General features: G+C 40.3%; 3 protein-coding genes across 9 annotated transcripts in view; 2 read left to right on the top strand and 1 right to left on the bottom strand.

The window, feature by feature from the left end:
* Window positions 1-5,890: 5,890 nt before the first annotated feature.
* On the top strand, window positions 5,891-16,760 carry slc40a1 (solute carrier family 40 member 1). The gene is made up of 8 exons (XM_083536285.1): window positions 5,891-6,254; window positions 6,366-6,433; window positions 7,111-7,270; window positions 7,367-7,482; window positions 12,013-12,139; window positions 13,047-13,295; window positions 13,410-14,051; window positions 14,298-16,760. Exons 1-8 carry the CDS (start codon window positions 6,221-6,223, stop codon window positions 14,609-14,611), a joined length of 1,710 nt encoding a protein of 569 aa, XP_083392411.1. The 5' UTR covers window positions 5,891-6,220; the 3' UTR covers window positions 14,612-16,760.
* An 8,622-nt stretch (window positions 16,761-25,382) lies between these two features.
* Window positions 25,383-49,426, bottom strand: wdr75 (WD repeat domain 75). Its single transcript, XM_083536834.1, has 21 exons — window positions 49,271-49,426; window positions 48,645-48,774; window positions 48,388-48,453; window positions 48,135-48,234; window positions 46,295-46,419; window positions 45,473-45,543; window positions 45,193-45,309; window positions 44,104-44,192; window positions 41,915-42,073; window positions 41,542-41,601; window positions 41,296-41,411; window positions 38,034-38,209; window positions 37,756-37,907; window positions 35,926-36,106; window positions 34,277-34,371; window positions 33,974-34,069; window positions 33,061-33,230; window positions 28,292-28,351; window positions 27,926-28,072; window positions 27,724-27,812; window positions 25,383-26,562 (listed from the first exon to the last, which is right to left on the bottom strand). The coding sequence occupies exons 1-21, from the start codon at window positions 49,354-49,356 to the stop codon at window positions 26,349-26,351; spliced, it is 2,499 nt and encodes an 832-aa protein (XP_083392960.1). The 5' UTR covers window positions 49,357-49,426; the 3' UTR covers window positions 25,383-26,348.
* Window positions 49,427-60,473: 11,047 nt separating this feature from the next.
* stat4 (signal transducer and activator of transcription 4) overlaps window positions 60,474-61,566 on the top strand; it is a 36,677-nt gene continuing 35,584 nt past the window's right edge. Inside the window, exons 1-2 of one of the 7 annotated variants that reach the window (XM_083536269.1) lie at window positions 60,474-60,664; window positions 60,781-60,915. In XM_083536269.1, coding sequence (XP_083392395.1) covers window positions 60,788-60,915 — 128 coding nt within the window. In that variant the 5' untranslated portion in view covers window positions 60,474-60,664; window positions 60,781-60,787. Of the gene's footprint in view, window positions 60,916-61,566 lie in introns of all 7 variants that reach the window. The other 6 variants (XM_083536271.1, XM_083536266.1, XM_083536268.1 and 3 more) reach the window with 6 other exon arrangements.

Below are 61,566 nucleotides of genomic sequence, written 5' to 3'. Positions count from 1 at the left end.
AAACAAAATCTCAACCACCAGAACTTCTAAGTGGATCCTAATGGTCTATAAAGTGTATTCATAAAGATTCCTGACGACTTTGCTCATTTTATTCTGATGATCTTCTACCTGAGACAGAAGGCACTATTGTGTTTTACCTTAACCACAAAATCCCTGCAGGAATCTGATGGAAGCCATTAAGACAGTAAACAGAGAGTGATGGTTAACTGGGTTTTTAATGGAGTTTAATATATTTCACATGGGCTGGAATGGTGGCTTAAGGTTCTTCTGACGGTGAACATCTAGCGATTAAACAGAAGGTGCCTTTGAAGGTGCTTCGAGTGGAGTTAAAAAGTTCTTAAGAGAAATCTGCAGAAATCTGATGGAAAGGATCGAGGCATGTCTCATCTTGAGAGGAGACTGATCAGTTAACATGAAGACATTATAACATTCTGAGTGGTGACGTGAAGAACACTGATGATCTCTTCATCATGGCACCTGTTAGTGGGTGGATTTATTTATTAGGCAGCAGGTGAACATTTTGTCCTTAAAGTTGATGTTAAAAGCAGAAAAAATGGGCGTAAGGATTTAAGCGAGTTTGACAAATTGTGGCGTCTAGACGTCTGTGTCAGAGCATCTCCAAAACTGCAGCTCTTGTGAGATGTTCCTGGTCTGCAGTGTTCAGAATTAAATCAAAAGTGCTCCAAGGAAGGAACAGTGGTGAACCTGTGACAGGGTCGTGGGGGACGAGGATCAATGATGCACGACAATCAAATCTAATTTAATCTAAAAGTAGAAAGTTAGGATATATACACGTCTCCGGATGTGTATCGTGAGCGTATCGTGCATCAGCATGAACGTAGAAGATCTACACAATTCTAGCTTCTTAAAAACTACCAACTTTTGCTTTGTGTTACTTTTGCTTTGTTTGTCTTATGTATTATTGAATCTTTCCATTTGATGTACTACACTATACGGGCAAAAGTATTAGATTTTTCCTGCCATACGTGGTTCTTCCCCAAACTGTTACCACAAACTTGGAGGCACACAATTGTATAGAAGGTCTATAGAAGGAGCATGACATTTTTCCCTTCATTTGAACTTGGAGAGCCAAACATTTTCCAGCATGACAATGCACCTGTGCACAAAGACAGCTTCATGAAGATCTGCTTTTCATGGGTTGAAGTGGAAGATCTCCTTTTATAGAGCTCCATCCCTATGAACATGGATGAATGTGATACATTAGTACCTGATCACAAATCTCTGCTAAATCTAGTGGAGCACCTTCCCAGAAGAGTGGAGGTTCTTATAGCAGGAAATAGAAATTGTATGTGGAATGGAATGTTCAAAAATCATATAATGTAGCTTTGAGTACAGCCACAAGTGATGTTTCTTCTGCAAGAATTACATTTATGGCATTTGGCAGACGCCCTTATCCTGAGCAACATTTATCTCATTCATACAACTGAGCAGTTGAGGCTCAAAGCCAAGCAGTGGCACCGGGATTTTTGAACTCAGGACCTTCTAAGCAGAAGTCCAAAATCTTAACGACTGAGCTTCCCCTTCCTCCGTAATTCACTGTATATTACCATTTTTTCAAAATAAAGGCTTAAATCTAAGTAACTACCTTATATTTCCTACACACTTTGACAAATACGTGCTTTAAACGAATTCTGCGAATCAGTCGTACTTATCCAAATCGCCGGAAATAGACGGAACGCACTCCGAGAGCCACTCGGAATCTTGTGCGCTGGATGAGGAAAGACAAGGAGTATTATTCATTTTCAAAAGCATCTTCTTAAAATGACTTTAAAGCAGTGAATTACATCACTGGATCGTAATGTGCATTCCTGCGGTCGGCCAGGTCTGAGGTTAAGAAACAATGATCTCACTGAACACGGCCACGGTGACCAACGACACATTTCTGAGTAATCACATCTACGCTGTTTGCAAACAGAAACACGAGGCTTTTATTTTAATCACTATATTTTTGCTTACAATCTCAGTAACCCTGTCTCACTACAATACGATGATCCCTAAACCTGTTTCTGGAGATCTGCCTTCGTAAAGAATATGAGCAGGTCTCCAGAAACAGGACCAGTCATCAGGGATAGAATGTACCTGCTGAACTTCTCTTATGATTATAAAAGTATGGTACAGCTCATAATTAATGGCACCCCCCTCAAAAGAGTGAGATACCAGGACACTACGGTACATTTCTATCACTAGGGGTGCATGAATGTTCTTTTAGAGAAACAAGCAAGAAGGTACAAACATTTACCAATGTTCAAAGGTATGTTGCTGTAGACTGCTTTGGTAATGCACTTTCTACTATTTTAGGTACATTATTGTAGCTTGACCACCCTGTCCTCTATATCTGCCTCTTTTACACCAACTACCTGCATGTCTTCCCTCACCACATCCAGGAAGGCCAAGGAGGAGGTTCATAAATGTGGTGAGGCAAGACATGCAGGTAGTTGGTGTAAAAGAGGCAGATATAGAGGACAGGGTGGTATGGAGACGGATGATCTGCTGTGGCGACCCCTAATGGGAGCAGCCGAAAGAAGAAGAAGATTGTAGCTTGACTTTTTAGTGTGAATTGTGTAAAATGACACATTACACTCAAAAGGGTTCGTTAATCAATTAACTAAAAGTCAAGTCAAGTCAAGTCAAGTTTATTACTATAGCGCCTTTTACAACAGACATTGTCTCAAAGCAGCTTGAACAATATGTATTTATTCCTGATGAGCAGCCATGGTGACTGTGGCAAGGAAAAAAAGACTTATTATAGGTAAATTACTTGCATGAATCTTTATGGGTACAGTGAAAGTTCAGTATAGTTACTACAGTGACAGAAATAATTATTTGATCCCCCGCTGATTTTGTAAATTTACCCCCCTTACAAAGAAATAAACAGCCTAGAATTCGGATGGTAGTATTATTATAACAGAGAGAGAAAAAGAATATCAAAAAAGTGTTAATTAATATTATATATAAATGATGGGTTAATGGATTTGCATTAGATTGAGTGAAATAAGTATTTGATTCCGTACCTACCAGCCAGAATTCTGACTCCCACACACCCAAATTAGTCCTGTCCCTTTAGGAAAGTTCTCCTGAAATCAACTTGTGATGTGTATAAAAGACACCAGTCACAGAATCAACTTCTTCCATTCAAACTTCTCCACCACCATGGAAAAGACCAAAGTGCTGTCAAAGGATGTCAGGGACGAGATTGTAGACATGCACAAGACCACTGTTGGCACGATAATTCAGAAATAGAACAAATACAAGATCAATCAATCGCCCACTCACTCTGGAGCTCCATGCTAAATCTCACCTAACTGGGTAAGGATGATTCTGAGAAAGGTGAAAGATCAGCCCAGAATTACACATGAGAAGTTTGTTAATGATCTCAAGGGAGCTGGGACCACAGTCACCAAGAAAACTATTGGTAAAACACTGAGGTCCTTTTGCTCAAGAATGCACATCAACAGGTCCGTCTGAAGTTTTCCAATGAACACCTGAATGAGAAGGTTTGAGAATGTAAAGGGGGTCATATGAGACCAAAATTGAGCTCTTCGGCATCAACTCGACTTGCCGTGTTTAGAGGGAGAAAAATACTGAATATGACCACTAGAACATCATCCCCACATAATGCTTTAGGGCTGTTTCAGGAAGACTTCACCACATGAACAGGGCCATGCACTGTAGAATCCTGGATGAGAACCTCCTGGCCTCAGCCAGAACACTGAAGATGGGTCGTGGATTGAGTCTTCCAGAATGACAATGATCCAAAACATACGGTCAAGGCAACAATCTGACGGTCTTGTAGCCCATTCCAGCCTTGTGAAGGTCTACAATCTCGTCCCTGACAGCTCTGTGGTCGTGCCCATGGTGGTGGAGAAGTTTGAATGGCAGAGGTTGATTTTATATACATAACAAGTTGATATTAGAAGAATGTTTTTAAAAGGACAGGACTAATTTTGGGTGTGTGGGGGTCAGATTTCTTGCTAATTTGGTACAGGATCAAATACTTATTTCACTCGAGCAAATACAAATTAATTTATAACCTTTCTTTAATGTTTTTAATGTTTTTTTTTCTTTATATTCTTTCTCTTTCTGTTCAAATAAACCCACCATAAAAATTCTAGACTGTTAATTTATTTGAAAGGGGGTAAACTTACCACATCAATCAAATCATTAATTCCTGAAATATTAAAATACTAAAATATTCCTAAATTACAAATCAGACTGGCTTCCTCAACACTGCATTAACCAAACGATAAACAGCCTCTTCAAACATGCCAGAATGAAACAAATATCAAGACAAAATATTAATGCAATCTTTCAAAAAGGGATCATCAATTAACAAATAAAATTACAGCATCGTGTCACAAAATACAAGAAGCCTTAGTATTCCATGGACGAATAAAACGGTGACGACGATATCGCCTCTTCTGCAGAAAAACAATAAGCCACGGCAGATAAAACTGCTGTGATGCTCATTGTCAATTAAAATATAGAGTGAAGTAAAGTACATCGATTCAATCATAAATGTAGTTGAGTAGAGTGGAAAAGTTGCTGAAAAATCAGTAGCCAAAGTAACAAAAAAATACTTAAGTACAGTAATGAAGTACATTTCCTTAAATACTTTACACCAGTGGCAGCTGTGGTTAAGGTGCTGGGGTACTGATCGGAAGGTCAGAGCACCAGTATTGCCAAGGTGCCACTCTTGGGCCCTTAAACAAGGCCCTTAACACTCTGTGCTCCAGGGGTGCTGTATCATGGCTGAAAAAATTGTATTGTGCTGACAAATAAAGACTATTCTAAGGAGACTCAATTAGAGTTAGTGTGATTTTTATATATTCGAATTGCACCAGCACATGATTTCAAAGCAGATTCATACGCCACACTACAACTAGCCGTTCCATTACGACAAAAGTAATGGCACCTGATAAAACCAGGAAGCATCAGAAAGCTAAAAAAATAGGGTATGCAGTATATACTATTGCATGTAGTGCATTTATTCTTGTATTTACCTCCTTTTTTTGGGGAGGGGGAGGATTCAAGATACCCCTCAGAAAATCTGCATTGTCCATGGGAAGCATCAGCTGCAGTGGCTGAGCTGCATTACTAAGTGATAGAGTGCTCACATTATTGTTTTTGATCAGTTTCATGCAGTTTTAATTGTAACCCGTTTGTAAAAATTTACACTTTTGGGTCGCTTGAATCATTTTGAGATGCCGGAGAGATATTTTGAGAAAAAGTCTCCGTTTATATTTATGCACGAAACGACGATTGCACCATGAATTGATTCAAGGCAGGGTCGAGGTCACAGCAAGGTCAGATAGATCTCCGACATATCTTTTTCGTATAATCGACGGGTATTTCAGGCGTACAAATCTGATTTATTGCGATAAATTCATGGAGATTTTGTCCTCTGTCAACACAAATGATTGCAGATTTACACGTCAGGCAACGGGCATAGGGTCAGGAAAATACACGGGCAGGACAAAGAAGTGCGATATAACACTATAAAAAGCTGTCTATACTCTATAAAAGGCGTTTAAACCAAACTATTATTGGTGTTTAGGCTGGAAAAAAAAGTCTTTTTTTTTTTTTTTTTTTTTTTGGATGGGTGCCAATACTTCTGGAGTTCAAGAAAACCCTTGATGGCCCCCAGACTTGTTATATGGACGCCAGCATGTGCTCTTAAAGCAATTTATTGTGCATTATAAATAAAGCATTGTGAAAAGGAAGCAAGACAATGACAGGGCATGTTTTTTCCCCCCTTCCTTCTTTCCCCCTGTTACAAAGACTGACTGGTAAACAAAGCGGAGTGCAGAGCTCGCTCTCTGATTGGCTGCCTCCGGGTCACGTGTGAATCCCTGAGCGCCGAGCGCGTTCATAAAGCTGCGCGGCGGCGCGCACAGGAGACTGTCGAGGGCGCTTCATACAGCAGGGAAGAAAGAAAAGAAAATAAACAAATTCAGCCTGCGGTTTTCCGCGTTAAAAACTCGAGCAAGGGGTTTATTTCTTTCCGACTTCAGCTACAGTGATAGCTAAGTTTGGAAAGGAGAGGAAAGGGGAGAAATATCGGTGCTGTCTTTCTAGGAAATTAAGGCTACAGTGTGTATACAGAGAACAGATCGATCCTGAAAACCTTTTTCTAAGGAATATATATCTAAATTTTTTGTAATTTTTTTTATTGCAAAAAAATCTATAAATTGAAGTCGAAATGGAAAACTCCACATCTAAAAAGTCGTGTTGTGGTAAGATTTATTTGCAACCATGCAAAACAACACAACATAAATAATAACATATTGATCTTTTTTATTTATTTTTTAAAATTATGGTTATCATTTTTTTTTCTTTTCATGCAGATACTTTGCGTGACTTTTTCACGTCTTCGAAGTTCCTTATCTATGTCGGACATGCTTTATCAACCTGGGTGAGTTCAGTATAATCAGAGCTTTTAATAAACAAATATATGCATATCATATTTAAATTCTGCATTTGCTAAATTTTTTATTTATTTACATGTACAAAGAAAACGCAGAGAAACTGTAATATTTATTCAGATTTATTTTTACACATTTATTTACTTATTTATTGTTTGTTTTACATTTCATTTTCTTTTTTTATTATTTTTAGGATGTGTACCAAATTTTATGTAAATGTATTGCATAATTTAATTCATTTATTTGTTTTCATATTATATTTCTTTATATTTAAAATGTGCATTTTTGTGTTTATTATTTTGTTGAAAAATAGATATATTTACATGCAGTTTTTTATTATTGTTATTGTTTTTATTTCATTATTAAATGCTTAACTACTGTTTAATTTCATTGTATTTTATAATTTCATTACATTTTATACGAATAATATCTTTCTTTTTGTTATTATTTATAGTTAAATATAAAATAATTTAAATTTCAGTTATTTCCTGAGATAAAGGTGAAAAAAATAAGAAACCATTAGTACAACTGGATGTTCATCACAGCAACACATAATGAAGATTTTAAAGTATTGGCACCCCAGGCCAATATGTATATAGGTATCGGTCACATTTCAAGCTTCTTGGATGGTTTTCTACTCTGACATTGGTGTTGTTCTTTCCTGCAGGGGGACCGAATGTGGAACTTTGCCGTGGCTGTGTTTCTGGTTGAGTTGTACGGAAACAGTTTGCTCCTGACGGCTGTGTATGGCCTGGTGGTGGCGGGGTCGGTCCTGCTGCTCGGAGCCATCATCGGGGACTGGGTGGACAAAAACGCCCGTCTCAAAGGTAACGTACATGTGCATACCCTCCCACATCTGCTCTGAAAAAATGGATAGCATTTAATATCCAATGTTCAATCCTACATGTTGTGTTGGCTTTCAGTGGCCCAGACGTCTCTGATCGTCCAGAACTCTTCAGTTATCCTTTGTGGAATCCTGTTGATGCTGGTGTTCCAATTTAAAGAGCAGCTCACACACATGTATAACGGATGGCTTCTGGTGAGTGGATGGTTAATTAAGGTTTAATGTAGTAGTCATAGATCTAAAACTGTATTTCTGAATGATTTTATCTACAGGTTTATGACATTATCATCAGACTTTCTACTTTAAAGTCAGGTGTTCTGGGTTTTACTGGTTTTCAACTACAGCTTTTAGGTTATAGGTTTTGTGGGAAGGTTATTAGCTAGCTAAAAACTAGCTTCAGTGTTTTAAGTTTAGTACGTGTAAGCTGCAATTTTTAGGTGTTTAGTTGGGGTTTTTTACCAACAGTTTTTAGTGTTTAGAATGTTTTTGCTACAAGTTTAAGGGTTTAAGTAGTTTTTTAGCTGCAGATTATACATTTTTATTTTTTTTAGTTTGGGGAGTTTAATATGTAGCTTAAAAACTAGCTCAAAGTTTTAAATAGGATTTTTAACTACAGTTTTCATTGTTTTCATTTTTTAGCTATGATGTATACAGTTTTCAAGGTTTTGGCACTTGTCAGGTGATATTTTAGTCAAGTCAAAGGCTTTTACAGCTGCATTTTCAAAGGTTTAGTAGTTATTTAAGCTACAATTTTGAGCGGTTAGCAGTTTTATGCAACAGTTTTCATGGTTGTAGTAGTTTTTTTAGCTACAGGATTCGGGGTTTAGTTTTTTAGCTACAAACTGTTTTTATTGTTTTAGCAGTTCTTAGGTAATATTTTATCTACAGTTCACAGGTAATATTTTATGAAACGTTATGATGGTTAGTAGGTATAGCAACTGATTTTAGGTTTATAGTTTATTCGTTTTTTTTTTTTTAAGGTTTAGCATAATTTATTTTTAGCTATTATTAAAAGTTTTATTTTTAAAGGTTTTAAGCTATTTTAGACACAGTCCTCAAAGTTTCCACAGGTTTTGGCTACAGTTTCATACGTTTCTTAGAGTTGTATTCATTTTCGCATTTAGAGAAATCTCTAGCTGTGCAGTTAACGAACAGTAAGTGCATTTGATATCAGATAACATTTAAGCAAACATCCATGAACACTTGTTGGATCCCGATGGCTTATTAAACCTAAAGCTTAGTTTAGTGTTTTTTCGAATGTTATGCTGATAGTCATTCAGATGTAAGAATTATATTTACTGTTTTTCAGTATACAATTAATGTAAATAAAATATTACAAACTAAACATACAAAGTTTAGAAACATAAGAAGTAAAGCGCCTTCCTTTTAAACGCCACTGGAGATAAAGCAACTGCTTAAAAAAGTCAAGTTCTTGCAGATGAGCTTATAGGTTAAAGGGCAAATAGCAGCTCTCTTTCGCCTGGAAACGGATAAGGAGCACTCCGAAGCAGTTCTGAGTCACTACTACTTTATCTTTAATCTTTACATAACGCAGCCGCATTAGTCAGCATTTAGTTCCAGCCCATTTGTAACCCATTGGGTTTGTTAATTATTTATATTAAAGAGCACATTGCTTAGTAGCTCTGGTGAAATGTATGTGAGGAATGTTCTGGATGTTGAAGAGAGTTAAAGCTGAAGTCGAGGGGAAATTCTTTACCATGCTGTCAGCACAACACCGCGACTTTGACGTGTGCAAACGAAGCGTGTTGTATAGCCAGTATTAGCACACGTCCCTAAACAGCTGTAACCTGACAACACAGCCTAAAAAAAAAGCACAACGTTTTTGACTTTAAACAGGGTCATGAGGGACTGACCTAACACAGAGAGTGTGTGTGTGTGTGTGTGTGTCCTTTTAGATCATTGAGGTTGTTGTTCTGGTCTGTACCTGAATGTAGGCATTTATACACATTGTACTGTATTTATTCTAGTATAATTTATATATATATATATATATATATATATATATATATATATATATATATATATATATATATATATATATATATATATATATTATTTATTTATTTTTTTTTTCTTCTATAAAGCACACAGCGATAAAATGCAACCTAAAATGTATTTTACTGCCTGTGCAAGAGCACTGTATCTGGTCATGTGACCCCCCCACCCCCAGAAAATTGTATTTTATATATAGGCAGGGCCTGTCAATAGTTTGTAAACACATAGTATGGTTTTTGAGGGACACACACAGGTTCCATCTACAAATCCTAAACTTTATTCTCATTGAAAAATATCCTCTGTTAGAACGAATAACAGCTTTATACCCTCTTGCCATCTGGACAGTTGTACGGTGAATTGCATGGTGTTGAAGTACGGAATGGTTGCCATGTTGACTCAAGATTCCCTTCACTTTCTGGAATAAGTCTCCAACCTTCCCTGCTCCTAAACAACCCCAAAATATTAGGCTTCCACCTCTGTGTGTGGGGGTGAGGGGAGTCTGATCACATCTTCTCTCCTGTTATATGTCTTACACAAGTTCTTCTGTTAGAGACAAAAAAATGTCCCGTTTGGACTCCACAGAACTTTCTTCCACTTACATCGCTTTACATTAATAGTCAAGATAGATGGACAGATGGACTACTGTCAGTAACTATATATATACCTATGTCACCTATGGGACAATTATGGATGATTTATATATATACAATATATGAATTGCTTGTTAGTATAGTGGTAGCATTAGCACCAGTCCCAGTAAGAGGATTAGTACTAATAAAACTAATAGTGTTTTCTCTTGATTTATGATTTTTTCACTAGTATTAGTCATATCATTATAGTAGCAATAGGTATTAAAGTAGATGCTACAATAAATAGTAATGGTGTAATATTAGTAATAATAGTGGCAGTATTGATATTAGTAGAAATAGTGGTAGTAGTAATAATATTAACTGCACTAGTTATTTCACGGTATTTGTATTATTCGGAGTACTGGTAGTACTCTAATTAGCAGTGTTAGCTGTAGAAGTTGTAGTAGTCGTAATAGCACCAACTGTGGGGGTTGCAATATTCATAAAAGCTGTGTTAATAGTGTTGTTATTTGTTTAAAAAATAAAGTATTGTAGCAGTAGTAGTTCTGGTATGGACAGTATTAGTTGTAGAAGTGGTAGTAAAAGTATAATTAGTAGAAATATTGGTAGATACAGCAGTAATTATTAGTATTAGTAGTAATAAATGAGTAATTTTAGAAGTGGTAGTATTGGTATTAGCAGTAATAGTAGCAGTTGTAATATTAGTAATAATAGAAGTAGTATTTTAGTATTGTTTTTAGTAGAAGTAGTGTTAGATAAAGTAGTAATAATAGTATTTAATTGCAGTATTGGTAGCACTGGTATAGGCAGTGACAGTAAAAATAGTATTTGTCCGTATTATTAGTAAAGTCAGTATTAGTAGTGATTGATATTGTGTTAGAATTTAGTACTAGTGACTGTAGTAGTATTAGTATTGTATTGATATTGGCATAGTAACCATGGTAGCAGTAGTAGTGACAGTAGTATTAGTGTTATTAGTACTAGCAGAAGCAGGCTGTCCTTCCAGCAAGTCTTTCAATACTCGCCTAAACTCTATCAATATCACTGACAGGTTTTTAAATATTTTTATTTTTATATCCATGTATTAAATGTATAAAAAATTCCCAAGTCTATTCTCTTCATTCCATAGCATTTCTCTCAGGAGCAGCGCACTTGAGTCTTAAGTGTTGGAGTTTCTATCCAATCAGATTTCAGCCATCACATCACGTGTTGCCAGGGTCAAAGGTATCCGCTGTAACCAATTCGATTTTAGCAGCCGTCCAATAACGTCTGCGTTTTCACGTCCTTCGAGCGGACGTTCAGAGATCGCGCTAGTCAGAGCTCGCAAACCCCCATCTGTAGCAAACTGCACAACTCAAATATATTCATGTGGCTTTAATAGCTGTTTATTTATTTCACAACAGCTGACAGAGGAGAAAAAATTTTATTTGCTCACAGATACATTTACAAGACGGACTTTTCAAGAAAAGATGGACGAAACAGTTGTTCAGCTTTTTCATGAACCGTTTACACTTTTGCGTTTTCTTTCCTGTAGAATTTCCTTTTAAATCCTTAGGAAAACCGTAACGACTGGAAAAATTTGAAAAAAAACCCATAACGCACAAATCTGAAAAATTTTATGAGGTGAATATGGATTCTTCTGTTGGAGATGATGTATGCGGGCGGTGCAGTTGTGGCTACAGTGAAAGGAGACGTGTTGAATTGTGTACATTGGGTTTCTTGCTTCAGTAATAACATTCATACACAGTGTGAGATTCCTGTCTGTGATGCAGCACTGTGTTATACTGTGCTCCTCTATCATATTGATGGATTCTAGAGCTGTGGTGTCATAATGATGGTGTTATGAGGAGGATTGATTCATGTAGGACACCACTGAAGGTCTAAGTGTGAAATGCACTGCCTGGTACTGAGTACTAGTAATAATAATTGTACTGGCAGTTAGTAGGCAATAGTATGAGTAGTTGTAGTGATAGTTTGGGAACTAGTACTAATAATGGTGGGTGTAGTAATGTAGTAGAATTAGCAGTGGTACTTAGTAGTGTTATTTAATGTATTAAAGTATTAAAAATTATAGAAGCCATAAATTGCATGGTCTTCTTACCTGTTGGTTGTTTTACAGACGTTTTGCTACATTATGGTCATCACCATCGCCAACATCGCCAACCTGGCCAGCACTGCCATGTCCATCACCATTCAGAGGGACTGGGTGGTGGTGGTGGCTGGAGACGACCGCAGCAACCTGGCAGGTCAGAGCTCAACACGTGCTCTTTAAACTCTCTCACTAGTGCAACTCAAAACCGTTTTTAGCGTTTGTGGCGTCAAACCTGCTACCAAGATTTGAATTACTGAAGAATAGCAGCATTCCCTCACCAGACCTTGTTTTATTCTCTCTCAGTTAACAAGATAAACATCTTTGCCAGGAAACCATATATTTTTTTATTTTTATGACCAACAAAATAAACCCAAAATATTCATCATCATGACAGCTTATGACACTGTAATTACCTCAGTTTGGGTTAATCGCAGTGTTGGAGCGCCATAAACCCGTTAAGATGAGCTAAATTGCATTCAGCAGAGGAAATACGGGTTATAAAAAGTTATGATATGATATAATAATTCACTGCTGAAGTGTATTGTACCTAACGCTTAAACGTGGTTAATAATTTCCAACAGCATGACAACGAGGATTTTATTTCTTATACAACTCAGCCTGTGTCTTATTTGTCTCAGCTGATTGGCACGAAACCGGTCACATACTTTTTTGTAGATTTGTTAGAACAGCCAGCTGTAGGTGAGGTGAGGTGAGAAGGCCTGGTGTGCGGTCAGCATTCATTCATCCCAAACGTGTTCAGTAGCGTTGAAGTTCTATAGCAGGAGATCTTCCACTTAAACCCATGGAAAGCACAACATTTGTGCACAACGGCATTGTCATGCTGGATCAGGTTTGGGTCTCCTAGTTCAAGAGAAGAAACTTTCAAGCTCCCACACCCAGAGCTGTTCTATACAATTGTGTGCTTCCAACCGTTTGGGGAAGAACCACAAATGGCTGGAAAGTACTTATGTACTGTATATATACACACCCTGATACACACTGATTTTTCTCTGCTTGCTTCTTCAAACTACAAATGAAAACCAATTTTTCTGCTTATCTAGACATGAATGCCACGGTGAGAATCATCGACCAGCTGACTAACATCTTGGCCCCAATGCTGGTGGGACAGATCATGGCGTTCGGTTCCCATTTCATGGGCTGTGGTTTCATCTCGGGTTGGAATCTCTGCTCCATGTGTCTGGAGTACTTCCTCCTGTGGAAGGTGTACCAGAAAACACCAGCGCTGGCCATCAAAGCAGGACAAAAAGACTTCGGCAACCAAGAGATGAAGCCGCTCAACGTTCAAAAAGGTGGAGTTACAAGTGACATTTTATAAAAGACCACTCTAACCCTTTTCGAGAAGTACTGTATATATTATATATTGGATATGTACTGATAGGTTTGCTTTTTTGATATCGTCTCAGAACTGGAGAACGGCGAAGGTCAGGTTGAAGCGTCGCAGCTGATGAACGAGGGCTCAGCGGTGAAATCCGTTACGGAGGAGGAGCAGGGATGCTGCTATCAGATGACTGAACCCCTGCGCACTTTCCGTAACGGCTGGGTCGCCTACTACAACCAGTCGATCTTCTTTGCCGGGATGTCACTCGCCTTCCTCTACATGACCGTCCTGGGCTTTGACTGCATCACCACGGGATACGCCTACACACAGGGCCTGAACGGTTCCATCCTCAGCATGCTCATGGGCGCCTCAGCCGTGTCGGGAATCTGCGGCACCGTGGCCTTCACGTGGGTGCGCAAGAAGTGCGGCCTCATCCGCACTGGCTTCCTCGCCGGAATGGCTCAGCTGTCCTGTCTATTGCTCTGCGTCGCGTCAGTCTTTGTCCCAGGAAGCCCCTTGGACCTAAGCGTCTCTCCGTTCAAGAGCATGATTAGCCATCTCCTAGGGGACAATGCGCAACTGCCCGAGGCTCCCACCATGTCCAGCGGGATCACCACTGAAGCCCAGGACATGCTCAACTTCACCATGCAGGCTGAAGAAGTCCCATACGTTGAATCCTATCTGTCCGTCAGCCTGCTTTTTGCCGGAGTTATTGCTGCTAGAATGGGTATGTAGACACGCGGTGTATATTTATTACTGTAGAAACGATCTTCATGGAACGTTCTCCACAGAATGATCTTAATTACTAGATTATTGGAATAAAGAGCAACAGTAAGTCACGAGAGCTGTAAAGTCAACCTTTGACGCCAATCCTCATTCCCATTAATATTTATGTGTGGCAGTAAAAAAAATAAATAAATAAATCCATGTGACATCAGCTGACTCCTGATTTCCTCTACTGTCTTTCCTCCAGGTCTTTGGTCTTTCGACTTGACCGTGACCCAGCTCATCCAGGAGAACGTCGCCGAGGCCGAGCGAGGGATCATCAACGGCGTCCAGAACTCCATGAACTACCTCCTAGACCTTCTGCACTTCATCATGGTCATTCTGGCACCCAACCCCGAAGCTTTCGGTCTGCTCGTCATAATCTCTGTGTCCTTCGTCGCCATGGGCCACATCATGTACTTCAGGTTTGCCTTCAAGAGCCTCGGGACCAGGCTGTTCCTATGCTGTTCGCCCGAGCAGAAACAAACGGACTCAGAATCTCCCTCGCTTCCATCCGTGTAAGCTGTTTCGGACGGACGCTGAACACCCCCTAACCCCACCCCCGCTATCGTACTAACCCGGCGTATTCGCATTTACCGTCCTCGCCTCTGAGGCGCTGCGGAAAGGACGCGAAGAAAACCAGAAAAACGAAACAGCGTCATCACCCGTTAGTTCGCTTTATCGTCCTGCATGTGACCCGTATTTATTCAGCTTTAGCTAGTGCATGCTTTAGTCAGTAAAATTGTTTAGCAACGAATTGTTACTTAATGCTTTTTTCCCCCCCTCCCTCTCACGCATCAGGGGTTTAGCGTCACGTTCAGAAACACGTCCGATCTACAACCGGACATTATGTCCGATCTACAGTCAGCATGTCGGCTACGGTGGTGCTAATGTGTTACTGCGAAAGCTATGCAGTCTTTCACTCGTGTTTTTTTTTTTCTTCTTTTTCAATCCAGAGTGCAGGTGAGGGAAAAACATCTGTCTGTCTTTATTCTACATTCCAGGTGTTATTTGTGAATAGAATATAATACTCTCTATATAAATATAAAACCGTGTAATATATCACAAAATATAATCAATAGCTATTTCTACTTTTTAAACAATCCCATGGCAACCTTTTGGCACAGTGCATTAACCTGCTGTATATTTTATTATTGAGTAATTATATATATATATATATATATATATATATGACCTCAAGCACATACACTATATTGCCAAAAGTTTGTGGACACCCGAAGATAAGATTGGTGTGCGCTTTGTGAACATCCCATTCAACATTTGGTCTTTATTTGCTCTTATAGTAATCTCCACTCTTCCAGGAAGATGTTCTACTAGATTTTGTGGAGTTTTGTGTGAGATTTATTCAGACACAAGTGTCAGAAGTCAGATACTAATATAGGTGAGGTTAGGAGGCCTGGGTTGCAATATGGTTGGAGCTCTATAGCAGCAGATCTTCCGCTCCAACCCATGAAAAGCAGATCTTCATAGAGCTGGCTTTGTGCATTATCATGCTGGAAGGGGTTTGGGTCTCCTAGTGCAACTGGATGGAGAATCATATGCTTGTTTTCATTATAAAATGACGTCCTATACAATTCGGTGGTAATATTTTGGAGACGAAGCACAGACAGGTTGGGAAAAGCAGGTGTCCCAATACTTTTGACTAAATATTGGAGCAACATCAAAGTTTTTTTTTTTTTTTTTTACCCCTCCCTTCTTAATTCTTTTTTCCAAACACGAGCACTTTAAGTGATTTAAGCGCATCAGTGCACATTTAGGTCTGTTCAACATTTTGCACAAGTTTTCCTGCCGGAGCAGAGCACCAGCTTCCCAAATCCAGCTTTAATAATCCTCCAAAAAAAAAGGCATCAGGTATAGCAGGGGGAAAAAAAGTCTTTTCAGCCTTCATCGGCCTTGCCCGAGTACAAAGTAAACACAGCATATTTATATTTCGGCGCGGGTTTCAGAGTCTCATGTCGAACTACCTGCCAAACCGGAAAAGTATGGATGGACGAAATGGTCTGGCTTTTTTCTTTTCTCGTTTTTTTCCCTTTCTTTGAGGTGTTTCTGTGTAATAACGCAGGTTGAGGAACAGAACGAGTCAGCCGTAGAGGACGTCTGGAGACAGAGAGGGTGTTCTTTGGGCTCAGTGCTGAGTCAGCACAAAAGTAAAACGAAGGGCAGCTGGTCTTTGTGTGCGGACGCAGGCCTTTAACAAAGATTTTTTATTATTTTTTCTCACCCTGCCCTAAAGACATGAGCACATACCCAGGAGACTGTTTTATAGGTTAAAGTTTTTGTTTCAGGAAAAAAAACCAAAAAAATACATGTGGCTATTATTTACTACTTGGCTGAATGTTGGAAAAATGATGTCTCTTTGTTTTCTCTTTTATGATGTCTCTTTTTTTTTTTTTTTTAATGTGAAAGATTTTGTTTTTATATATGCACATAAATATATGAATATCTATATCCTAGTGATATCCTAGTGTTGTAGTGAAAGTTCTTTCTGGTTCTTCCTCCCAAAGTTATTCCTTGTAATGTTATGTAATAGTGTTATGATGAAACATCTCTGTGTATCTCTTTGATGGAGGAACAGCAACCAGCTCAGGAGTCGTATGTTTCACGTGCTTGCTTTAAAAAAGAAATTGCAATAAAGACGTTTTTATCCATACGCCGCGAAACTGTGTTTTCTGCAAGCCTGCAAAAAGAGCTGATCTTGGGGAAGTTCCCTCCTGGCTCACACTCAGCACTTGTTTGTACAGGGTCACATTCCTGCTCTCATTCATTCAAAGTGGCCTCTCTTGCTGTAAAAGAAGCCAAAGCATTCTATTAAAGCGACAGATCACTAATTTCTCTGTTCACCCTGAAGCGCTCGAGATGATCTCGCAGAATGTTTCGCATTGTCTTCCTGTCACAAGTCATGTTTCGTTTCAACATTTTGAAATTATAATATCTTGGAATATATATATATATACACATATAAAAATCAGTCATCTGCCAACAAATCCGTCACTGATCCCATTGGTCTAACGACTAGTCACTGATCACCAGTGTTCCCAACACACCTATTAGTTTCAATCCCAACAAACAAAATTACTGATCAACATTGTGTTAACATGACCAATTACTGATCCCCTATTGTTTCCAACAAACCAATTACTGATCACCATTGTTTTATCCAGACCAATTACTGATCACCATTGTGTTTAACTGACTAAATACTGATCCTCATTGTTCCCAACTGATCAACATTGTACCCAACACAACAATTAGTATCAATCTTAACACACCAATCACTGATCCCTATTGTTCTAAATGAAAAAACTTTACTAATCCCCATTGTTCTAAACAAACCAATAACTGATCCCCGTTGTTCTAAACAAAACAATTACTAGTCCCCATTCTTTTAAACTAACCAATTACTGATCCCCACTGTTTTAAACAAACTGATAACTGAGCCCCATTGTTCTAAACAAACCAATTACTGATCCCCATTGTTCTGAACAAACCAATTACTGATCCCCATTGTTCTGAACAAACCAATTACTGATCCCCATTGTTCTAAACAAACCAATTACTGATCCCCATTGTTCTGAACAAACCAATTACTGATCCCCATTGTTCTAAACAAACCAATTACTGATCCCCATTGTTCCCAACAAACTAATTTGTATAGTTTCCAAGACAAACACAGATCCTCATCCTTCCTAACAGAAAAGTCACTGATCCCCACAGTTTCAATGAAACCAATCACTGGTCACTATAGTTCCCACAAGGCAAATTCCAATCCCCTTTGTTCCCAACAAACCAAGCGACTAAACTGTCCTCGGAGGAACACCCACAAAACTAATATTTTTATATAATCAAAAACACCTTATACACGATAATACTGAGCTTCACCTGGCTCTAATAAAGGACAGCATTTAAATGCTGCCCTGTCATTAACAAACCAATCACATCTCAGAGGGTGTGAATTTTAAGCCTTGCTTCTTCTACAGCCAGGTGCCACTGAGGAACTGCTGGAACGAGATGAACGTGCTGAATCCTGCCATTTCAAGGTTCACTCACATAAACCTAATCTCGAGATAACCACACAGAGGAGATAAGATAAAGGCTCAAATTGTCTTTCTGACATGACCTAGAGAAAGTGGTCATTACAGTATATTCAGCCATAAAATAGGGGTTAAGTGTATGAAAGGACAGGAAGTGGTATGTATAGCATGAACATGAGAATTTTCTTTAAATGACTTATTTGAGGTTAATACAAAATAAAATTCGACTTCTTTGACCCTTGAAACGTAGTTTCACGAAATCTCAGGACAACAGGGCAACGATGAACCTTAGATTTATAATATGCGATAAAACGGGGACAAGGATCCTTAATAACTGGAAAGTGTTCAAATTTAATTGATTTGCTTCCTGAAAACTAAACACAAACCGCCAATGTAAAAACAAACTGGCCTGGAACATGAAAATCCAACGTTTTATTAAGTGGTTCAGGTTCATTTGGCTCTTTGGGTCTCTAAAACCCTTATCATTGATTAGTCCAAAATTGGACACCATTTGTTTGTTTATTGAGAACAGGATTTACTTTTAAAACAAATTATGACAAGTCACATGTCTCAGTCCTAAATCTAAGAAAAATATGGCCAATATTTAAACTTTTACCTGATGCAATTAGCAAATCATATATCACCAGGACCTTGACCGGGATTAATCCCTTATGGCAGATGTATGAATTCATGTTAATGAATAGCTCAAATGTTGAATACAGATTTCCATGGAAACATCAGGATAAATTAGACGACAGTGGTGGAGAATAATAAAGTAAATTATTATTACTTAAGTAGATTTTTCACGTGTCAGTACTTCACTAAAGTGTTTTCATTCGGGGAGACTTTTACTGTAACGTCACTACATTTCAAAGTCAAATATTTGACTTTTTACTTAACTACATCAGTCGTTCCTCTTTATTTACGAGGATAAAAACTGGTCAAACTGGTGAAACACGCAGCGAGTCACCAATCAGGATCGAGCGCACGCACTGTTTTACACGTTTTTTTTGATCGGCGCTCGGTGTATCTACTGATCACCAACATACAGTTCAGCATCAGATCAACATCAAGCAGAACATTTACAGAGGAATAAATGATGAAGAAACTCCAGATTCGAACTCACCACAACACACGTGACCTCGTTTACGTGATTTTTTTTAAGTAGTTATAAAAAAGGTTTTGGGTTCATGATCATTGTTATAAAAAATGTATCAGTGTTTGAGTCATTAATATCATTCTATTAATAGATCAGTGTGCTGAGAGTCACATTCGAGTCTTTTCACATCAACTGAGGTGATTAAGTAAAGAGTCTTGTGATAAAAAGGATCATAGGAACATTATAGTTATAATAAATCCGTACTGTGGATACTTCAGTAAATTTAAAGGGCAAAAACTTTTGTGCTTTTACTCAAGTGAAAGTTTAAAGGGACACTTTTAATGAAGTCTTAATTTACTGAATGGCTCTACTTTTAAACAAAAAGAATCACAGCACTACTTACTGTTTTTTCAAAAATCAGAACATATATGTGTGTTAACCCATTCACAAGTGACACATCTCCATATTTTAAACAGCAACCCACATTCCAAGTCCACTCTACTTGTACAAGGTTCACAGCTGGTTCGAGATGAACTCTGTGAACCCCCGAAGGCGCAAAAACATGACAGCAGTGACTTCGCTTTGGTTTATGTAACGTGACGTTTGTGTCCCAGCTCTGTCTTGCAACTAAAGTGTCCTAGTCTTTTCGCAAATTACAGGCAAGCATTGCAACAGCACCAGGTGTGTTCCTTGTAAAAACACGCCGCCAACATACACTCGTATAATGTCAGCATTCATTTGAAAGGAAACTCACAATTTTCTTGTACTTTGATTCGCCAAGATCAATTACGAGCCTAAACATTACGTAATAGCAAATAGGTATAGTTTCTTTAAGCATTTAGTCTCTTTGCATATCCCAGTGATGTTAGGAAGCTGGGGTCAGAGTGCAGGGCCGGCCATGATACAGTTCTCCTGGAGCACAGAGGGTTGGAGGCTTTGTTCAAGAGTGGCAGCTTGGCGATTCTGGGGCTTGAACCCCCGACCTTTTTAACCACAGAGCTCCCACTTTCCCAGAACGAGTCAGATCTTAACCCCTAATTCGCCTGTATTTGTTTATAGGTAATCAAAAGCCTACAGTATGTTAAGTGGAAGGGAGATAAGTTGTCAAAAAAAAGCTAAAAAAAAATCATAATGAAGCAATTCCTGCAGTGAACCTGATGACTTACTAATGTAACTGATAACATTTACCAAATAAAACCCAAATCAAGACATTATTAGGTCTAAGATGGCACCATGGATGGACGGCTTCCTCAGTCAAGTGCTTCCCGGTATTGCTCCCAGCCACACCAATTGAACACACCATCAAACCCAGCCATTAGGGAGGCACAAGCCAGTGCACTCTTAGTGCCGGTCCCAAGCCCGGGTAAATGGGGAGGGATGCAATAGGAAGGGCATCCAGCGTAAAACATGTGCCAAATCAAATATGCGGATCACAAATGAGAATTTCATACCGGATCGGTCGAGGCCCGGGTTAACAACGACCGCCACAGGTATCGTTAGCCGACAGGGTACCAGTGGAAATTGGGCTACTGTTGGCCAAAGGAGGAGAAGGAGAGGAGGAAGATGTCTACAGAGACGGCAGGAAAAAGAGCAGTGTAGGAGAGTAGAGGTTCGGGTTGGTACTTTAAATGTTGGTACTATGACGGGTAAAGGGAGAGAGGTAGCTGAGATGATAGAGAGGAGAAAGGTAGATATGCTGTGTGTTCAGGAGACCAAGTGGAAAGAGAGTAAGGCCAGGAACATTGGAGGTGGGTTTAAACTGTTTTATCATGGTGTGGATGGAAAGAGAAATGGTGTAGGGGTGATTCTGAAGGAAGAGTACAGTAAGAGTGTAGTGGAGGTGAAGAGAGTTTCTGATAGGGTGATGATCGTGAAGGTGGAGGTTGAAGGGATGATGATAAATGTCATCAGTGCCTATGCTCCACAAGTTGGCTGTGAGATGGAGGAGAAGGAAAGATTCTGGAGTGAATTAGATGAAGTGGTAGATGGTGTACCTAGGAAAGAACGATTGGTGATTGGGGCAGACTTTAATGGGCATGTAGGTGAAGGGAACAGAGGTGATGAGGAGGTGATGGGTAGGTATGGTTTTAAGGAGAGGAATGTGGAAGGGCAGATGGTGGTAGATTTTGCTAAAAGGATGGAAATGGCAGTGGTGAACACGTATTTTAAGAAGAAGGAGGATCATAGGGTGACGTATAAGAGTGGAGGAAGGTGCACACAGGTGGATTATGTTCTGTGTAGGAGATGCAACCTGAAGGAGATTGGAGACTTTAAGGTGTTGGCGGGGGACAGTGTAGCTAGACAGCATCGGATGGTGATCTGTAGGATGGTTTTGGAGGCGAAGAGGAAGAGGAGGAAAGTAAGGATTGAAAGAAGAATAAGATGGTGGAAACTGAAGGAGGAAGAGTGTAGTGTGAGGTTCAGGGAAGAGGTCAGACAGGGGCTTGGTGGTGGTAAAGAGGTGCCGGATGATTGGGCAACTACTGCAGGAGTGATGAGGGAGGCAGCTAGAAAAGTACTTGGTGTGACATCTGGAAATAGAAAGCAAGACAAGGAGACGTGGTGGTGGAATGAGGAAGTGCAGGAGAGCATTAGGGGAAAGAGGTTGGCAAAACAGAAGTGGGATCGACAGAGTGATGAGAAAAGTAGGCAGGAGTACAAGGAGATACGGCAGCAGGTAAAAAGGGATGTGGCGAAAGCCAAGGAAAGGGCATATGAGGAGCTGTATAAGAGGTTGGACACTAAGGAAGGAGAAAAGGATTTATACCGATTGGCCAGGCAGAGGGACCGAGCTGGGAAGGATGTACTGCAAGTTAGAGCAATAAAGGATGGAGAGGGAAATGTGTTGACTAATGAGGAGAGTGTGTTGAGAAAATGGAGGGAGTATTTTGAGCAGCTGATGAATAAGGAAAATCAGAGAGAGAGAAGGTTGGAGGATGTGGAGTTGGAGTTGGTGAAGCAGGATGTAGATAGGATTAGTAAGGAGGAAGTGAGAGCAGCGATTAGGAGGATGAAGAATGGAAAGTCGGTTGGACCAGATGACATACCGGTAGAAGCGTGGAGATGTTTAGGAGAGATGGCAGTGGAGTTTTTAACCAGATTGTTTAACAGGATTCTGGAAGGGGAGAGGATGCCTGAGGAATGGAGAAGGAGTGTGCTGGTACCGATCTTTAAACATAAGGGAGATGTGCAGACCTGCAGTAACTACAGGGGAATTAAGTTGATCAGTCACACCGTGAAGTTATGGGAAAGAGTAGTGGAAGCCAGGCTGAGAGAAGAGGTGACCATCTGTGAGCAACAGTATGGTTTCATGTTTGCAGTGGTGATGGACAGGTTGACGGACGAGGTCAGACAGGAGTCTCCCTGGACTATGATGTTTGCAGATGATATTGTGATTTGTGGTGAGAGTAGAGAGCAGGTTGAGAAGAGCCTGGAGAGGTGGAGATATGCGCTTGAGAGAAGGGGAATGAAAGTCAGTAGGAGTAAGACAGAGTACATGTGTGTGAATGAGAGGGAGGGCAGTGGAGTGATGCGGTTGCAGGGAGAAGAGGTGGAGAAGGTGGAGGAGTTCAGGTACCTGGGGTCAACAGTGCAAAGTAATGGAGAGTGTGTTAGAGAAGTAAAGAAAAGAGTGCAGGCAGGGTGGAGTGGGTGGAGAAGAGTGACAGGAGTGATTTGTGATAGTAGGGTATCTGCAAGAATGAAAGGGAAAGTTTATAGGACTGTGGTGAGACCTGCGATGTTGTATGGATTAGAGACAGTGGCATTGAGTAAAAGACAGGGAGTGGAGCTGGAGGTAGCAGAGCTGAAGATGTTAAGGTTTTCGTTGGGAGTGACGAGGATGGACAAGATTAGAAATTAGTTTATTAGAGGGACAGCACATGTAGGATGTTTTGGTGACAAGGTGAGGAAAGCGAGATTGAGATGGTTTGGACATGTGCAGAGAAGGGACATGAATTATATTGGTAGAAAAATGCTGAAGATGGAGCCACCAGGTAGGAGGAAAAGAGGAAGGCCAAGGAGGAGGTTCATGGATGTGGTGAGGGAAGACATGCAGGTAGTTGGTGTGAAAGAGGCAGATGTAGAGGACAGGGTGGTATGGAGACGGATGATCCGCTGTGGCGACCCCTAATGGGAGCAGCCGAAAGAAGAAGAAGAAGTTTACATTCCATCACAACCTACAGGAGAGCAGCTGTAGAACTTGTTAATTACCAGATCGTTTGTATAGAGTAGAAGTATAAAGCACTGTCTGCAGTGACCAATGGACCAAAAGAGCTAATCTCAATTAAGAACTTCCCAAATACAAGCGATACAATGTTTAGTGTCGAACAGGTAAAAAGTCCAAGAGAGACCACTTCTACCATGTTTTAAAGCATGCTGACCATTGGTTCCCTCAGGTTCAGGCCACTCTGTCTACTATTCAGTGGTCTACAAACTTCTCCCCATTTAGTAGCCATGCTAAAGTGAGGGGCTATGGAGGTTTATTTGCAGTCACAAGACTAGAGTGTGTTTGAAACTGCAGCTGAAACTTACAGACTCAGAAAATTCAACATTGCCAAGCCTTGGTTTACTGAGAACTAAAAAAGGAAGTAGCCTACAGAAGGGAAGGTGAGATCTTAATGACAAGGCAAGAAAAACAGAGTACCCAAAACAAATATACTAAAAAACAAGTTCTGAGCTAATGACCAAACATTAGCCTGGTCTTCAAGACTTTACAATCTACAAGAACCCACCAATTCTGCCAAAAACCAACAATTGGGTAATGACCTGAATGTGATGGAAGGAATGTAGGTTCTGGGATGTGACCAGGTCTTAACTGCCTGTCTAAAGTTCAAGTGCAGAACAACAACTCTTATTCTTCACTTAGATCTTCAGTAGATCACTGGAGCTGTGTGTTGTCTCATCTCGAATCAAAAACCCAATCACATTCCAATTTCCTCCCCAGCCCATTTCTCTTACGTATAAAAGAGATGAAGCAGATGAAGCTCAATGAAGCTCACTTTCTGCACATCCATTACTGCCTGGTTTGGCTCTGCCACTCAAAAAACTCAGACAAAAGATAAAACTGCTGAATGTATCAGCATCACCAACCTGCCCACTCTCTAGGACCTGTGTTCATCCTAAATCAGGAAAATGGCAAACTTTATATCTAAAATATAAATAAAAAACCACCCTGGACAAGTCCTGCTCATGGTAGTCCTCAGGGCATGTGTTAAAGCATCTCAAACATCCAGACACAAGTACAGGTTCTTCGCACTAGCAGTCACGTAGGAAGTCAAGTGTCTTATCTTGTCCTTCAACACCAGCTCCATAAAGAAAAAAGCCCTTTACCACACTCTACAAAGTGGACCTTCGGAAGCATTCTGAGCAGCTGCATCAATGCCAGGTTTGGGAATAGCGCCATTTCGGATCGCAAGACCCTACAGTGGATAGTAGGGACACCCGAGATCATCAGTACGTCCTTCAAAACGCTGCATCCACAAAGCCACCAGCATTGTGTCTGATCCCACACACCCCTCACACATACTCTTCACCCTTCTGCCGTCTCAGACCCTCACAGCCAGACTGTAACAATTTCTTTCCACAAGCCATTCGACTACTCAATACAGAGGGACAGGACCTGTCTCTGTCTCACCCACACACTCAAATGAACAAATGTTGCACTATATATTGTGTCCTAGTTAGTTTTTGATTTCACTCACTCACTCACTCACTCACTCACTCACTCACTCACTCACTCACTCACTCACTCACTCACTCACTCACTCACTCACTCACTCACTCACTCACTCACTCACTCACTCACTCACTCACTCACTCACTCACTCACTCACTCACAGGTCACCTTGTTTTTATAACTTTTATTTATTAAACTAGCTTTCGATTCTCGTCAGGAACCTGAACCAAACTCAGACTCCCCGACTCCATCTCACTCGTGTATATACACAAGTTGTTACAATCCAAGATTAAACAGTGACTCAGCATTGTTTTTATTATTTTGTGTCCTAGACCTTGAACTCTGTTGAGAAAAAGGGAAATGGAGACTTTATTTTCCTGTTTTTACCGCAAACATCACTGAGAAAACGTGAGCTTGTGAAAGTTTCAGAAAGAAGTGACAAAAATAAATAAATAAAACTCTAAATTAGTCAATACAAATGTTTTTATGTTTCAGAACAAAACGACTTCTGAATTACAAAAGTAGAAAATCTTCATCCGTACACGTTTTTAAACACACTGATTCAATTAACGTAATCCACACCATGCTTCATACAACGTACGTCTCTGTTCCTTTATATTGTTAAAATAACATTGACATGACATAAAAAAATGCCTCTGTAAGAACAAAGGTTTGTAGACACCTGACCATTAGATTGGTATGTGGTTCTTTGTAAAAAATGTACAGTTATAATAACCTTCATTCTTCTGGGAAGATGTTCCTCTAGATTTTGTGGAGGTTCATATAGCCACATGGATGTGTGTTAGTAAAGTCAGGTAGTGATGTAGTTGAGGAGGTCTGAGGTGCACTCGGCGTTCACGTTCATCTCGAAGGTGTTCAATATGTAGGGTTGGAGATCTTCCAAACCATGTAAAGCCTATCTCCATGGAGCTGGCTTCATGCATGGTCATGCTGTGGAACAGGTTTGGGTCTCCTAGTTTAAGTGAAGGGAAAATCTTATGCTACCGCACTCAAGGACGTCCTACAAAACTTTGTGGGAACAGTTTGCAGAAGGACCACACCTGTGGTGTCCCAATACTTTTGGGCCATAAAGTGTGTTTATTACTGATGTCGCAGTTCGGATTTTAAAATCGTAACCTGGTTTTGATGCTTTTGTGCATCTGAATAATAGTATCAAGGTGAATTCAGAAAACTGGAGACCCCAGAGGTGAACCTGGAGAACATGTGAAAGGCATGCACGGAACCCTAAAAAGGTGCGAGATGATGATCTTAGCTGCTTTTGCTCAAAATGGACATTTACAAAACTCCAAATCAATAGCACAAACGTTTTATATATCCAAAATACAGTTTCATGTAACACTGCCAATCATTTCCATAAGAACCGTGTGTGTGTGTGTGTGTGTGTGTGTGTGTGCGTGCGTATTTCGGTTGCTAACAATTGACACAACTCGAAACCCAGCTAAAGTCAGTCTTTCTCACTCTCCTCAGTTCCCTTTCCTCCTCTTTAGAGAGCTGCAGGGACGGCTCCAGGACGGAGCCCAGAGACCGAACATCCTGCTGACGCTCGCTGGTTTCCATTTCTTCCTCTGAATCCTCTTCCTCCTTCTCGCTCTCTACTTCCTGTTCGAGGGGCTCCTCGTCTTTTCTGTACAACAAAACATGAATGGGGTCAGAGGGCGCCGAAGATTAGCAAGAAACAAAACAACGCAGCACTGATTCTACATTCTACATGATTATACATCAGTACACAAGTGCATGCAGACACTTCACGGGCAAAAGTTTGTGGACACCTCATTTTAACATCCCATTCCAAAAGTATTGGGGCGCCCGACTTTTCCAGCCATTCTTCCATCCAGTATTCCATTTATTGATCAATCTATCCACTTATTAAAAAACCCATCCATCTATAAACCCATCCATCCATCCATCCATCTATAAATCCATCCATCCATCCAGCCATTCATCTATAAACCCATCCATCCATCTATAAACCCATCCATCCATCTATAAACCCATCCATCCATCCATAAACCCATCCATCCATCCATCCATTCATCTATCACCCCTCCATTCATCTATAAACCCATCCATCCATCTATAAACCCATTCATCTATAAACCCATCCATCCATCCATCCATCCATCCATCCATTAATCATTCAATCAATAAACCCATCCATCCAACATTCAATTCAATCAATCCACCCACTTATTCATAAATCTATCCACCCATTTATCTATGTCTATCCATCCATCCATCAGTCTATCCACCCAGTTATCCATAAATCGATCCATCCATCCATCCATCCATCCATCCATGTCTATCCATCCATGTCTATCCATCCACTTATCCATAAATCCATCCATCCATCAGTCCATCCACCCACTTATCCATCAATCCATCAATCCATCCATTCCAGATTGAATTGGAACCCTGACTGCTCCTAGGGTGTCCTCCCCTCACCTACTCTCTTCACGAACACCCTTGTAGCTGAATGAATCTCCACATGCACACTCCAGAATCTAGCGGAACGTCTTTCCAGAAGAGTGAAGGTGATAACAGTAAATGGGGACTAAATGTGGAATGTGAAGCAGCACATACCAGTCTAATAGTCAGGTGTCCACTAACTATGTCTATAATTTGTAGCCTATATTATTGTAGACGTGACCGGAGTCACTGCTGAGAATGCTGCACACATGCATATATTAAAGAAATAATTGACTATAATTAGGCAGAACATAATGTACATCTTATTTCACCTACAGAGTCGCTATTAATGACACTGAGGAAAAGAAAGGTGGCGTACCTGCTCCCGGTGGAGATGAGGAGAGATCTGACGAACATCGCGCACAGGACCGAGGCTGCAGGAAGCACGTGAGCTGGAGTGTGGAGCAACTAGACGGCAAAACGAGATGGCGAGAAGCACATAAATTTCCAAGCACATAAAATAACGCTAAACTCAATACACACCCGGTTTGGATACAGAATACGATGAGTGTACAGCTAACCTCGTTGACAGCCGTAGATCCTTGAGGAAGCTGAGACGGATCATCAGCGGTCTGACCGGAAGCCGAATCGTCCTTCTCCTGAGCCGGGTTGTGTTTCCCCAGCAGCAGGTAAAACGGCGTAACGGCCACACTGTCATCGACCAGCAGCTATAGAACACGCATTTACACACATACATCAGAGCAGTGATATAAAGTGAGTATTAACATAATTAGGTTTATTCTGAATAACATTTATTAGATATTTAGAAAATAATAATAATAATAATAATAATAATAATAATGTTAGTGGGGGGGCCGTGCGTTAGAAGTCAGAAGGCACTTAGGAAAATTGTGACGTGACGTGAAGTGTGTTGATTAAACACTAACCTGTTTCCTCAAGTTCAGAATTCGCTCATCCTCTGCTCTGGTGCTGAAGGTCAGTAAGTCCTGAAGGAAAGTAAGGACGATGGGTAAGAGAGGACACTGGGTAAGAGAGGACACACGCTGATCCACAAGGGCTATAGCCACCTACTGCATGACCGATCATTTCCACAATACACTTAATGGACAAAAGTATTTGGACACCTGACTCTTCCAGCCATACGTGGTTCTTCCCCAAACTGTTCCCACACACACTTGTGTAGGACGTCTCTGGATGTGGTAGCATGAAGGTTTTCCTTTTTCACTCCAACTAGATGTTCATGGAGCAATTTCCACCTCCACCACCGGCCTTCGAGATCTCGACCAAGAACCGCTTCGTCCCCCTCCGCGAGACGGAACGCGACACTGTTATTCTCGGAGATTCCATCGTCCGGCATGTCCGCGCTACCCGAGCTAAAGGTAAGGTGCACACTCGCTGTTTTCCTGGTGCTCGTGTTCAGGATGTCGCTGCGCAGGTACCCGCGATCCTGAACGAGAACTTCTGAGCGGTTGTTCTCCATGCCGGATCAAACGACACCAGGCTGCGGCAAACGGAGATCTTAAAGAGGGACTTCAGGATCCTGGTGGAGACGGTACGCAGCACATCACCCACAACGAGGATCACTGTGTCAGGACCTCTTACCACTTACCAGCGAGGGGCTGAGAAGTTTAGTAGACTTTTAGCTCTAAATGAATGGTTACAGTCATGGTGTCGAGAACATAAACTTCTCTTTGTTAATAACTGGAACTGTTTCTGGGAGCGTCCGAGGTTCTTCCGCCCTGATGGCCTGCACCCCAGCAGAGTTGGAGCAGCAGTGCTATCAGATAACATCTCTAGGATACTACACACCATCTGACTGGTAAGACATCAAGAAATCTTCAACTATAAGAACACGCATACTACAGACCAAATAGTTACAAGTTCACACACAGCTCAGTTTATAGAAACCGTATCTATTCCTTGTGTAGTAAAACCAAGAATTACATACACAAGATCAAGAAATAATCTTATTGCAGTTAAAACTGAAAAATGCCAGATAAACAAACACAACAAAGTTCTAAAGTTCGGTCTTTTAAACATTAGATCACTTGCACCCAAAGCACTGATTGTAAATGAGATGATCACAGAGAATAATCTCTCAGCACTCTGTCTCACTGAGACCTGGATTAAACCAGGTGAATATATGGGTCTAAACGAGTCGACACCGTCAGGATATGTTTATAAGCATGAGCCTCGTCAGACTGGTCGTGGGGGGGGGGGGGGGGGGTGTAGGAACCATTTATAGTGCTTCTCTTAATGTTAGTCAGAGATTAGGATTCAGCTTTAAATCATTTGAAGTGCTCGTTCTTAAAATTGCACTTTCAGACATGCATAGAAAACTCGCTCTGGTCACCGTGTACAGACCCCCAGGGCCCTACGCTGATTTTCTTCATGAGTTTGCTTGTTTTCTCTCAGACCTCCTGATCAGCTTTGATAAAAGTGCTGCTTGTAGGAGATTTTAATATTCATATAGATGATGAAAACGATGCCCTAGGATTATCATTTGTCGATTTACTAAACTCTTTTGGAGTTAAACAAAACGTCACCAGACCAACCCACCGTTTTAACCACACACTAGACTTAATAATATCCTACGGAGCAGACGTCACTGATATAGATATTTTACCTCAGAATGACGACATCACAGACCATTACCTCATACTGTTCACACTACCGGTAGAGCAGATTAACCGTGTTTCACCACGGTATCGACTTGGTAGGACTATTATTCAGACCACTAAGGACAGATTCATAAATAACCTGCCTGATTTATCTCAGTTTCACATTAAACCCATAACTGCTGATCATCTTGATGAGATGGCGGACAACATAGACCTTATCCTCACTAGCACTTTAGACACTGTTGCCCCCATCCGGTTAAAAAAGGTTCGAGAACAAGCACCTGCACCTTGGTATAATAGTCATACGCATGCCCTAAAGAGAACAACACGTAATCTGGAGAGAAAATGGAGGAAAACTAAATTGGAGGTATTTAGAATTGCGTATAAAGACAGTATGCTTAGCTACAGACAGGCGCTAAAAGCTGCTAGAGCTAAACACCTGAGCAAACTCATAGAAAATAACAAAAACAATCCCAGGTTCCTTTTCAGTACAGTCGCTAAATTAACAACAAATCAGGGATCTGAAAAATGTGTTCCATCACAGTTTAGTAGTGAAGACTTTATGAATTTCTTCACTGAAAAAATAGATAACATTCGAAAAACAATTGTGGCAGTTCAACCTCTGACAGCATCTCCCGACACAATCGTACTTACAACCCCACAACTACACTGTTTTACATGTATAGGACAGGAAGAGCTGTATGATGCTATTATGAAAGCTAAATCAACAACATGTCAGTTAGATCCAATTCCCACTAAACTACTGAAGGAAGTGTTATATACAGCTGGTGAGCCTCTTCTCAATATTATTAACTCCTCACTATCGTTAGGTCATGTCCCTAAATCCCTCAAGTTAGCAGTTATTAAGCCCCTCATTAAAAAACCTAATCTGGATCCAAACACGCTATCGAATTACAGACCAATTTCAAATCTCCCATTTATGTCTAAGATTTTAGAAAAGATTGTCGCTGCCCAGTTATGTAACCACTTGCAGGAGAACAATATCTTTGAAGAGTTTCAGTCAGGTTTTAGGCCCCATCATAGCACAGAAACTGCTCTAGTTAAAATCACTAACGACCTGTTTTTAGCTTCAGACCAAGGCTACATCTCCCTATTAGTTTTACTAGATCTTAGTGCTGCGTTCGACACTATAGATCATGATCTTCTCCTCGATCGCTTACAGAATTACATCGGTATTCAGGGACAGGCATTAAGCTGGTTTAAATCCTACCTGTCCAATCGTTACCATTTCGTAGATTTAAATGGAGAGCTATCCAGGATAATGCTAGTAAATTATGGCGTGCCACAAGGGTCAGTTCTAGGACCCCTGCTTTTTACAATATACATGCTTCCATTAGGAAATATTATTAGAAGGCATGGAATTAGCTTCTATTGTTATGCTGATGATACCCAGCTATATATTTCATCCAAACCAGGCGATACAGCTCAATTAGCTCGCATAACTGAGTGTGTTGAAGAAATAAGAGATTGGATGACCCATAACTTTCTGCTATTAAATTCTGATAAAACGGAGATTTTGCTCATCGGCCCAAAAAATAGTACACAGAAGCTCCAGCATCTCAGCCTGCATTTAGACGGTTGTTCTGTAACTACTAGTTCAACGGTAAAAGACCTGGGAGTTATTTTAGACAGCAACTTATCTTTCAAAAATCACATCAATCAAGTTACAAAAACAGCCTTCTTTCACCTTAGAAATATTTCTAAGCTAAGAAATATGTTATCTATATCTGATGCAGAGAAGCTCGTCCATGCGTTTATGACCTCTAGAATAGACTACTGTAATGCATTACTAGGTGGATGTCCTGCATCATTAATAAACAAGCTTCAGTTAGTTCAGAATGCGGCAGCAAGAGTTCTTACTAGGTCAAGAAAATACGATCATATAACCCCAATCTTATCGTCCCTACATTGGCTTCCTATTAAGTTTCGAATAGACTACAAACTACTGCTACTCACTTATAAAGCACTAAATGGTTTGGCTCCCATGTATCTATCCAGTCTTTTAACACGCTACAATCCGTCACGCTCCCTGAGATCTCAAAACTCTGGGCTTCTAGTAGTTCCTAGAATAGCAAAGTCCACTAAAGGCGGTAGAGCATTTTCACATTTAGCTCCTAAACTCTGGAATAGTCTTCCTGACAGTGTTCGGGGTTCAGATACACTCTCCCAGTTTAAGTGTAGATTAAAAACATATCTTTTTAGCAAAGCCTACACATAACACACATAACACACATCACATCACAACCTTGTGCTCCAGAATATATGATCACATGCACATTATCAACTTGTGCTGTTAATATCATGAACAGCAGCTACGCTAATTCCTCTCCACTGCTTCTCTTTCTCTCCCCATCCCGAGGCATCCTGAGGTTTGGCCAGCTCCAGTCACGTCCCACCTCGTGGAGATTATGGACCTATGGATGATCATGGAGAAGTAGATGCCGAGTGTTTAAAGGCCCTGGCATGGAGAAGCTGATGCTGGATCTATGATGATCACAAATTGTTCTGTATTGTTGAAAGATTTATGACCAAACTCTTGATGTCACCCATATGAGGATGGGTTCCCCTTTGAGTCTGGTTCCTCTCAAGGTTTCTTCCTCATATCATCTAAGGGAGTTTTTCCTTGCCACTGTCGCCACGGCTGCTCATCAGGGACAAACGCACACCATTCACCTTCACTGTTGTTTTCTGTAAAGCTGCTTTGAGACAATGTCTGTTGTGAAAAGCGCTATACAAATAAACTTGACTTGACTTGACTTTACTTAAACTAGCAGACCCAAACCTGTTCCAGTGTGACGATGCGCCCGTGCACAATGCCAGCTCCATGAACATCTAGTTGGAGTGAAATATCTCCTGCTACTGAACTCCAAAACTAACACATTCCTGCAGCTAATTAAAGACAAATCTCCACAAAATATATCTTATGATCAGGTGTCCACAAACGTTCGCCCATACAATGTATTAACATTTTTAGAAGGAAAGTAATTCCATATGGGTTTATATACAACAGCATACAGTGAACATGTCTGTAGCGTCAAGGATAAAACTGGTACCATGTTCTCTGTGAGGAAGTAGAGGCGAGATCTGTTGAGCCACTGCGTTCTCTCGTCACAGCTATCCAGCGTCTCATCTCTCGGTGCAAACACAGAGTGCTGAACTTTTCCCGAGCACACGGCCTTCTGGGTAAACAGGGGCCTCGGCTCACTGGGTTTGAAAACAAACACTGGACAGAGAACAGATGTTTGTTTAGAATCGTGTTCGGTTTACCTTTTAGTCAGTTTGACCCCCGGTCCTGCTACACAATCCCCGAGGTCACACATAACTAATCCCGCTTCATTATAACCACCTACCCGTCTCTTTACAATCCCAATGCTGCTTCCTCATAACCCCAATCAAGTATCCCCATAACCCCGCTTCCTCCCAATCGCAACCCCGCTTCCTCCCAATCACACTTTCCTGTAACACCAGGTCTTGCATTCCCCAAATCCATATTCCAATCCTGTTTCCTCATAACCCCAATCCCTCTTCATCATAACCCCTACAACAATTAATCTCGCAATCGCACTCCTCATAACTCCAATCCCGCTTCCTCACAGCCCTAATCCAGCCTTCCTCACAGCCCTAATCCAGCCTTCCTCATAACCTTAATCCTGCATCCCTAACTCCTTAATCTCGCAATTAAACCCCCTGCCCCATAATCCCATATCCGCTTCCTCGTAATCCCAAACTTGCTTCTTTACAACCCTGATCCTGCTTCCCCATACCCCAATCCTGTTTCCTTAAAGCCGCAATCCCACTCCCTCATAACCCTCCAGTCTCTGAAGCAGCTCTCTAACTCTAAAATCACTGAAGGTTTACACCAGATCAGTCTTTATTTGAGCAGTTTCTCAGGTAAGAACTGGGCTGGAGAATGTGGTGATGAATAAATAAACTCCACACACTGCACTTCTGTGTTTATATACTTACAGTCAGTGTTTTCAGAGTGGTAGCAAAAAGCAGCCACGTTTTCAGAAAGAGGATCTGACCGCAGCATACACACATCCATCGACGTGCTCCATTCCACTGTGAAGAAACCACAGGGTCAGTCAATACAGCTGACCAGACACACACACACACACACACACACACACACACACACGAAAAACACCAGACTGTCCACAAACACTGACCAAAGTCCTACTCAAAGTCAGGTTTGTTGAGACAGGTGTTCCGTTGGCACCACATTTACTTACACACACACATTAACACACACACACACACACTACTAACATGTGCAGGTGAGAAGGTTCCAACAGCACAGCAGATTTTTCGTGGTGGTGCCGAGCAGGTATTTGGAGCAGCTCAGACGCCCAAAGCAGAGATCCCTGTAGAATAAAAGGTCTGCAATTAGCTTTTTAAATTTTTTTTACTCCAGCATTTACATGCTCACATTTTCGTCACTTCTTTCAACAATCACTTCTTGCTACATTTACACTTGGTCCCCTGGTGGTCTAGTGGTTAAGATGCAGCGCTCCCACCGCTGCGACCCGGGTTCGATTCCCGGTCAGGGAACCATCCCCAGCCACTCTTAGTGCCGGTCCCAAGCCCGGATAAATTGGGGAGGGTTGCGTTAGGAAGGGCATCCAGCGTAAAACATGTGCCAAATCAAACGTGCGGAGGATCCGCTGTGGCGACCCCTAACGGGAGAAGCCGAAAAGAACACACACAGCTGTTCATTCACCATGTATGAATTTTACAGTGGTGGATGAAATACACAAACCAGACACTTGAGTTTAAGTAGATCCACTAAGTAAAATGTGACTCCAGTAAAAGTAAAAGTATCCCTTAAAACTTCCACTTGAGTAAAAGTACAAAAGTTTTTGCCTTCAAATGTACGTAAGTATCCAAAGTACTGATTTATTATAACTATAATTTATCACAAGATTCTTCACTTAATCACCTCAGTTTATGTGAAAAGACTCGAATGTGACTCTCAGCACACTGATCTATTAATAGAATGATATTAAAGACTCAAACACTGATAAAATTATCATGAACCTAAAACCTTATTTTCAGTAAAATCACGTAAACGAGGTCACGTGAGTTGTGTCGAGTTCGAGTCTGAAGTTTCTTCATCATTTATTCCTCTCTAAATGTTCTGCTTGATGTTGATCTGATGCTGAACTGTATGTTGGTGATCAGTAGATACACCAAGCGCCGATCAGAACACGTGTAAAACAGAGCGTGCGCTCGATCCTGATTGGTGACTCGCTGCGTGTTTCACCGGTTACGTTTTTATCCTCGTAAATAAAAAAGAACAACTGATTTCACTGAATGTAGTCGAGTAAAAAGTCAAATATTTGACTTTGAAATGTAGTGAAGTAACAGTAAAAGTCTCCACAAATGCTTCAGTAAAGTACAGACGTGAAAAAGCTGCTTAAGTACAGTGAAGAATTACATTTACTTCATTACTGTTAACTACTGGAATTTAAATTGGTTGTATGTAACTTTTAGGATTTGGACTCTTCTAGTTATGGCGCAACTTCAAAAAAAGAAAAAGAGTGTAAACGAAAGATAAATACATCCTTATTGATTGGACGGCCTGAATTCCCAAATTTGCAAAGAAAAGCCATTAAAGGATGACCACTCGGCGTTTCTCGTTAGCAAATAAGCGGTGCACTTTTTTTCCGTCTGAAAAGCTAATCTGATCTCTAAATTCGACGTCAACGTCAATAAAAAACTATTGTAAATCCAATCAGGTCCAATCTTGACCTTTAGACCGGGTTAAACATCGGGGATGTCCACGAGGAGTCACAAGTGAAAGTAAAGATCAATGTGGACGACACGTGCAGCTTTGCCACCGAGCAAAGTCCAGCAAAATATATTTTTTAGCTGATGAAATACCGTGAATGTGGCATGATTGAACTGTAAAACCCCACCTGATTAACCCAGGAGGTTGGCACAGTGTGGTCAAAAGCCCCCAGGTGTCCACACTCCACACAGTCACCACCTCCCCGAAGCTCACAGCCAGCAGAGAGCCGTCAGCTGAGAAACAGCAGTTGGTCGGGTGAAAGCAGTGATAGCTGCCCACAAAGTCACATGACCAGGAGGCCTGCTCCTCTGCGGAAAGAAAACACATAAGCTAAGCTGAGGACAGGAAACAAATCAGGGTTTGGAACGTTAGGCACAATTCCAGGTTGGAAGAAGAATGATTTATTAAAAAAAAAAAAAAAAAAAAAAAAAAAAAAGCTCCCATGCACTTTTACTTCCCTTTTTACATAAAAAAAAAAACAACGTTTTCCCAGGAACCTTTTACACTGCTTTAATTCACGAAGGCTGTAACAACGCTTAAGGGTTCGCAAATCCATCATGGTCAGGGGCTGCGTGTTCACAAAGCTTTCACACACACACACACACACACACACACACACACACACACACACACACACACACACACACACACAAAACAACAGCCCCTCAGATGAAGTGGTGCTGTCCGAACAAATTTCATGCTTCAGTTACTGTACAAAATTCTATACTTGTGTATTTGTAGGAGGAGAAAATCAACAATGTTTTGATTGCTTTAAAGACAAGATATGCCTGGTTGACTCTTAAACCAAAACTGCAACTGGAAAAATTACTCTTTTCATTGCTAAATGATTCCCTGTATAAGTGGCCTTTATTACTTATTATTTATATTATATTATTATTTGATACCGGGGCTTGAGCCCCGACCTTCCGATCATTAACCCAGCACCTTAACCATTGAGCTACCACTCCCCTTGTCCTTGCTATTATTGTCTTTGTGGCCTAAACGACTCTCTATGGGCGGTCCTTTTGCTTCTCTCCATTGCTACATGTCTCTCTTTGCGGTTAAATGGCTCTCTTTGCGGTTAAATGACTCTCCTCGCGGTTAAATGACTCTCCTCGCGGTTAAATGACTCTCCTCGCGGTTAAATGACTCTGTGGCCTACACAAATGACTCTCCTTACAGCGCAATTGACTCTCTTCATGTTCTAAATAACTCTTCATTGTGAAATGATTCTCATTGTGGCCTAAATAAATCTTTGAGTCCACCTATTGACTCTCTTTGTGCTCCAAATTGACTCTCTTTGTGCTCCAAATTGACTCTCTTTGTGCTCCAAATTGACTCTCTTTGTGCTCCAAATTGACTCTCTTTGTGCTCCAAATTGACTCTCTTTGTGCTCCAAATTGACTCTCTTTGTGCTCCAAATTGACTCTCTTTGTGCTCCAAATTGACTCTCTTTGTGCTCCAAATTGACTCTCTTTGTGCTCCAAATTGACTCTCTTTGTGCTCCAAATTGACTCTCTTTGTGCTCCAAATTGACTCTTTCTGTTCTGTGTACTTTGGCTCTTCATGGTTCAATGAGTCTCCTTGCAACCTACATTATTTTGTAGCTTACATCAATCTCCTTATAGCCTATTTAACTCACTTATTGGCTTAATGACTCTCTTCCTGATTAAATGACTCCATGTGGCTTCCATGAGTCTGCCATGTTTAAATGACTCTTCCTTATAGCTTAATTGACTCTCTCCATGGTCCAGGTTTTTACTCCTGAGACTTTGACTAAAACTGTCTGAATAATGACATAACAGCTCCATAACAGCTCCATAACAGCGATCTCTACACATTATGCGTACAGTAGAGACAGGATTTTAAATGCGTACCTTTGTGCACTGTTACAAGCTCTTTATTAAATAAAGATGTGGAGAATAAAGTAAACCAGGGTGTGGGAGGTGGGACTCACTTTGTGTGTCCGAGACTGAGCCGAGCAGCCAGACTTTGAACTTGCCGTCCTTGGCGGTGGTCACCAGCATGGTGGTCTCTGAGGCAGGGTTAAAGCACATGGCTGTAATCCTGTCGTTGTGGGCAGTCGTTATTGTGGTATTCAGTTCAAAGCTGAGGAGGGAAAAAAAAAAGGTTAGAGCTCCAGAAACAGGGAGGGTTGGGGGTGAGGGTGCAGTACTGTTTGAATAATGAAATATGGCTGTCTGGGATTTTCATCCAGGATTTTATAAGACGTACCTTTGTGCACTTTTGTCATATCCCCAAAGTTTGAGAGAAAACTCGAGACTGGAGCATCTGGCGCCTCTCTCCTCCACCGTAGCCAACCACGAGCCTGTGGTGTCAAACGCTGCCTTCACCACGTCAAACTGGTCCAAGCCTGCCTCATAGATGTACTCCTGCTGCACTATGTCAAGCTGCAAGAACAAGAAGGAAATTTGAGCATCAGCAGACTCTGACCATTTAAGACCTGGACTCCATAAGACCTCTGGTGTACTGTGGTGTCTGGGACCAAGATATCTGCAGGAAGACCTTTTCGTTGTAAATGTGGAGCCTCCAAGGACCAGACTTTCATTTCAACCATATCCCACAAACGTTCCACACATTGCTGAGGATTTTGGAGAGACCTGGAACCATGTACCTCAAATCATTGATGTCCAGGAAGCTTCAATCAAATTCCAAGGATTCCCAGCAGATCATCACCCCATCATCACACTGCCCCCACTGGCTCACCTTCTTCCCATAATGCATCCTGGTACCAACCTTCCCCAGGCCTACTCAAGCACATGACGTTGAACCGTGATTCATAAGACCAGGTCACCACCTTCTACTGTAGCAAAGTCTATTCTGATGCTCATGTCTAGTGTAGGAGCTTTTGGTGGTGTCCAGGTGTTTGCATGGGCTCTTAGACCGCTCTTGGGTACGCTTTATCAAAACCAGCCTAAACCTTGACAGCAGGTTGTGCTGCAGGAGGTCTTCTGTCAGATCAGGAAGGTGGGAGGTGGTAGCTTAGTTGTTAAGGCATTGGAGTTTGGATCCGAAGGTCATGAGTTCAAATCCCAGCCACACCAATCTGCCACTCCTGGGCACCTGAGCAAGGCCCTTACCCCCTTAGCGGCTCAGGTGTATGAATGAGATCAGTGTAAGTCGCTCTGGGTCAAGGGTGTCTGTAAAACGCCATACATGTAATCCAATTTTAGGTGAAAGGGCAGCGGTGGACTTCAGACCAGAACGTCATGGGTTCAAATACCAGATTCGCCTGTAAGCAAAGCTACCACTAGGGGGCTCTTAACCACTTAACTGCTCAGGAGTAATTGTAAGTCGTTGTAGATCGGGGCGTATGCCTTGAGGCCACATGACGAGGCCCCTGTCACTGGTTTACAGATACAAACCCCTGAACACCTAGAAAAACCCCCCAAGATCTGCAGATGCTCTAAATCAGTCGTCTAGACGTCACAATTTGGCCCTCGTCAATATTCTTCAGACTGTTACAGTCGGCCATACACAAAAGTGCACATTCACATTGGACAACAGCAGAACATGTTTTAAACTCGATCTGAAGACCAGACTGTGTGCCGGCAGTCTGAGGGGGGGGTTTCCATTCCCTAGATATTATTAACTCTTCAATCCCTCCAAAGCCCTGCAGAAGCATGACTAGGCAGGTTTCATGCTCAAACAAAAACATCCAAAAAAAAAAAAAAGAATATATCTCTGTAGCTCATGTGATCTCACATGAAAGATGCTTACACCATATTCCCCTTTTCCAGTGGAAACCTGCACAGCACGGATTGTAACATGTGATCGGTCACGACGCACAAATGGTGCGGTGTCAACAATGTTATAAAAAATATATATATATATATTAAAGGGGACATGGTTTTGGGGTTTGTAATGTACAGTGTTTTTAAACAATGATTACAATTTTTGTGCATTTACAAGTTAAACTGTGCAATATGACCAGGTGCAATTTGTTCGACAGTGTAACTACTATCATCTTCCTCGTTTGTGTTGTGTGTTTTCTCTATGTGTAAAAAATGACAATAAAAGCTTCTTGACTCTCGTTTTTCTGTTTTGTATTTAAATACAGATGTAAACAGATGTGCACATTTTTCGCTGTAACATGGAAATTTCTCCACCGTGGGACGAATAAAGGCGTATCTTATCTTATAAAGCATCGGCCTGAACTAAATTTTTCTATGAGTCGTAGCTCAGATGTTGGACAAGTCAAGTCAAGTTTATTTGTATAGCGCTTTTCACCATAGACATTGTCTCAAAGCAGCTTTACAGAAAACAACAGTGAAGGTGAATGGTGTGCGTTTGTCCCTACTACAGCAGTAACTTCTGTTTTCAAACGCGATTTACTGCGGCTTTACTACGTTCAGATGCTCGTTTTCAACGTCTCTACATTTAATTTATGCAAATTCATTTAAATATACAATTCATTATATATTCTATTTTACATTATATATCATTTATTATTTTAAGCGTGGTTGTCAACTTGACATCTGGAATGATCATTAAAAAAAAAAAAAAAAATACAGATGTTGATTTACACATATTGCTTCATCTTGCACACTCAAATGTTTATGTTGTGTTTTTAATCTTGATGTCTAAATTAAAAGGTAGTTCAACTCTATATCTGGATTTTGCATTGTTAATTTTATATAGAAATACCCTAAATTAGGGTTCTATATAGTTATAAAATAAAATACAATTAAAATTTGTAAATAAAATTATTATTAATATATATATATATATATATATATATATATATATATATATAAAAATCAGATTAATTGAATAATCGATAATCGGGGAACTCGATTAATCAGAGGTACGAGTTCTAGTCTTGTTGTATGGTGAACTTCAGTCCAGACGAAATTGCATGGTGTATGGAATGGGAGTTGGTTATCTTGTTCACCATGTAACCTCCGTGTATAACAAGTTAACGTGTACATACGCAGAAATGTGTGAAGTAGAACGCGACATTGCTACGTGGATTTTATCCTAAACTTACTGTTCCTGCAGAAGGTGACAGTTTGATGAAAGTTAATAACATTCAATTACCGGGTTTGTTGCATGATAAACTAAAGGAACGCACATGTGCGTCACAAAAACCTTGAAAGGCAAGGTGTTTAAGGTCTTCTGATACTTGTATAGAACATATGATAAAAATGTGACTCTCCCTTGTGGCCAAAGCGACTTATTGCAGTCCAAATACCCGTCTTTGGGGTCTATATGACAGAAGATCTATTAACAGAGCTTCAAAAAATAAAAGTAAACCTGCTACAACATCGTACTGGTGTTTATTTAGATTCTGTGCTCTTATAAAATCTTTTGTCAGACTGATGTATTAGTTGTAGAACTAAACATGGGCCAAAAGTAATAGGACAGCACTTCAACAATTAGTTCACACAAAGGTGTGTGTGAGTGAGAAAAATCATCTAGAAGGCCATAGCAACATGTTAAATAGCATGAATAAACGTAACAAACGTGGACGTACGCTGTAAAGCTGCTTGTCACGCTGTAGAGAGTAAAACTGAAGCTGGCCCGGCTTTCCGCTCAGCACCAGAGCGCTGCTGCGTGGGTCAATCATCAGACCCGTGCGAATGGTTTCTCCTGAAAAACAACAGAGCGAGATCTCGAGTTACAGATTCACCAGAGACTCGCTCATTTCGCTGAGTCATGGTGAAATAATGATATCTGAACATGTGTGTGTGTGTGTGTGTGTATATACACACACACTTACCATGGATGAGACCTTGAATAACCGCAGACACTTTGAAGCTGCAGTGGATGATGGTGATCTCTATAAAGATAACGGAAAAAAATCAATAAACAATTTTAGGCGATTTTAATAGAGACAAATTTAATAATAAATAAAACAATAAAACTTGTTTATTACAGACATTAATTTTACGTATTTATAATTTCTTAAGTAAGTATTTTTTATTACTTAATTAAACGGTATCTCTGATCTTTTTATTCACTATTCATTGTTTTCTTTTTTCCCCTTTTTTTGCAAGATTCTTTTGAATGAAAAAAATTTTTTTTTTTTTGGGGGGGGGGGGGGGGGGGGGTTGTGCATGTGTGTGTGTGTGTGTGCGCGCAGGGTTTCATACTGTTGTTCGAATGACTCGTGCTGTACGTCTGTCCATCTGCAGAGACTGAGATATGAGAAATGGCTCCGCCCAGACGCGGGAGGAATTCCTTTTTATTGACCTCGGCAGAATGCCACTGGACGAGCACAGACTCCACGCCTCCACTCAGCAGGTGTGTACCTACAGAAGATACACCAAATCCAGAGTACAGAACAATAACAGAAAATTAGAATTTCCTTTAAAAGTCTGAATTTTGGGATCAAAATGAGAATCTTTGGACACATAGGGGGAAAAAAGTGTAAAAGTCTGTAGCAGGGGTGCAGGAGTCTTGTGTGGGCGGTTGTGGATAGGGCGAGAGCTGATGTCTGGAGCAATGGTGCAAGCGAGAGAGCGCGAGTTTGGATCAGGAGTGCGAGTGCCCAGGGTTTCACCATGTAAACTTTTAGACTTTTTAAGACCTTTTAAAGACCATTAAGAACGGAATTTAGGACCCACATCACGACATCATAAACACACACACACAAATACACTGTTAGAAACTGGCCTCGGCCAAGCCAATTTTTTAAACCAAGTTTCGCTAAACTTACACTTTCCCCATAGCTACAAACCAGTTTTACATCTGTGGTACAATCCAAGAGAGGCAGAAACAGAAAGCTGATCTCCTGTTGCATGTTGGTCTTATTTAAGGTATTTGAGATAAGGAACCAAAAAGGATCGGGAGTGCGAGTGTTAGTCTGGATCAGGAGTGCGAGTGTTAGTCTGGATCAGGAGTGCGAGTGTTAGTCTGGATCAGGAGTGCGAGTGTTAGTCTGGATCAGGAGTGCGAGTGTGTGTGTTATTTAGGATCAGGAGTCTAAAAGCAGGAGTGTGAATGTGTGAGAGTGTGACTGATCGGGGGCGGGGGATTGGAGCATGAGAGCGGTTGTCTGAGTGTGAGAGTGTCAGTCTGGATCAGGAGTGTGAGAGTGTGAGTCTGAATCAGGAGTGCGAGTGTGCGAGTCTGGATCAGGAGTGTGAGTCTGGATCGGAAGTGTGAGGGTGCGAGTCTGGATCGGGAGTGCGAGTCTGAGTGCGAGTGTGTGAGTCTGGATCGGGAGTGCGAGGGTGCAAGTCTGGATCGGGAGTGCGAGTCTGGATCGGAAGTGCGAGTCTGAATCAGGAGTGCGAGTCTGAATCAGGAGTGCGAGTCTGAATCAGGAGTGCGAGTCTGAATCAGGAGTGCGAGTCTGAGTACGAGAGTCTGGATCAGGAGTGCGAGAGTGTGAATCTGGATCAGGAGTGCGAGTGTGTGAGTCTGTGCATGCAACTCTGCAAAAGAGAGTGCGTGAATCTGGATCAGGGGTGCGAGTGCCCAGGGTTTCACCATGTCAACTTTTAGACTTTTTAAGACCTTTTAAAGACCATTAAGAACGGAATTTAGGACCCACATCACAACATCATAAACACACACACACAAATACACTGTTAGAAACTGGCCTCGGCCAAGCCAATTTTTTAAACCAAGTTCAAGTTTCTCTAAACTTACACTTCCCCATAGCTACAAACCAGTTTTACATCTGTGGTACAATCCAAGAGAGGCAGAAACAGAAAGCTGATCTCCTGTTGCATGTTGGTCTTATTTAAGGTATTTAAGATAAGGAACCAAAAACCCTTTTAAAGAGCTGAAGGAGCATTTCAATAAGCATTAGAGAGAGCTTCTCATGGACATTCAAAAATTAAGACCTGTTTAAACTTATTTAAGTGAGTCTGGATCAGGAGTTTGAGTGTGTGAGTCTGGATGAGGAGTAAATGCGCAAGTCTGGATAGGGAGTGCGAGTGTGTGAGTCTGGATCAGGAGTGTGAGTGTGCGAGTGCGCGAGTCCGGATCGGGAGTGCGAGCGCGCGAGTCCGGATCGGGAGTACGAGCGCGCGAGTCCGGATCGGGAGTACGAGCGCGCGAGTCCGGATCGGGAGTGCGAGTGTGTAAGAGTGTAAATCTGGATCGGGAGTGCGAGTGCGTGAGTGCACGAGTCCGGATGGGGAGTGCGAGTGTGTAAGAGTGTAAATCTGGATCGGGAGTGCGTGAGTGCACGAGTCCGGATGGGGAGTGCGAGTGTGTAAGAGTGTAAATCTGGATCGGGAGTGCGAGTGCGTGAGTGCACGAGTCCGGATCGGGAGTTCGAGTGTGTGAGTCCGGATCGGGAGTGCGAGTGTATGAGAGCGTATCTTACCCTCTGGAGTGAAACACAGAGTGTTAACAGCGTCATGGTGCCAGTGCACAGTGGAATACGTGTACTCTTTCTTCTGATTGAAGTTTCTCCTGTGTACCAGAAACATGTCCAGGTTTCATTTCAATCCTCACAGCGTTTATCATCACTGACCACACGACTCCTTTACTCCATCTCTTCTCCATTCTAAATGATTTTTAATTCATCTTACCGCCTTCATTCATCACTCAGTCTCTAGTCACTCGTTCTTTTTCATCCTTTTTTTACTGGTTCATTGCCACCGCCTTCGCTCCCTCGTTAATTTGCCTTCTTTTACTATCATTTATTCTTATTCTTTCTCCCGATTTATTTAATACTTTCTTTTCCACCTGTATGAAATGCATCATTCCTCCTTTTCCTTATTTCTCCCCAACATTCTACATGCCTCCATCCCCTTTTCACCCCATTCTATTCTCCTTCATTTAAATATTCCTCTTTCCACCTTTTTCTTCTATTCTATCCATCATTTTGTCTTCCTTTAGTTCAGTTTTTCTTCACCTGGCATGTTTTTCCCCCTTCTTCATTTTGCTCTCACTTTTTTTTTACCTCTATATTCTTCATCTTCTACTACTTTATTATATTTTTTAATAGTACTGCTTATGTTATTATTAATATTATTAATTATTATTACCAATATTATTGTATTATAATTTACTTTATTTTATCTACAAGTATGTTTTGAGATTTATTTTTTTAAATATATTTATAAGTAGTATTGTTTGTTATTATTATTGAAAGGATTATTGGTGTTTTATTATTTACTTTTCATCATATTTATAATTTTTTTAGAATTATTTGTGATTATTATATTAGTCATATCGGTGTATTTTGTGTTAATATCTTAAGCATTGATATTTTTTATGATTATTGGTGCTATTTATATTTATTCTTTATAACTATTTCTACTATTTTAATTATTATTAAAAACATTGTTAGTCTTTATTAGTATGAATCGTATCATTGGTCCTCTTGGTGTGAATATTATAATTAGCGTTAATATCATCATCATCATCGGCACTGTAAAGCAGTGGTCTGGATGCTCGTGGTTCTCACCAGAAACGTATTTTGCCGTCCTCGTGTCCCGTAGCGATACAGTCGTCTTTCGGGTGACAGGCCACACAGGTGAACGCGTTTCTGGCTCCTTTCTTATCGTTGGCCTTCAGGTTGAACCTGCATTGAAGATAAATGACTCGAGATCAGGCTTCGTCTGTATGTGAACCCCGAACAGGAGCGAACACGCCCATAACCATCAGGTACAGAGACTGCTGAGTCATGGTTACTGTGACCTTCTGCACATGACACGTGTGTGTGCGCGTGTGTGTGTGTTCGTTACCTGAACGACTTTTGGTTCCTGAAGAAAAACACGTGGAGCTGCAGACCCTTTACAGAGGCCAGATATTCACCCTACACACAAACATTTACAGCATTATCCAGAGCGACAACCATCTCATTCATACAACTGAGCAGTTGAGGGTCTTGCTCAAAGGCAACGCAGTGGCAGTTTGGTGGTTCTGGGACTTGACCTCACAACCCTCTGATCAGAAATCCAGCATCTTAACCAGTGGCCAGGAGAGCAAGTCCTGGTGGTGTACCACATCCAACAGAGGTAACAGTCAACCCAAGAGCAAGTACAAATCAATCAGTATTACACCAGGTGTTTAAGTTCCATTGCCCAACCATGTATTAAATAATAATAATAATAATAACAACAACAACAACAACAACAACAACACTTTTCATGAAAACTTGCAATTTTCTGCTCAAATGTGCTTTTAAAAAAAATAAAATTAAAAGACACCTGCCTATAAACATGAAAAGCTCAAAAGTCTTAATTTTTTTCTAATGCACCTGAACCACACAGGTGTACAAATAGAAAGATCAGAAATATACCATGTCTCTGATTGGTCACTGAGATGTGGCTGATTTGCATACATTTGCACCTGGTTCATCTCGTTTTCCCACAATCCCTTGCACGTGTTTTGTTTCTCCACTGATGAAAGTGAACTCCCACCCACGGGACTCCACCCACGGGACTCCATCTCCATCTCTCTCCCTCCAGCACTCCAGTTATTCTTAAGGATGATCAGGTCTAAACCTCCACCAGACACTTTATAAGCTTCATTTCTATTTGAGATTAGATATGTGGTGGGTTTACCTCACGGCCTGACGCTGTAGCCCCGGGGTTCGGAGAAATATCAGTAAGCACAGCTGAGAGATCCTTCACCTCCACTTCCTGCTCCACCACCTTGGGGAGATGCACAGCTACCAACTGGAAACATTCTGTGCACAACAACACAAATTATATAGATACACATGGAAACAGTCACATACACACACGTACGTATACACACGCACGTATACACACGCACGTATACACACGCACGTATACACACGCACGTATACACACGCACGTATACACACGCACGTATACACACGTACATACACACGTATACACACGTATACACACGTATACACACGTATACACACGTATACACACGTACACACACGTATACACACGTACACACACGTACACACACGTACACACACGTACACACACGTACACACACGTACATACACACGTACATACACACGTACATACACACGTACATACACACGTACATACACACGTACATACACACGTACACACACGTATACACACGTACATACACACGTATACACACGTACACACACACGTATACACACGTACATATACATACACACGTATACACACGTACATATACATACACACGTATACACACGTACACACACACGTATACACACGTACACACACACGTATACACACGTACATATACATACACACGTATACACACGTACATATACACACGCACGTATACACACGCACGTATACATACACACGTATACACACGTACATACACACACGTATACACACGTACATACACATACACGTATACACACGTACATACACATACACGTACACACACGTACATACACATACACGTACATACACACGTACATACACATACACGTATACACACGTACATACACATACACGTATACACGTATACACATACACGTATACACACGTACATACACATATACACGTATACACACGTATACACACGTATACACACGTACACACACGTACATACACACGTACACACACGTATACACACGTACATACACACGTACATACACACGTATACACACGTACATACACACGTACATACACACGTACATACACACGTACATACACACGTACATACACACGTATACACACGTATACACACGTATACACACGTATACACACGTACACACACGTATACACACGTACATATACATACACACACGTATACACACGTACATATACATACACACGTATACACACGTACATATACATACACACGTATACACACGTACATATACATACACACGTATACACACGTACATATACATACACACGTATACACACGTACATATACATACACACGTATACACACGTACATATACATACACACGTATACACACGTACACATACATACACACGTATACACACGCACATATACATACACACGTATACACACGCACATATACATACACACGTGTTTTTACAGCTACACAAACACAGACACATACAGTGCACCTGGAAAGTATTCACACGCGTCACTTTTTCCATATTTTGTTATGTCACAATCGAGTTGTAGAAACATCTCAAGGAGGATCAGTGGAAACAGGAAGCACCTGAGCTCAGCTGTGAGTGTCGTGAGAAAGGCTGTGATTTATTTTTTATACATTTGCACAGATTTTAAACAAAAACCTCTTTTACATGGTCATTATGGGGGTTTGTTTGTAGAATGTTGACGATAATGAACGTAATCCATTTTGGAATATAGCTGTAAGGTAACGTGTGGAAAAGGTGAAGCTCTGTGAGGATTTCCCCCGATACACTGTAGATACACACACACACACACACACACACACACACGCTAATATCTGAGCTGTGGTGAGATGATTACCGCTATTCTGCTGAGTGTCCAGAGGAACAATAATAAAGACGACCCCAAGGTGTTTCTCAGAGACGTACAAGGAGAAGATCGGCTGTCCGATAGTAAACGTCTGGGGGAAAGAGAAAAAAAGAAGACATGGAAAAAAAAAAAACACACACACACACACGGGGGAGGTAACAGCTCAGTGGTTAAGGTAATGGACTATGGTCTTTAACCCCATATCTGCTCAGGTGTACTAATAAAATAAATGGTTACAGTTTACCTTAATGAGGATCCCATCAGTGAAGTCCCACAGTCTCAGAGTGCCATCTAGTGAGCAGGAGAAGACCTGCAGGAGGGATGAGTGAATAAAAACAAACTTTCACTGTGTGAGACAGATTAAGTGACAGAGATAAAAGGATACAGCGAAAGAAAGAGAAAGAGAGAAAGAGAGAGAGAGAGAGAGAGAGAGAGAGAGAGAGAGAGAGAGAGAGAGAGAGAGAGAGAGAAAGACAGAGAGAGAAAACACCAGACAAAAACCTGAAGGTGGTTGTTGGGGTTCAGGGCGACACCACTGATCTGGTGTGTGTGTCCCTCCAGCACATGGACACACTCCTCTGTAGTGGTGCTGAAAACCTTCACCGAGTCTCCAGAGGCACACAACAGGAACCTGTATGTGTGTACACACACACACACACACACACACACACACACACACACACACACACACATCTCTATTAAAACCTTACTATACTTGATCACATATGGTAAACACACACACACACACACACACACACACACACACACACACACACACACACACACACACATCTCTATTAAAACCTTACTATACTTGATCACATATGGTAAACACACACACACACACACACACACACACACACACACACACACACACACACACACATCTCTATTAAAACCTTACTATACTTGATCACATATGGTAAACACACACACACACACACACACACACACACACACACACACACACACACACACACACACACACACACACACACACACACACACACAATCACTTCTCCTCCATGCAGATCAGAGAGGTGCATGTTTTTTTTTTGCACGAGCCCGTGGTTCTCTCTCTCTCTCTCTCTCTCTCACACACACACACACACACTCCATGTCCTCACCTGGAGTCTCGAGTGATCACCGGAGCTCTGAAACTTATTTTACTGCCGCCGCACCGAACCACGCGGGTCTCCCTGCACTCCACCATCTTTCCTGCTCTGACGTACACCGGTGACCCGTGAACTTTCCGCCGCTTCACCTCACGTCACTTCCGCCACAGCGTTCTCCCCACCCGTATTCCGAAAGCCCCGCCTCCTGCGATCTGATTGGTTGAGCAATGGATACGAAATACGGGGTAGTTGTGAAGGAAAAAAAAAAAGAAAAAACACAGCAGCGCCGTCTTGCGGAAACATACAGTATTTACCGCGCCGTGCATTTCACAACCAGACATTCAGTAGTGGTGTTCTTCCTGAATCAATCCACCTCTTGATACCATCATTATGACGCCACGTCTGCTGAAACCAGAGGTGGCAAAAGTACACACATCCTTTACTTAAGTAGAAGTATAGATACTCATGTTTTAAAATACTCGGGTAAAAGTTGTTTGTGTCGCCATTATGAGGGAAACACCCACAAAACGCCACCTAGAGGGTTAATTGTGTAAAACATGGCGGATTTGGTGTTTGATTTGAGACTTGGCGCATAAATAAAACAAAAGTTTACTGATTAAAAAGATTTTTATCTGGAGTTTAATAATTTATTTTACATCTAAGTAAAGAAAGGACGTCGTAGATAAATGTATTTTTTCCCGAAGGTTTTAATTTCGCCTCTTTTATATTTGGAAATGTATTTATGTATTTAAATTTTTTATAAAAATGGTAAAAACAGAAATGCTGAATTGATGGCGCGTTAATAACATTTAGTGCCGTTTACAATAATTTTAATTTTGACAGCCATTAAAAATGTTACCGAATAAATGTATCCAGGCGGAAGATCCGCATACAGAACACAAGCAGAGAAAAGATGATGATGATCATGAATGTGTCTGTTCTCAGTCATGTTCTCATCACTGACTCCCTCTGTCTCATCCACATTAACCCCAAACTTTTTACTGCCTTCTGCCTGCTGATTCTTATCTTCGTAAAGAGTGAGGGTCAGGACTTTATACACCAGCGGATTGAAAAAGACGCGCAGTAACAGGAAATCGGTTATTCGGCTGAAATCAGCGCACAGTGAAAATAAAAAAAATATATTTCACCAAATCAATGAATTAAAACTAAAGTAACGATCCTGTTTTAAAAAAGTAAGAAGTAAAAAGTACAGATATTTGTGTAAAAATGTAATGAGTAAAAGTAAAAAGTGAAATAAATAGTGGAGTAAAGTACTGATACCAGAAAAATCTACTTAATTACAGTAACGAAGTATTTGTACTCTGTTACTTCCCACCCCTGGCTGAAACCATAAATATTACAGAGAAGTGCAGTAGAACAGAGCGCTGCAGGAATCTCATACAGTGAGAACTTCATCACTAAAGCAAGAAACACAGTGAACACAATTCACCATGTCTCCTTTCACTGGAGCCACAACTGCACCTCCACATACATCATCTCCAGCAGAAGAATCCATTTTCACCTCAGAAAATGATTTTTTTTTGTGCATTTTTCAGGGCATTATGGTTTTTGTGAGGATTTGAAATGAACTGTTTTGGGGACTTTTCCTCACGATGTCCAGCTTTCCTTTGAAAAGTCCGTTTTGTAAATGCGACCCAATCAATTTCCTCTCCACTGTCAGTCATTGTGTGAAAAACAGCTATTAAATCTCATAGATGGCAAAAGTACACACATCGTTCAGTTTTAAAATAATCTGGTAAAAGTTGAATTTCTGACAAAATTTTTTTACTCAAGTTGAAGTAAAAAAAGTACGTGTGTAAAAAGTAGCCTTTATTACTACCTGTTTTAGTGTCACGCTGGTAACTGGATGTCACGTTACATTCATTTTTGGGCTGTTAATATAATTGATAATAATTGCAATGAAATGTAAATATTTAATCATGATTATTTGCATGATTGTCACGAGTTAACTCACAATTATTCGCAAATTAATCACACATTTTTTCCTGTTCTAAAAATCTTAAATGAATACTCTAATCAACATGGACATGGAGAAATATTGATGCTTTAATCAAATGTATGTTTATTATTAGTGAAACCAAACTCAACATAGAGCATGAAGACAAAATATTCTTGTAAATGTTTTAAAGTAATTATGGTGTGAATTTAAATTATGTAAATCATCAGGAGACCAAACGGAAATGTTGCTGTTTCCACACGGACGGTTAATGAGGTGATACCAGAGAAACTGCACTTCTTCTAACTTTTATATGGATTACATTCTCAGAGAATATTTGTGAATTTGTCTATTTAAAAGTAGACATTTAGCGCTTGCTATTTATATATTAATTGTGTACGTGAGGGAAATATTCACTGAGATTTAAGTTGTTTTATTGATGTGTCTGTGAAGAGAGATGACAGAGAGAAAGACGACAGAGAGCCTGTCTGCTCTTTATTTTTACAAAAGCACAGCATTTTATTGTTTTTACAAGTGTATACAAATAAAAGTAGACCCTTAACAGATTACAATTATGTATTGCTCTTATCTGTACGATCAAAAAAGGAGGAAAATTGCCCCAAAACGATTCGGTGCGTAATCACGCGTTCATTAAAACGAGTGTTATAAAAATATTAAAACAAATCGAATTTCACAAGTTCACCTAATGAATGCATCCAGGCAGAACATCCACCATATAGAACACAAGCAGAGAAAAGATGATGATTATACTGTACTTCTTGTTCCCTTCTTCCTGCTCATTGTTAGTTTCATAAACTAGTCTACGTCTGTGGTGTGTGAGAGCCAGGAAATACCAGCGAAGGGTTGAAAAAGCCGCACAATGACACGAAACATGTTAATGGGCTGAAAACAACGCAGAGAAAATATTGACATTTCACCAAATAGACTAAACTAAAGTAACAAGTCTGGGTTGAAAATGTACGAAGTAAAAAGTACAGATATTTGTGTAAAAAATGTAATAAATGTAGAGAAAAAGTTGTCCAAAAAATGAACAGTGAAGTAAAATCTACTTAAATACAGTAACAAAGTATTTGTACTTCATCACTTTCCTCCTCTGTTAAATCCACACAAATATATTTTACTTTGTGCAGTTTGCTACAGATGCGGATTGCGAACTCCGACTAGCGTGTTCTCTGACCATCCAACCAAAGGATGTGAAAATGGCGACGTTATTAGACGCCTGCTAAAGGGCCCTACGAGAACTCACAGTTCTAAATGTGAAGGGTTTACGAGAGATTCCTTTGAACATGTGATGTGACAGCTGAAATCTGATTGGATGGAATTGGAAACTCTTACCTAAACTTACACTCGGTTGTTCTGCTCCTTGTAGCAACACACGTGAGAAAAACACTATGAAATGAAAAGAAAAGACTATTGGGGATAATTTTTTCAGTTTTAAATGATTTCAGGTTCAAAGGCACACACACACACACACACACACACACACACACACACACACACACACACACACACACACACATACTCACAATTCTTTACATTTAGTTTAGTTGCTGATTTCAAATTGAGACTCAGTAAAGGTTTATGTATGTTTTTATTTATTTATTTATATTGATATACTAATAATTAAAGAGTTTTCCAATAATCGTTAAACGTGTGACTCATTAAAGGGCAAGACTTTACTTTCCGAAGTATTGCAATTTAAATATTTCAACAGTCAAAATGTCAAACAAATAATCGAAACCACATTATTACCAAGTGCGATGATGATTTCAGTTTCGATTTTCATCACTCGTGTATCGTTATATATATATTTTTTATTTCTGAGAGCAACACAATATACACTACAGAGACAAACGATTGGGGACACCTGACCATAAGATCGGCATTTTTTTGTGAACATCCCATTCCAAATGTAGTCTCCATTTCCTGTTATAATAACCTCCACTCTTCTGGGAAGATGTTCCACTAGATTTCGTGCAACAAGGGTGTTAGTAAAGTCAGGTACTGATGCAGGTGAGGTGAGGAGGTTCCTGGGCTGCAGTCAGTGTTTACATTCATCCCAATAGGGTCGGAGCTCTATAACAAGAGAACTTCCAACTCATGTAAAGCAGATCTTAATAGGGCTACATTTGTGCACTGGGTACAGGTTTGGGTCTCGAAGTTCAAGTGAAGGGAAAACTACGTTAAATTTGTGGTGACGGTTTGGGAAAGAACCACATATGACTAGAAAAATCAGGTGTCCAAATACTTTTGGCATAATAGTGTACTTTCAAAATATTGCAGTGAAATCAGTGATAAATATATAAACGCACATTTGTTATAAATAGTCCATAAAATTATTAAATAGTCTGTACTTTCATTATGAAATTTACATGAATAATTCAGCATACAAATATGTGTATTTATTGTTTTTTTTTTTCATTGTTTAGACCAAAACATGGCTCCATCAGACTGCATGAGAATGTGATTTGTGTATCTGTTTTTCAGAGCAAAGTATTAGACTGTAGCTCAGGGAGTCAGATTATGTAACACACGTCACACCTGTAAACTCAAAGGGGAATTCCCCGTCAAAAAGAAATAAACCAAGTGTTTCCTTGTTTCAATGATTCACTTCCTTGTGCACTCGAGATGCCAATATTCTGATCCTCGTTTTCTGAACCCGGTCCAAAACATCTAATACTGTATCACACCCTGCTACTTCTGTATATCTATTTCTTAGACCTTTCTGTCTCTGTCTAATCTGAGTCTCCACACCTCAGTACAGCTCATTGAGCATGACGCTTGTTGCCAGATTGGGATTTTTCCACTAAACTTACATGCACACACACATATATGTATATGTGTATGACGTTAGATTTCTGATGAGAAGGTTTTGAGTACAAATTCCAGCTCCATTAAGCTGGGCCCCTGAGCAAGGCCCCTAACTTCTATGATTAGGATAATCGTAAGTTGGATTTTGAAAATTTCTGTAAATGTCAAATAAAATCCATTTTAGGATTATCTTAATCATAGAAGTTAGGGGCCTTGCTCAGGGGCCCAGCTGAGCAATATAGACTCTCTCTATATTTTTTTAAAAGTAAAGTAAAGTCAAGTTTATTTCTATAGCGCCTTTGGACATTTTCTCCAAGCAGCTTTACAGAATTTAAGAGTTAAAGGTGAATGGTGTGTATTTATACCTGATGAGCAGCCATGGTGACTGTGGTAAAGGAAAAACTCCTTTTAGATGTTATGAGGAAGAAACCTTAAGAGGAACCAGACTCAAAAGGGAAACCATTCTCATTTGGGTGAAATCAAGAGTGTGATTATAGACTTTATACAATACAGAACACTGGAGAGTGAGAACTAACATGAGCACTGGAGTGTGTGATTATAAGTAATGTTTTTTCCACAGTCTTATACAGTCATTTACCAAGTAAAGGTCAAATAGAAATAACAAAATAAAATAAATATTTTATAAAGAAAAAAAGTTATACTGCACAGAAACATACATATTTATATTATTTAAAATATATAAATATACAAATATGAAATCTGATTGGTTAAAGAAACAGAGTTAATTCTCTGTTAAGAGATAAGAGACTAATAAGAGACTATGGTAAAAACACCAGCAGTAAAAGGCTAAAATCTGATTGGACAAAAAATCTAACCTCCACATACACATACTGGAAGCAGTGCAGCCAAGAGAAATGCCACGAAATGAAGAGAATAAACTGTTGGGAATAAATTAATACAATTTTTTGGAACAAATATTAGAATTTAGGTTGTAAATGTATATACAGTGGGGCAAAAAAGTATTTAATCAACCACCAATTGTGCAAGTTCTCCCACTTAAAAAGATGAGAGAGGCCTGTAATTTTCATCATAGTTCCCCTTCAGGAACTTGAGCAGCGTCTCGTTCCCTCGGGGAACTATGGTTACGGTCGTAACCTAGAGATGGTACACTTCAACTATGAGAGACTAAATGAGAACAAATCATCCAGAAAATCACATTGTCTGATTTTTAAATAATTTTTTGCAAATTATGGTGAAAAATAAGTATTTGGTCATTAACAAAAGTTAATCTCAATGCTTTGTTATATACCCTTTGTTGGCAAACGTTTTCTGTGAGTCTCCACAAGGTTTTTACACACTGTTGCTGGTAGTTCGGCCCATTCCTCCATGCAGATCTCCTCTAGAGCAGTGATGTTTTGGGGCTGTCGCTGGGCAACACGGATTTTCAACTCCCTCCAAAGATTTTCTATGGGGTTGAGATCTGGAGACTGGCTAGGCCACTCCAGGACCTTGAAATGCTTCTTTCCAAAGCCACTCCTTCGTTGCCCGGGCAGTGTGTTTGGGATTATTTTCATGCTGAAAGACCCAGCCACGTTTCATCTTCAATGCCCTTGCTGATGGAAGGAGGTTTTCACTCAAAATCTCACGATACATGGCCCATTTATTTTTTTCCTTTACATGGATCAGTCATCCAGGTCCCTTGGCAGAAAAACAGCCCCAAAGCATGATGTTTCCACCCCCATGCTTCACAGTAGGCATGGTGTTCTTTGGATGCAACTCAGCATTCTTTCTCCTACAAACACGACAAGTTGAGTTTTTACCAAGAAGTTCTATTTTGGTTTCATCTGACCACATGACATGCTCCCAATCCTCTTCTGGATCATCCAAATGCTCTCTACAAAATACTTTTTTGCCCCACTCTATATATATATAAGTTTATTTTCGGCTTCTCCCGTTAGGGGTCGCCACAGCGGATCCTCCGCACGTTTGATTTGGCACATGTTTTACGCTGGATGCCCTTCCTAACGCAACCCTCCCCAATTTATCCGGGCTTGGGACCAGCACTAAGAGTGGCTGGGGATGGTTCCCTGACCGGGAATCGAACCCGGGTCGCAGCGGTGGGAGCGCTGCATCTTAACCACTAGACCACCAGGGGACCTATATATATATATATATATATATATACAGTGAGGAAAATAAGTATTTGAACACCCTGCTATTTTGCAAGTTCTCCCACTTAGAAATCATGGAGGGGTCTGAAATTGTCATCGTAGGTGCATGTCCACTGTGAGAGACATATTCTAAAAAAAAAAATCCAGAAATTACAATATATGATTTTTAAACTATTTATTTGTATGAGACAGCTGCAAATAAGTATTTGAACACCTGTCTATCAGCTAGAATTCTGACCCTCAAAGACCTGTTAGTCTGCCTTTAAAATGTCCACCTCCACTACATTTATTATTCTAAATTAGATTCACCTGTTTGAGGTCGTTAGCTGCATAAAGACACCTGTCCACCCCATACAATCAGTAAGAATCCAACTACTAACATGGCCAAGACCAAGGAGCTGTCCAAAGACACTAGAGACAAAATTGTACACCTCCACAAGGCTGGAAAGGGCTACGGGGAAATTGCCAAGCAGCTTGGTGAAAAAAGGTCCACTGTTGGAGCAATCATTAGAAAATGGAAGAAGCTAAACATGACTGTCAATCTCCCTCGGACTGGGACTCCATGCAAGATCTCACCTCGTGGGGTCTCAATGATCCTAAGGAAGGTGAGAAATCAGCCCAGAACTACACGGGAGGAGCTGGTCAATGACCCGAAAAGAGCTGGGACCACCGTTTCCAAGGTTACTGTTGGTAATACACTAAGACGTCATGGTCTGAATTTATGCATGGCACGGAAGGTTCCCCTGCTTAAACCAGCACATGTCCAGGCATGTCTTAAGTTTGCCAATGACCATTTGGATGATCCAGAGGAGTCATGGGAGAAAGTCATGTGGTCAGATGAGACCAAAATAGAACTTTTGGGTCATGATTCCACTAAACGTGTTTGGAGGAAGAAGAATGATGAGTACCATCCCAAGAACACCATCCTTACTGTGAAGCATGGGGGTGGTAGCATCATGCTTTGGGGGTGTTTTTCTGCACATGGGACAGGGCGACTGCACTGTATTAAGGAGAGGATGACCGGGGCCATGTATTGCAAGATTTTGGGGAACAACCTCCTTCCCTCAGTTAGAGCATTGAAGATGGGTCGAGGCTGGGTCTTCCAACATGACAATGACCTGAAGCACACAGCCAGGATAACCAAGGAGTGGCTCTGTAAGAAGCATATCAAGGTTCTGGCGTGGCCCTCCTGCAGTGTGTGCAAACCTGGTAAAAAACTACAGGAAACGTTTGACCTCTGTAATTGCAAACAAATGCTACTGTACCAAATATTAACATTGACTTTCTAAGGTGTTCAAATACTTATTTGCAGCTGTATCAAACAAATAAATAGTTAAAAAATCATACATAGTGTTTTCTGGATTATTTTTTTTTAGATTATGTCTCTCACAGTGGACATGCACCTACAATGACAATTTCAGACCCCTCCATGATTTCTAAGTGGGAGAACTTGCAAAATAGCAGGGTGTTCAAATACTTATTTTCCTCACTGTATATATATATATATATATATATATATATATATATATATATATATATATATATATATATATATATATATATATATATATATATATATATATATATATATATATCTGCATTATATGAAATTATGTGAGGACAGATGGACATTCATAAGCCTCCTCAAGAAGTATAGACGATGTTGCGGCTTCCTAATCAGAGTTGAAGTGGAATGGTGCCAGGAAAGATCCTCAGAGATGTGAACTCCTAAGATCTTAAATCTGAAGACATGTTCTACATCAGTTCCATGGATGTAGACGGGGATTGTCTCCTCTGAGGAAGTCTGAATTTCATTCTTTATCTTTTTAAAAAAAAACCTTCTCTTTTCAAACACGATCAGAAGGAGCTCCTAAAAATACATAGTGTTCTTTGATATATCGCAACACAAAGGTGATCTCACACACCTCCTTAATTAATGCTGCAAACTTCTGGGTCATAGTGTGAAGCGCAAAGCTGCAGCCTAAACCTCTCAGTGATATGTATATTTATGTCATTTGCCAGATGCCTTCATCCAGAGCAATTATCTCATTTATACACCTGGGCATTCAGAGGGTTAGAGGCCTTTCTCATGGGTCCAGCAGTGGCAGCTTGGTGGTGTTGGGATCTCATGATCTCCTAATCAGATGTCTGACACCTTAACCACCGAGTTACTACTTCCCATTACTCTCGTCATGAGTAGTGAGAAGAATTTCTATTGCAGCAAAGCTTTTATACGCTGTACAACCAGCAGGTAGCTGGTAACTTTTATTTTTGTCATTTTTTTTCCTCTTAAGATGATATAAAATCATTTTCCCATTCTTCCATGATGTGATGTAAAGAGTAGTTAAAGAGCTGTTTCTCTGGAACTCATTTTGAAGTGGGTGTGGCTTAAATCAGCATATGAATTCCATGGCCAAAAGTATTTTCCACCCACATGAGCTTAAATACACACATTTGTGCATAAATTGTTTCTCCCATTAATTCTTTTAAACATTTCTACATTCAAACCTCAAGTAAAACAATTTAAATAAAATATTGGCCAAAAGTATTGGGACACCCAACTTTTCCACCCATACGTGCTTCTTAACAAAAACTGTCGCCGCAAAATCCGAGACACCCAGTTGTACAGGACGTCTAATGGATGTAGGAGACCCAAACCTGTTCCAGCATGGCAATGCCCCTGTGCACAAAGCCAGCACCATAAAGATATGCTTTCCTTTCACCTTATGAGACTGATTAAAAAAAGAACTCAGACCTCTTTTTCACATCCTCCAAACTGCTTTTGGATCCTCTGAGATGGCAAAGCCAGATATCACGCAACAAAATATTTACTGTTTCTATGTTTTAAAAGCCTACAGGAAATCAGAAGGCTCATATAGGTCAAGGTTATTTTACAATAAATTATGAGTCTTTTATTTGATTTTGGTGCTTGTGAGTTTCAGTATCAGCTCTGGACTTGGGCAGAGGAGGAGAAAGTCAAACACTATGAAGGGGAATTCACGAACAAACAATAAAAGCATTGAGAAATCCGCTCTGTGTACATTATATAAAAAAACAAAACAAAAAAAAAGATCCAGCCAGAAAGTCATTGTTCATTGTGTCAGATTGAATTTCACTCATGTGGGATAAATCATGGGGAAAAAAAAAGCAAAAAAAAAATTATATAAAATGAAAATAGAAATTGTTATGGTGTAAATAAAATCTTTCTTTGAGCTTCTCCCATTAAGGGTCGCCACAGCGGATCTTCGTATTCGAGATCCGCATGTTCGATTTGGCACGTGTTTTTACGCTGGATGCCCTTCCTAACGCAACCCTCCCCATTTAACCGGGCTTGGAACCGGCACTAACAGTGCACTGGCTTGTGCAACCCTAATGGCTGGGGTTGGTTCCCTGACTGGGAATCAAACCCGGGCCGTGGCGGCGAGAGCGTAAATGTTTTCGGTTATTAGTATCATATCACAGTCCACGATGCCACGATGTATATTGGAACACTCCTTTTTTAAAACCTGCATATGCTTCTTTTCTAAACTAAAAACTTGGATGAGCGAAACCAAACACGTTCCAGCATTGCAATACTCCTGTGCACAAAGCCAGCTCCATGGAGATATGCTTCCCATGGTTTGGAAGATGTGGAAAATCCTGCTAGAGATCTTCAACCCTATTAAACATCTTTGGGATGAATGTGAATGCTGACTGCACCCCAGGCCTCCTCACCTCACCTACATGACTACCTGACTTTACTGGCACTTGTGTCTGAATAAATCTTCATAAAATCTAGTGGAACATCTTTCCAGAAGAGTGGAGGTTTTTAAAAAGGAAATCGGGTGGAATGTGATGTTCACAAAGAAGCACATAACAATCTAATGCTCCGTATAGTGTACATGTATTTTTGTGATTTATGGATGTAATTCAGTGTTTTATTCTCCTGCACATCAGACGTTCATAATGAGAGAGCTTCTCTTTTAACACTCTTTATGTTTTCCAAATAAAATAGTGAGGAACGGCATGTTTTACCAACATGTAGTGGCGCAATAGGTAAAAAAAAGAACATATTACACTCTCAAATTGAGTGTAAAAAAAGCTTCCCCAAAATGGAAATATGCTGCATATGTACACATTCATAAAATAAGTACTATAGGAAAGTAAAATTATGTCCTTATTGACTTTCATTGATACTTACTATATTATGAAGTAATGTTTGTAGACAGAGGTCAAAAACATGTCAAAAAATATATATTTATTTTTTTACTGTATGCATCAAGATGGTGAATCTGGCAACCCAGCAGTGTACAGAAGTGAAACAGATGTAAATTGCAGAGGAAGGCGGCGTGGTGTGTGTGAGAGAGAAAGAAAGAAAGAAAAAGTGAGAACCTATGATCTAGGTTTTCATTGTATCGTGAGCTCTGGAGAGATTTGTATGTTTCTCCAGCCCTGGACATCAAGCCGTATAGAGTAGAAGATTTCTCTTAGGTGAAGCTCAGAAAGGTACAAAGTGAAGACTTAATGATCTCAAGGTGTTAAGTCGAGTTATTAAAATAATTTTGTAGTCTTTTTACACTTTTTTTTTTTCGTTTTAATTTCGTCCTCGTGTTGACCTTTAGCAGCAGGATGAGTCAGTGGAAACAAATACAGCAGCTGGACATGAAGTTCTTGGAGCAGGTGGATTATTTCTATGATGATAAATTTCCCATGGAGCTGAGACAGGTGCTGGCAAGCTGGATCGAAAGTCAGGACTGGTAGGACACACACGCACACACACACGCACGCACGCACGCACTCACACACATTTATATAACAAGTATATATAACTATGACAGGTCAAGTTGAGAACATGAACATGAATCTGAGTCTGACTTGATCTGTCATGAAATCTCCAAATTGTAATGATTCCAAAAAATAAGAGTTAAAAAAAAAAGAAAAATAGTTTAAGAACACCCATATACACACACCTCACACATCAGTGCAAAAGAGTTTTAGAAAGTTTTGACATTTTTTATACAATTTTTTAAATAATGATATTTAATAATATGGGATAATAACCGTAATAACCGTTTTTGATGGGATTTAAAAGTAAAATAAATAAATACATACATACATAAAAAGATAATCATAGAGCAATAAATAAGCAAAAATATTATATAGTAAATAGTTTTAGATTTACCGTATACACGTCCCATTTCAATGCGTTGACAAAGTTTTTACATGTATTATTTAATTGCAAAAAAAAAGAAAAAAAAAAGGGAAAAGCACATTGGAACTGAATGGAATTTGCATTGAGATAAAATAAATGAGAACATTTCTGATTAAGTTTATGAAGGCTTCTCGGGTGAATTAATAGTAATAAAGAAAAACAAATGTTTTTAGACAATAGATGTAAAGAACGAATA

The sequence above is a fragment of the Silurus aristotelis genome (assembly GCF_946808225.1).
Source record: "Silurus aristotelis genome assembly, chromosome: 3".
Classification (NCBI taxonomy): domain Eukaryota; kingdom Metazoa; phylum Chordata; class Actinopteri; order Siluriformes; family Siluridae; genus Silurus; species Silurus aristotelis.
Note: the sequence above shows the minus strand (reverse complement) of the source record. Positions and strands in the feature narration are given on the sequence as shown.

Bases quoted from the DNA above. Each gene is read 5' to 3' on its own strand.
- slc40a1 (XM_083536285.1), top strand. From the start codon at position 6,221: ATGGAAAACTCCACATCTAAAAAGTCGTGTTGTG. The intron at 7,483-12,012 runs GTGAGTGGATGG...GTTGTTTTACAG, and splicing joins TGTATAACGGATGGCTTCTG to ACGTTTTGCTACATTATGGT. The intron at 14,052-14,297 runs GTATGTAGACAC...TCTTTCCTCCAG, and splicing joins AGTTATTGCTGCTAGAATGG to GTCTTTGGTCTTTCGACTTG.
- wdr75 (XM_083536834.1), bottom strand. From the start codon at position 49,356: ATGGTGGAGTGCAGGGAGACCCGCGTGGTTCGGTGCGGCGGCAGTAAA. The intron at 48,235-48,387 runs GTAAACTGTAAC...TCTTTCCCCCAG, and splicing joins CTGATGGGATCCTCATTAAG to ACGTTTACTATCGGACAGCC. The intron at 34,372-35,925 runs GTGGGGTTTTAC...TTTATTCTACAG, and splicing joins CAACCTCCTGGGTTAATCAG to GGATCTCTGCTTTGGGCGTC.